The sequence below is a fragment of the Centropristis striata genome, chromosome 1 (assembly GCF_030273125.1).
Source record: "Centropristis striata isolate RG_2023a ecotype Rhode Island chromosome 1, C.striata_1.0, whole genome shotgun sequence".
NCBI classification, from domain to species: domain Eukaryota; kingdom Metazoa; phylum Chordata; class Actinopteri; order Perciformes; family Serranidae; genus Centropristis; species Centropristis striata.
Window position 1 is genome coordinate 36,886,864 of NC_081517.1, and position 60,737 is coordinate 36,947,600.

General features: G+C 38.2%; 3 protein-coding genes across 4 annotated transcripts; 2 read left to right on the forward strand and 1 right to left on the reverse strand.

Moving 5' to 3' along the window:
- Positions 1-2,253: 2,253 nt before the first annotated feature.
- On the forward strand, positions 2,254-9,671 carry LOC131988818 (arachidonate 12-lipoxygenase, 12R-type-like). Its single transcript, XM_059354116.1, has 15 exons — positions 2,254-2,523; positions 3,452-3,611; positions 3,898-4,123; positions 4,283-4,364; positions 4,609-4,731; positions 4,828-4,931; positions 5,844-6,010; positions 6,148-6,291; positions 6,445-6,648; positions 6,758-6,844; positions 6,960-7,129; positions 7,850-7,971; positions 8,339-8,439; positions 8,812-8,982; positions 9,213-9,671. Exons 2-15 carry the CDS (start codon positions 3,459-3,461, stop codon positions 9,390-9,392), a joined length of 2,034 nt encoding a protein of 677 aa, XP_059210099.1. The 5' UTR covers positions 2,254-2,523; positions 3,452-3,458; the 3' UTR covers positions 9,393-9,671.
- A 6,357-nt stretch (positions 9,672-16,028) lies between these two features.
- ccdc86 (coiled-coil domain containing 86) lies at positions 16,029-18,757 on the forward strand. Its single transcript, XM_059359630.1, has 4 exons — positions 16,029-16,777; positions 17,948-18,077; positions 18,173-18,247; positions 18,477-18,757. The coding sequence occupies exons 1-4, from the start codon at positions 16,239-16,241 to the stop codon at positions 18,627-18,629; spliced, it is 897 nt and encodes a 298-aa protein (XP_059215613.1). The 5' UTR covers positions 16,029-16,238; the 3' UTR covers positions 18,630-18,757.
- Positions 18,758-28,970: 10,213 nt separating this feature from the next.
- Positions 28,971-57,994, reverse strand: rnf24 (ring finger protein 24). Of its 2 annotated transcripts, none has more exons than XM_059341046.1 (6): positions 57,529-57,994; positions 45,705-45,854; positions 42,251-42,293; positions 41,415-41,456; positions 35,704-35,783; positions 28,971-33,429 (listed from the first exon to the last, which is right to left on the reverse strand). In XM_059341046.1, exons 2-6 carry the CDS (start codon positions 45,845-45,847, stop codon positions 33,282-33,284), a joined length of 456 nt encoding a protein of 151 aa, XP_059197029.1. In that variant the 5' UTR covers positions 45,848-45,854; positions 57,529-57,994; the 3' UTR covers positions 28,971-33,281. The 2 variants fall into 2 exon arrangements, with proteins under 2 accessions (XP_059197029.1, XP_059197037.1); XM_059341054.1 differs by lacking the exon at positions 57,529-57,994 and adding an exon at positions 57,160-57,378.
- Between the last annotated feature and the right edge of the window lie 2,743 nt (positions 57,995-60,737).

Genomic DNA, 60,737 nt, shown 5'->3' on the forward strand with positions numbered 1-60,737 from the left:
GTTACAAGTTGCATGGAGTAAGTATGTGGTTTGAACATTGAACTGCTAAGGCCTGCCAGCAAACTCACCTTCTTGTTTTGCAGAACAAGGCTTTTTTACTTTCCGATACTGATACAAGGCCATTTAAATGATACATGTTCTGCTTGGTCCTGTGGTTTTTTTTACAGCTATATTCATGAACAAAATGTATCATCTTAACTGGTTCCTGTCATTTGTTTTGAGGTCAGTTTGAAGCTTAGGAGCCTTTCGTTCTGACTGAGAGAAGACGATGGTTCAGATTATATATGTGATTGTTCCCTCTCAAGGGTTCACACACTCATGACTTCCTTGTTCCTTAAACATCAAATGAGCAGGGGAATTCCTGCACAGATTATCATAGACAAATAGTGCTTATCAAATCTAGAACAGAATGGATTTGGGTCATTTGAAAAACACATTAAAGAGCAGCTTTGAGTTTCCTTCCAATTATTGTGCTTAAATTCCCTGCAAGCATCCCTTACATTACAAATCCTCAGCATGTCTTCATACTTGTCTTTTTAATATGTTTATGCTTTCTTAATCATGCAGTTAATTCCAAATATAACATAGAAATACAGAGTATTAATTTGAGCAAAACTAGCTCAATGTATCAAACCTAGCTAGCATGAATTACTGAGTTTGATCCAAGATTTATGTCATTTCATTTTTTCAATCCTCAGCATGTCTTCATACATGTCTTTTTAATATGTTTATGCTTTCTTAATCATGCAGTTAATTCCAAATATCTCACTTTTTGCAGGTCTCTTCTTCTAAAAAATATATTTTTCAGAATTCAGATGTATTTTAGTCCTTTATTGGCCAATGGTTTGTTATAGGGGCAGATTCTGTCAGTTTCTGATTTAATAGTGAACACAGAAGTTGATATAGCCGGTGATAGCGTAGGTCAACAATTCAGGGTTATTACAGGAGTAAATCCCATTCAGTGGCATCAGAACAACCACTTAGCTCTTCAATTGAGTCAATTGTGCAAGCCTAAATTCAATTATTCAAATCTGGCACAAATTTGTACTTTTACTTCTGGTTGTCAAAGGTCAAGGTCACTTTGACCACACAAAGCCTGTTATTGGCCATAACTCAAGAATTCACATGTGAATGATGACAAAACTGCGTTCATTCATTCATTCATTATCCTTCACTCCTTATTCAAATTTGGCGGCAGACTATCACAGGGCTGACTCATAGAGACAGACAACCATTCACGCTCTCATTCACTCCTATGGGCAATTTAGATTCACCAATTGAACCTAAGCTGCATGCCCTTGGACTGTGGCTGCAAGCCAGATTCAAACCCATGACCCCTTTGCTGTGAGACGAGGGTGCTAGTCAGTACACTACCAAGTCTAATGAATGCTATATACAAATCAGTGGATATGCTGAACTAAATGATAAAAAGACATTTACGGCGTATTAAACAATGGTTATACATGTTGGCAGCAGAATGTGGACAGGTGATTCCTGAATGTGCGGAAAGTTTTCAAATTCAGTATTTAAAATCTAGTGACAAACCACTTTCATTAGGGCAACACAGAACTTGTTGCATGACACATAAAATGGGATATTACAAAGCCAGTGTTTTGACAAAACCCAAAGACATTATGGCCCAATTTATCCAATTTTATAATTTGTAATAATCTCAGATAACATTTTAGTGGGGAGTACACGTTTATCTCAGCGAGCACTTGGCTGGATCTCACAGTCGAGTGATGTTCTGCCAATTTAGAATCTCTTTTCTAGGTAACACTGTAATACACTTTGGCTTTTACTTTCTTCCCTCCCATGTTGCAAATTAGTTTCTTTACATTGCCTGATCATTTTGTTAGCTTACATTGGTGTTTGGAGGGCAGAATTTTATATTCATATTCACTATGCAAATTGCCATATTTGTTTTATAAAAAGGTACATGCGTACCATAAAAAACACTGTAGCAGCTTCACATCTTTACTTTATATTTGTGGTCCTTAAAATTCGTCTTTCTCTTTTTTAAGGGATAACACCCAATATTGACATTGACATGAAGCATGTGGGATACACACCTTAGAGATGAAAGTGCAGATTCTTTCTGGGGTTAAGAAAATGTCAGTTTTTTTGTCGACACAAAAAACAAGAGAGAAAGAACCAACACCCTATGAATCACAGGACCACTGAAGCAATATCTCTTTTCTGGTTCAGAGGAAATTCCTTCAGAGGCCTTCATCCAGTCTAGTCTATTTCCCTGATGACTCTTGGATTAGTGCCAAAGAGGAAGTGAAATCCCCTGAAGCAAACAAAACTGTAAGTGTTGTCAATTTATTGCAACAGATAAAACGTTCCCACCTACCGCTGAATCACTGATAGTGAGGTGTATTGCTTCAGAGGTTAAATCATTTTTTTCTGATGGTGCACAGGAGATATAAAAGGAAGACAAGTTCTGCAAGCTTTCCATCCAGAAGCTGCTTTCTGTCTGCCATCTGCTTGAATCTAAGTGACTACAGCCCCCTCTCTGAGGTAAGAAAACAACATTTTAAAATAAAGTTCAAGGTGCTGTTCACTGCAGTGCATATCTATGCTCATCTGAGCTGGGAATGGCTCCACATGGCTCTCATTCTCATTAACAACTAATCAAATACAGAGAAGCTCGCTTCACTGGATCATTTCATAGCAAATATTTGTGTACCAGCAAACACGAAAAGTTTTCCTTGCAGGTTTAACTTTTAACCTATGTTATCATTGACAAATATATATGTTTTGCTGAATATTTCCAGCACGCACTCACACACACACACACACACACACACACACACACACACACGGTTAAATTTTACTTAATGTCCTTGAGTACATTGCCAAGTGTTTGTCTGTCTCTCAGTCTGTAGACAACCTTGTAAGATAAGATAAGACATCAAGATGCATCGAAGATTGGTGTGGACCAAGCAAGGGTGAAGTAGTAGCCAGAAGTAGTGCCTGTCATTAACTCAGGGAGTCTGCTTGTATGAATGACAGTTACACACACACACACACACACACACACACACACACACACACACACACACATTTATTACAAGGAATCACTGCCTTTCTAATGTAAATAGACAAGCAGACAAGTTGTGCTGTGTTGTGAATTGTGCCGTTGTGTTGTGACTTTTGTATTCGGCCACTGTACATGTGACCAGATAGTTAAAACAAACTACAATATCAGTTTGTCCCAACCTGCCAAATCCCACTCTAATCCCTGTGTGTAGGTGAACTTTTTGTGTTCTGTGTTATTTTGTGTTCAGAATTCATTTTTTTAATTGATGGTCTTAAATTTAATGGTGGAAAACCTGGTGCATCTTGTATGACAAGCTAATATATTTATTTATACATTTTTCCGATGGCAATTGTTATTGTGATGCCTGTATTTTACACTATAGAGGTACATTTTTCTGCTTTTCAGTTTGAAAATGGTGACTTACCAAGCAACGGTACACACTGCTGACCTCGACAACGCCGGCACTTTAACCAATGTCTTCGTTAAGCTGGTCGGCACAGATGGGGAGAGTGAACGCCAATTGCTCAGAGGATGTAATGGGGCTTCATCATTCAAAAGAGGAGCGGTACGTATGATATAGCCCTATCTATATTTAAATACATAACACGCCTCCTCAACTTTGCCTGTATGAGGCTACAGGCACATTAAATACTTAGAGATGCTGTCGTAAAACCCTCACCATCACAGAATATTCGCTGCTTTGCAACTTTTCAACAGCTGGCCACAAGGCGAACAAAGCAACATAAATCCTCAGAAAATTGGAATTGTATACAGTGCTCATATTGTAAGAGTGTCAACTATTCTACAAATTAATAATTGTATGCTTATTATTGTTTCTGTCATCACTCCAGGTATCTAGTTTCACCGTGTCCTGCCCTGCCTCCATTGGAAAGCTGGTCCTGATAGAGCTGGAGAAAAAACATTTCCTGTTATCCAAAAATGGTCAGCCGGATTCCACAGGGCACTCCTGGTTCCCTGCCAAGGTGGAAGTGACATCTCCTGAGGGAGAGACCTACGACTTTCCCATCTACCGCTGGATCTCTGACAGCGAGGTGCACCGCTTCAGAGAGGGAACAGGTTTGTGGAAATTAGCTCCTGTACATCCTGTACACTGTTCACTGACCACAGAAGACATAAAAGGAAGAAGAGTTCTGACTATAATGAGGTTAGAGTACATTCATGCCAACATACTGTATACATCAACGTTTTCAAACTTGGTGTGGTTCTTTCTTTTAGCTTTGAGAGTCTTTGAAGACAGCCATCGTTATGGCCTGTACAGTCGGGAGCAGGAGCTGTGCCAGCGAAAGAGAGACTATCAGTGAGAGCTCACAGCTTCTACACATTTTAACTTTATACACCACAAAACTAACATGCATCCAAACCTCCTCTGCTTTTGTTTAAACATTTAATTATATTAACAGCTAATGACATTGTTACAGCTGTCATGGTTCATTTAAATGGCTTATACTTTAATATACGTTGCAAACTCTAAATTACAACTGCACATACACTAGTAGACTGTATGTAAAATGTTCTTCAACTGCTCTTTTCTATTTTCCCAGCTGGCATGTGTATGCTGAGGGGATACCCCAATGCCTGAAGGCATTGGACATTTGGCATCTGCCTCATGAGGTCATCTTCTCATTGCGCAAGGACTTGGAGGTTGTTTACACTCTACAGTCAGGGTAAAGTCCTTAAATTATGTGAAAAAACATACCTCACATACGTATACATCAAACATATTTCAGACATCATAATGAAGTTACCCTTTTATTTTCAAGGATACTTCAACTGCAACTGGAGGGACTGGCTAATTCCAAGGAGAACTGGTCTGATATTGATGATATCAATAAGGTGTTCTGCTCCAGGAAGACTGAAATATATGGTAGCCTACTATCAATGTAGTTTAATGGAATACTTGATAATGTATGAATACTATCAATAATAACATTAATAATTATATGTTGTTATTGTTGTAAAAGTACAAAGTTTTATTTATTTTGAACCTATTTAAAACATGTTAAAAAGCTGATTAGGATAAAAACAAATGGTTAAAGTAAATATAATCCAAACAAAGGATATGAACAGGATATACTATAGCTGCCAGTGGCAATGATCCCGGTCCAAGCATTTTGAACTCAATGACAACTTTACAACGTACCACATGTATGAATTGCTATTATTGTTGACTTGGTCACCTGGAGATTTGAACCCTGGACCTTTGCATACCAGAGAATAATACTGTTATGTGGTTATGTGTTTAGATAAAGTACTTAATTAGAGTATACTTAGTATGCCTCTGTGTAAGTACAACTTTTTTAATTCGCAAGGACCACTCATCCAAACTACTTCCAACTTGACACTGCGCTTCCCTGGGTCCTGAGCTATACACCTGCCATTATAGACTTGCATCACACAGCCAGTCGCAGCAATTTACAGTCAGAAACACTGTCTGAATATACTCCGGTTAACAGGGGAAAAACACCAGATAGAAACTTGACCGTAAATAGTCGATTGCCTGGGGCCCCGACTTAAAGGTCTCCAATTAGCTATATATTCATTAACATCAAGCAAACCAGATGTTTGATGCATTTGTACAATTCATTAAAGTACATTTCCATTGGCTTTTGCTTGCAAACTGCTCAAAGAATGTGGATTGGCAATCAGATCTCAGTGCATCTTAGCTGCATTCAACACTTGTACTGAAAGCTGTCCACTAGTCATCATGTCACACAAGATGCATGTTAATGCCAGAAAAGTACAGGGCCGGAGATTTTATACTCTGTTCTATTTTCAGACTATGTCCGGCGACATTGGAAAGAGGACAGTTTTTTTGGCTACCAGTACTTGAATGGTATCAACCCCATATTGATCCGACGCTGTTCAGCTCTGCCAGATAACTTCCCTGTCACTGACAACATGGTCTTCCCCGGTGGACAGTGTAGCTTGGCAGATGAAATGAAGGTAATTGCCTTGACCTTAATTGATCTTAGTATTAATCATGTTTTCCTCCATGTTAAATTAACATGTTCCACGTAGAAGTTCACTGAGTATATACATGGGATTGAAATAACTTTCTTAGTTCTAATTCACTAAAACAGAAAGGCAACATGTTCCTGTGTGACTACAAGCGTTTGGATGGACTAGAAGTAAACAACGTCGATGGGAAGAGGCAGTACTTGATGGCTCCTCTTGTCCTGCTCCACAAAACACCTGATGATAAGCTGATGCCAATTGCTATTCAGGTACGATCAAGCAGAGCAAATAGACGTGTCACATGTTTACTTAACCCTGAAGCTACCTTGCTAACCTTAAATCCTGCCTTGTAGTACAGGGCCCAGTACTGGTAATGGATCTAATGAATCAAATGAACCACATCCCTCTTCCTTCTCCTGCAGCTGAAGCAGACTCCAGCAGATGACAATCCCATCTTCTTCCCCACTGATTCTGAGTACGACTGGCTGCTGGCCAAGATTTTTGTGAGAAGTGCAGATTTCAACGAGCATGAGCTCAACACTCACCTGCTGCGCACTCATCTGCTGGCTGAGGTGTTTGCAGTGTCGCTGCTGCGCAACCTGCCCATGGTGCACCCACTGTACAAGGTAACTGAAGGGAGAACACTAAACTTACTGGAGTTTTAGTTTCTTCAAGTTGCTGATTTGTATCTGACTCTATTAACATGTTATTAATAGAGTTCCCTTGTTTCCTCAGCTCCTCATACCTCACACTAGCGGCACTCTAGTGATCAACAACCTGGCTCGAGCTCTGCTAATATCTGAGAATGGATTTTTCAAAAAGGTATGAAAAGACCAACGTGATCAGTAGTCCATTCCCTAAACAATGTTTTTTTTCTCAATATCATGTACAATATTTTTATTCACTTTAATTGCCTGTATATTTGATGGTTTCCTAGTATACAGCTACTGGTGGAGAGGGGGTGACCACACTCCTGCAGAGATCTCTGTCCTCAATGACCTACAGCTCTCTCTGCATACCAGAAGACATTGCTGAGCGTGGGCTGGAGGATGTGCCGAACTTCTACTACAGAGATGATGGACTCAAGCTTTGGGACGTCATCCACAGGTAGTTAAGGTGTCATGACATTGACAGGGGAAAAAAGCCAAATTTTGTTTCGTATCATTTAAACAAAAGAGATACAATTTACAAATGGGCATGTTTTAGAGGTGCTGGTATATTACCACAAAGTGACGGTAAATGGTAAATGGACCTGCACTTATATAGCGCTTTTCTAATCACTTTGCGACCACTCAAAGCGCTTTACACTACAGACTGCGCTCATTCACCCTTTCACACACACATTCATACTGGTGGCAGAGGCTACCCTAAACGGTGTCACCTGCCACCATTGGGAATTCATTCACACACTGACGAACGCAGCATCAGGAGCAATGGGGGGTTCAGTATCTTGCTCAAGGATACTTCGACATTTAGGCTGCCATGGTCAGGGATCCAACCACCAACCTTCCAATCAATGGACGACCCGCTCTACCAACCGAGTCACCTGCCCCCAAAGCAAAAGTGTGCCAATCTTCCCATCAGACACACAACAGAAGCCGACCAGTTTCTAAAAATACCCAACTATTTCTTTAAAGTAGTATGATCCACTTTGTTCAATATTGCATCAAAGTCTACAATATAAACTGATATATACTAATATAATATAATAATACTCCTACTAAAGAGATGACTATTTAATCTTGTGAAAAAGTGTCTCACTGCCGCCCAAAATGTGTAGTTCAACTCATGATGTGTTTCACATTAACTCATTTATATTTCTCAAAGGTTTGTGCAGAGAGTGCTCGGCTTCTATTACAAGAGTGACGACGAGGTCCTGAAAGACTCTGAACTGCAGAAGTGGATTGCTGATATCTATGAACATGGTTTCCTTTCCCAAGCAAGCACAGGTGGGCCAACAGTGTTTGAAAGAAGATTCTGACTCCAGGGTTACATAGCTCATTATAACTACCATAACTTTAGCCAGTTTAGCCAAAGACACAAGGAGAATATATCCGATGGATCATAACAAATTATAAATTCTAACTTTCTAAAAAAAGGAATGATTCAGCAATTAATGGTGGTATCAGAGGCTGCAAGCTTTTATTTGTGAATCTGATTGTAAAAGTCCTTATAATAACAAGTACTTTATTAGGCTACCATGTTTCCTTTTTTTTGTATTTAGGATAGGATTTTATCGTGAATGGCATAAACACAATTGAAAAACATTGACCTGGACATCTTAAATGAATGCAGTTTATTCCCTCTGATTCTCAGGAATTCCTCAGAGTTTTACCACTGTGGCTGAGATGGTCAAGTTTGTCACCATGGTGATCTTCACTGGCTCAGCACAGCACTCAGCTGTGAACGGTGGACAGGTGAGGCCTTTAATTTTGCTGTTTTTCTGAAATATGCAATTAGGCACAGTGATGATTTTAAGCTCAATGCAACAAATGCTAACACACTCACAATGATGACACTAACATACATATTTTGCAGTGCATGAGAGAACCACATTCAGTCTTTTGTCTCTTAACAAGTTTTCCTTGTGTCTTGTTTGATTCAGCTCGAAGCCACAATACCTGCCCACCAGAACTCCTGCACATATAAACCAATTAACTTTTAACAAAACAACATTTAATAACCGTTAAAATATTTCAGTGTGGATCTTAGTGGACAGACTGACCCACAGACTGACATGGCTTTAATAAGTATCAATCACTCATCTGTCAATCATTCCTTCATTGCAGTACGACTACAGTGGCTGGATGCCCAACAGTCCCGTCTCCCTGCAGCATCCTCCACCAACCACAAAGGGGACAACAAGTAAGGCCACAATGCTGCAGACATTGCCTAACAAGGGCGCAACAGCTAACGGAATGGCCGTCTTGTGGCTACTCAGCCAGCAGTACTCTGACTTCGTAAGTATCCAAAACCTCATGAAAACATATTTAAATAAATCACATTCATATTCAAGTGATGTTAAGTAGGTACATTTGTCATTAGAACAAAAATGTCCTCTTCAAGCCACTGAAATCCTGCTTACTTACTTCAGCTGTCCAATATTTTGCCAAAAATTCATGTTTCTAAAAGATTTGTTCACAAAGTTAGTGGAAAAACTGACTTTAAAATATGCCATTGTTCTCCTCAGGTCCCTCTTGGCCATTACCCAATGAGACATTTCAGTGAGGAGGTTCCCTGCAAGCTGATCAAGGTTTTTCAAGCAGAGCTTGAAGTGTTAAGTGCACACATCAAAGCCAGAAACAAAAGTCTGGAGATCCCATACACATACCTGACTCAAGCAGAGGTTGATAACAGTGTGGCCATTTGAACATGAGAAGGCGTGACCTCCTCAGCTTTCGGCCAAAATCCAGCTTCATGTCAACCATCAAAAAGAAATTACTGCAAGATTAGATGAAAACTGTTACTAATGACTTATTGTTTAAAATGATGTAAAAAATAATTGTAGGGAGCTATGCTTTGCTAAATTAACCGTTAGCTATGTTGTGTAATGTGCATGTTAAAACAAATTACTAGAAGGAAGATTAAATCTGACTGAACTGTATCTGTTCCTTCTGTGCCATATTTAATAAAGAACTCATTCAAAGCATCTAGATTGTGTGTTTTTCCTCACAATTACAAATATATAATACAAAATGTGAAGTTTCTTACAAAATATGACAAAGTGCACTTGTCTGTCATGAAGGTTTACACATTTTATACTCTCTTTATGTGGTCATTTTTTATCAGTATCAGTTTATGTTTACTAAGGTCTACTGTTAAGTGCGATGCGATTTCCTCACCGAAGTCAAGTATTAGTTGAGTCCACATATGCAGATATGCACCACAATCCATCCAAACACTGCAATCCTGTAGTCTAACATGACTTTTAGGCTATAGATCTTTAGTGTATCATCTGTTGGAAACACGTCTTATACAGGATTAACACTGTCAGGCTACAGTCTATTATCAACCCAATATCAATCTTAAGGACAATATCAACGCCAGTAGAAATCTTCTATTTCACATCATACAGATTTGCACTGTAAGGCTACAGTCTATGATCATAAATCAAAGGATAATATACATTTTATCATACAGGATTTACACCACATGATTGTAACAATAATTTTCTGGGCCAGCAGAAACTCAGTGTGCAGCTCAATGGCATAAGCAAGCACATACTACCCTGCCTCCCCCATTACAGTTCTATATTTCAGACTAATTTTATTGTATGCTCATACTAATACTGAGACTCAGAAGTGCACTCCACAGAGAAAACAACTAAGAGATGAGCCAAGGTCCCAAGATGTCTGGTAAGGACAAGGGAAAAGACAATGGACACTTATCACGGGCACAAGTGTGCGAACTACTTGACCAACAAAAAGCGTTTTACAAAGACCTATTAGAGCTACAGGAAAGCAACTTCAAATCCTGTGTGCGCACCTTGATGGAAACTACTAACTCAAGAATGGATTGCATGGTAAGTGTGAGGGACCGAGTCAGTCAGCAATGAGGACAACAGGTAGTATTTTCAAAAAGAAGGGGTTTTTATTTACTCAAAGTATAAAACAACAATTTTCAAACAAAAGTAATGAAGAACTGGGCCCATTAAAGAGGTCAAACTAATAAAATTGTGTAACGGTCAACTGAACAAACTAACAGAAGACAAACAGACCTCATGACTAATCACGAAGAGGGAACTTATATAGTGGGTGATCAGCCCATACCAAACACGAGAGGGGGTTGACAAACATTGAACACAAAAGACAACAGCTAATTTACCACCAAAGCAAATCAGGAAAATTAACTCAATAAAATAAACAATCTATACTAACCAAACAAAATTAATTGAAATTACTAATTGTCTAAAGAAAGTAAACAGTGAAGTACTTAATCCCCCCTCCCCCCATGGTGTGCTGGCCTTTGGGTTGGCACCAGCACTCTCTTCCATAAAATGACTGAGCTTGTGGGGTGGATCCTTTTGCCTGGCATTCCCAGCTCCCAGCAGCAGCAGCAACAACAGCACTGGTAACTCAAAAAGAAACAGAATTATGAAACTATACCAAACAAAGACTGTACAAAAGCTAACTAAATGTGCGCACTTCAAATAGAAAACTAATGTACTGTCAAAATAATAAAGTGTGTTGTATGAAACAGAGAATCTGTGTGATTTATTTGGATAGTAAATGTTAAACCAATGTAGACTAATTACTGAACTGAATGTATAATGTTAATGAACAATATACAACAACACTTAACAATAAAACAAATGTATGAGTGCAGAGGGTTACCGACATTTATGGTTGTGTGGCCACGGCTGTGGGCCATCACAGTGAGAGCTCCAAGAACTCAAGGTTAGTCTCCAATTTACACAAAAAGAGGTTGATGACCTGAAAACCATCAATGCTAGTCTGTTGAAAGATCACAAAACTAATGAAACTGGCATTATAGAGCTCACAAAATCACTGGCTGTGATAAGACACCAAAACAGACTCTCTTCACAGTCAACACAAGCGTTACAATGTGATCATTGATGGCATTCCTGAAACCGAGCAAGAGAAAGCTTCAGAATTAGTGCGGGAGGTGCTCACACTTTTCAAAGACCAACTGGAGCTAGATCACCACACCATTGGGATAGAACAAATCCACCAGATGGGAAAAACACCCAAGGCAGGGGAGGGCTCTCCTGTGCCTCGTCCCTGTTCCCTTCTGGTGAAGCTGCAGAGGATCGAAGATAGAGACATAGTCCTGAGCAATGCAAAAAAGCTAAATGGATAATGTGTATAGAAGGGATGGGAACAGATTTGGAGAGGTGTTGCTTCTTACGTTCAAAGCCATCTTCCTGTGAAAGTTAGGGAGGATATTTTGTGCAGTGAAATAGAGGCACTATGGCTTCAAATTAACCTGCCCCATATCAAACCTATTGTAGTGGGCTGCTGATATAGGCCGCCAAATTCAGATCGGCATTATGTAGATGTCATGGGCGAGATGCTGGATAGGGTGTGTGAACTGAATATGGAAACTATCTTTGTTGGAGATATCAATGTTGATTGGCTGTCATCCAACTGTCCTTTAAGAAATCAACTGGTTACCATTACTGATGAATGTTGTCTGAAACAAGTGGTGACGAAACCAACAAGAATAAGCTCCAACAACAAAGGTATTAACACAGCATCCTGTATTGACCACATCTATTTGAATGCAGCTGACTTGTATACTAAGGCTGTATCAGTCCCAATAGGATGCAGCGACCACAATATTGTGGCGGTTGCAAGGAGAATGAAGGCTCCCAAAGAAAGAGCTAGAGTAATACATAAAAGGTCCTACAGAGGTTTTTCTGAAGAAGCTTATTTGGCAGATGTTAGCAATATCTGTTGGTCCATGATATACAAGGAAACCGATCCAAATGAAGCACTTGATCACTTTCATGCTAAGTTTGTACCAGTCATTGATAAACATGCACTGGTCAGAAAAATGACTGTGAGGTCTTGTAGGGCGCCATGGGATGATGTGGAACTTAAGCACTGTATGTCTCATCGTAATCAGGCTAAGGAAAGGGCACAGCTAAGTGGCTGTTTTAAGGACAGAGAAAACTATTATAAACTGAGAAACCAAGTTACAAAGCTAAATCAAAGGAAAAAGAAACAATATTATTCCTTACAACTAGCGAGGACAAAGAATGACCCAAAAAAGCTTTGGGATACATTAAATGGTTTGATGGGAAGAATGATATCGCCACAACCCACATTCATCGAAAGTGGGGTACCTTTATTACAAAACCTAAAGAAATTGCAAATCATCTTTTCCATTCTTCAGAAGTAAGGTAGACAAATTTAGGAAAGAATCATCACAGAGTACTGACAAATGTCCATCCATCGCCTACATTCAAGATTATATGGAGGACAAACCTTGCCAGTTTGACTGTGCAAACAATGGCTCAGCTGATAAAACTATGTGGTGACAAACAACCAGGTTTGGATGGAATAATAGTAAACTGATTAGAATGGCTGTAGATTATGTTGCAGAGCCAGTTTGTCATATACTGAACACCAGCCTGAAACAAGCCATATTTCCCCAGGCCTGGAAAGAAGCAAAAATTATTCCTCTGCCTAAAGATAAGAAAAAAACATTCTGTGGCTCGAACAGCTGGCTACCAGCAATGAGTAAAATTCCAGAGAAAGCAGTATTCGACCAAATTCAAGAATATTTCTCAGTGAATAATTTGTTAACCAAGTATCAGCATGCTTACAGAAAAGGACATTCCACGTGCACAGCTCCGACTCAAATGTCAAATGACTGGTATAGAGATTTAGACAACAAAATGATATGTGGAGCAGTTCTGTTGGATTTTACAGCAACCTTTGATGTTATTGAACATAGCCTTGTTCTAAAAAACTGGGGTGTTATGGCTTTAAACAATAAACTTTCTGCAGCTACCTGGATGGAAAGCTATCTTGTGAACAGATCCCAGAGAGTGTTCTTCAATGGAAGTCATTCGGACAGTGTGCTTGTGGACAGTGGACTCCCACAGGGAAGCTGCTTAGGCCCTTTAATGTACTCTATTTATACAAATGACTTGCCCCATGTATTAAGACATGCATCTTCGTGTATGTACACGGACGACACTACTGTTTATGCATCAGCTAAAACAGCAGCTGAGGTTACATTGGTCCTTAGCAAGGAGCTAAGCTCCATTAGTAAATGGGTCCATGACAACATGATGGTACTTAACACAGACAAAACCAAAAGCATTATCTTTGGGTCAAACCACTCTCTTAAGGCAGAGCCAGAGCTCAGACTATGCATTGAGGGAACTTTAATCCAGCAGGTTGAAGAAACCAAGTTATTGGGTATCACCCCTGACAACAAACTCTCCTGGTCAAGGCACATTGACAAAGTTGTCAGCAAAGCCGGCAGAGCACTAGACGCTGTAGTAATTATCTCACACCTGACTTAAGGAAATTGGTGGCTTCTTCTCTTGTTCTGTCACAGCTAGATTATTGCCAGATAGTATGGGCAAATGCCAGAAAGAAGGACCTGGGCAAATTACAACGAGCACAAAACAAGGCTTCACGCCTTGCTCTACAATGTCCATATAGAACAAGTACACAGAGTATGCATGCTAGTTTTCACTGGCTTAAAGTCGAAGACAGGCTAGCTGCTGCATTTTATCTGTCTACATGGAGCCTTTTACAATCCAAAACTCCATTTGAGCAGTATAGCCAACTAAATATGAATTTGTCCTCACACCGATATGCCACTCGACAAGTAAATAAGGGCCTGTTCTCACTACCTCGAACTCACACAAATTTCCTTAAATGCTATGTGAAATACAGAGCCATGAAGTCATGGAACTATCTTAATACAGAAATTAAAAACATTACAAGGAAAGATGTGTTCAAAAAGGAAATAAGGAAGTACTTAGGTGAAGCTTACTTGAAACATTAGAGGGACGCATGTGTTATTGGAAATGTGACACTTTTATAGGGATGTTTGCAATTAAATAATTACTGTATGATGTATGACACTGTACGACATTGTATGATGTAAATACTCCTGACATAACGTTTTTTACTTTTGCTAATTTATGTTGGTAATTAGTCCAACTATGATGCAGTATGCCATGATGAATATACTTGTCATTTTACACGGTGGTGTAGTGGTTATCGCTCTCGCCTCACAGCAAGAGGGTTGCCGCTTCGCCTTAGCTTTTAAGGTTAATGAATGAATTAATGTTTTAAATGTGGACCCCACTAAAAGTAGCTCCACTTTAGGGTTGAGCTAATGGGGATCCTTCTAAATAAACAAATAAACAATAAACTCCCAACTTAATATCTCCAAGATCAAAAGACACACGTCTGCTCCAAGTCAAGCTTCTAGCTAGCAAACATGAGCTAACTAACGATTGTCTAGCTATGTTAGATGAGATAACCCAAACCAAATTTAGCAGTTATGGTTCCTGTCAATATTCTTACCACTACTAGTGCAGAACTAGTCCAACAAAATTATGTTAATGACAAAGTCTGTAAAATTAGCACTCTAAGCTAACTAGCAATGTTGCTAGGAACTTGACATAATACAGGGCTGCACAGTGCTAATAGCTAGCTTCACTGAATCCCACATTGGCCAGCTTTTGGTTAATATTCTATCGAAATTTCACATTTACTACTAATATAAAGGGCCATGTTATGTTTCCAATTAATTAAGTGGTGTGAAACTACTTTCAAACCATATATTGTTTTAACCCTGTACATTAGCCTAGGGTTTACCAGAGTTGCAAAAGGACGCTAACGCCGGTGAATTAGTCTAGCGCTATTGTGTTCATGGATCGGTCACTTTAATCTCTTCGCTGTAAAACAATGGGGGTTGCTGATTTTTTTCGAGGGAAATTGTATGTTTCTGGGTAAGCGAAACAAATATCACTGTTATCAACCATCATTATCAACACACCCGGTCCGGTTTCAAAACTTTTCAGTCCTTCATAATCAACATAGTCACAGTACAGTAAAAATACAGATGTAGCCTAAAGCACATACTACACCAGTCTGTGCTATGGATGATTTATCATCTTGGCACCTGTGACATCTTATTTCCCATGTTTTCTAGAGTGTAGGCTACAGATAAGGTGTTTGTATCTATTGTTACATGTCAATGATAGAGATTCTGTGGATTGTGATAACATTACAAAACTATCAACTACTCCAAAAACACTATCAAAAACAGCGCCTGTCCGCTCCATGGCTGCCATTTATATACAGTCTATGATGGCTGCTGATGGTCCTGAAAGCTTGTAGAACATAGCAACAGTAACTAAGGGGGCGGAGCTTTTGCGAACGGCCAATCACAACATTCGAATTCGGGTCATGTATAAGCCAATTTGGGATCAAACAGGACTCATATAAAAATAATGTGTTTTTGTTTCTGTTTTCTTTTTATTATAGTGTAGTACAGTCAGAAGTTCATTCTGATCCACACCCTCGGTAGGTGGCGGTAATACATCCAAAAGGTGTTCGAAGAGTTTGCAGTTTACACTCCACACCAGTAGGTGGCAGTAATGCGCTCCCGTCATAGAAGCGGAAGTAAAACAAGGTACACAACGCTTGCGGGAACCACACGTGGGTACACGGGGTTATCAGAGTAATGTGGCGTTATCAACTTAATTAGAAAAAAAACCATGTCGAAGAGGCAGACACCCATGTCAACAGAAAATCCTGGTTCTGAAGCGGGCCTCGATGTGGAGGAGATGCAGGATCCGCCGCCGGAGACCAGACGGACCCGTAGTGGCCGCAAAGTGCGCACTCCTGCCGCACTGCTGGACTCAGAAGCCCCGGTGAGGACTCCCAGCCGGAGGACCAGGAGATCTGTCCTCCAGGAGCTACCGGCTGTTGAGAAGAAAAACACGCAGGAGACGGTGCAGAAACTCGAGAGTCTGACCGAGGAGAAGCTCAGTATGCCTGCCGAACCGGAGCCCGGTACCGTGTCAGAGCCAGCGGAGCCGCACACGGAGGCTGCGGCTGATACACACGCAGCCACCGGCGTTAGCGGCTGCGGAAACGGCCCTCTGTCCGGGCCTGCACCGGCAGAAAAGCCACCCATGAGTTCCGAAAGCGCCGCAAAGAAGCCTCGTCTGGCTTCAAGTGGAAAACAAGCTCCCGTTATTCCGCTGGGAAAACCCAAATCTGGGAGAGTTTGGAAGGACCGCAACAAGCAGAGGTGAGGAGAGCGTGAAGTGAAGTAGCGAAGTACATTTGCTTGAGTAGTTGTTGTTTTTGTTTGTGCTACTTTAAACTTTAGCTCCGCTGCTCCACTTTTACTTGTAATTGAGTACTTTTACTGTTGGTAAGCTACTTCTACTCGACCGAGTGTAACTATATTATCTATTACCAGTGGTGTACATTTACTCAGGTACTGTACTATAGTACAATTTTAAGGCACATGTACTTTACTTGATTATTTCCATTTTATGTGACTTTATACTTATACTTCACTACATTTGGAGCCAAATATTGTACTTTTACTCAACTATATTTAGCTGCCAGCGTCAGTTACTTTTCTGGTCGAGATTTAACATGAAAACATGACAAATTTAAATCAATATAAATGATCTCATAATGTATTTAGAATATATAAAACAAATTGAGTGGGGCCATTCTGCACAGTGAGTACTTTTCAAGTATATTTTAATGCTGACTCTTTTGTGCTTTTGAATGCAGGACTTATTATTCATTGAGCATTTTTTTATTCTCAGTATTTGGATTAGACAGTTGGATTAGTGCATTAATATTTTACACAGAATACTTTATCAACGGGGGACACTGTGACAGAGAAACAAGCCAAAAAGAAGCGACTTGACAAAAAAAGGTGACTATACCTACCACAATGGGAAAGAGAAGTCATTTGATCTAAACATAGTATATGTATGAATTTATTTAGCATTTGCATGAAAGTAAAGCTATTTATAATTTTCCTCTTTTCTTTTAAGTCTAAAAAAGTTTAACAAAACCAACTGGCGAACAAAAAAGAGGCATGAATGAAAGTAAATGAGTTGCATGTGATGAACTGGATATTGATTGTGTTTGTCATGTCGTTAAAATATTCCACATACTGGGCCTTTGAATGGCTATCTCAATGAAAAAAAAATTGTCGGCACATACAACTAAATCTACATGATGTGCACATTTCACTCATGTTTTGAATCATGAGACAGACAAGAGACTTGTTGGAGGAAGCCCAAGCAACTAAACTTTAGAAACAAACCCAAAAGTATCGCAACCACCATTATTTATAATCAAATTTACAGAAAAACAAGACGTGGTAACACTAATTGTTGCAATTTATCTTGTTGCGTCTTTTAACATGCTATATGTGATTTTTGTCTTTTAGGTTCTCTGCACTGGTAAGAGACAAACCGCTGTGCTCATCTTGGGAAAAGAAGATGGTGGCAAAGCGGGAGAAAGAGCTGGTGAAACAGTATTCTTTACAGCTTAGAGAGGACAAAGCCAGACAGAAAGAGGTAAGTCAAAGTTGTTTGACGATTCAACCACTGAAATGCATTGTAATGTATCTGCACCTTTTTTTAAATTCATTATATATTTCCTGGCTCTATAGGAAAAGAGGAAAAGGCGAGAGGACAACTTGAAACGTCGTGCAGAGAATGAACGCAAAGCAGAGATTGTACAAGTGGTATGTCGACACATGAAAACATCTGGGAGTTAAATGTTTTCTGACACATTTGAGTCAACTTGATGTTCTGTAGAAAGATCTGATCTGCATCAGACTTTGAATTGTACAATGAAAACAGAGGCAATCAAGTAAAAAGCTGGTAATCATAGCAACACAAGCACACTCAATATTTCTACCTGAGTTATGACCTTTTGTTTTTATTCCCCCGCCCGTCTCTTTTGTACCACAGATCAAGAACACAGCAAAGATCAAGAGGATGAAGAAGAAACAACTGAGGAGAATTGAGAAGAGAGACACACTGGCCCTGCTGCAGAAGTCTCAGAAGCAGAGTGGAAAAGCCAAAGGGCAAAAAAATCAAAAGGTTGAGCAAGATTTGAACTAAAGACTGTGAGAAAATAAAAACGCTTCTGTTCAGTACTTTTATATTTGGATGTCTGCAATACAACAAACACTTTTCTATGGGAGGAGATATTTACACATTAAACCAATAAAAGCTTTTTAAATACAGAAGTATTAAGTGAAAATTGGTCAATTGTTGCACAGTAGGTGTGTTTGCTGCTGTTAACGTCTGCCCTTAAAATCAACATCGATCAATAGTTAAAATATACCTTTTTTCCCCATTATATTCATCCTATCATTGATTTTCCTGATTCTGTTGGAGTCAAAGGGAGCCTGTAAAACATCACATATGACCAATTGTTTCTCTTAAAGGTTTTACTTACTGGTCATTTTCATTATGTTGTCACACAAACGGATGCACATCAGTTGGTTAAAAAAACCAAGTAGAATATGTATAGTGTAATTTAGGTCTTCACACCATGGAGTGTAACAAGTAAAGCATACAAGTACTTCAGTGCCATTGAGCCTCATGCATAAATAATTTGTATGCACAGACATGTCTTAAATTGTATGTACAAGCAGTTTAAAGAACTGGTGGCCTTCGTCAGTGCTTTAATACTTCCTATGTATTCTTAAGATAAAAATTTCTGAGTGCCATGGATTACATGTACAAAAGCCAACTTGTGTTTTTGTTCTATGAAATATTTATGATGAAAGAGCAGTTTTATGAAAATAGAAGAAACATTTTCTAATTATTCAGGCCTATTAATATATTTGCAAATTGCCTGGCGCGGCTGGAATTTAACATCAGATGCAACCAGAAAGTTTGAAAAATCCCTTTTAAGATTTTCTTAATGCACTATTGCTTTGTCTAAGAATAAAAATAAAACACTCATGCATGAGATTTATAAGCTACACAATACACACAAATAAAATAAATTTAATAGCGTTTTATTATTACTTAAAATATATAATATATATATTCCATTTGCGGGGAATGGAACATATGCATCATATATGTGTGTATATATACATACGTATATATATATATGTATATATGATGTACATGTTCCATATACATCATATATATACACATGTGTATATATATATATATATATACACATATATGTGTGTATATATATATACATATATGTATATACATATATGTGTGTATATATATGATGTATATGTCCCATATACATCATAAATATACATATATATACTGTATATTGGTTGATAGTTTATTGCAGTACATATACATCATATATATACATATATGTGTATATATATACATATATGTGTATATATATATATATATATATATATATATATACATATATCCGTTTACATATATGTATATATATATATGTGTATATATATATATATATATGTGTATATATATACTGTATATTGGTTGATAGTTTATTGCAGTACATCTGTATATTGAAATGGATATATGTTGGTAAAATGGTGATTGTTTACTGTTACTATTACTGGGAAAACTTCCTCTTCTGTGGAAAAAACAGTGTGATTTGATCCAAAGACCCAGGAGAGCAACTAAAGGGACCATGTAGTGTGTAAACTTCTGTCAAGGATGAACTGTATTTTGCTCTATTTTTTCTTTTTATATTGACGATATGGGTAATGAGAAATTAGAATAGTTTGGTCAATTGAAAGAAAACTAATCAACTTATTTAATCATTAATTTGTCCAAATATGAAAATTACTCACAGCTTCCAAACTGTAAAACTGCTTTTATGAGATAGTAAACTTTATCTTGATAGAAGGTCTGACAAAACAAAGTCATCTGTAGGCTTTTTCTTTGGCTTTCAGTGTTATAATAGGCTCTTAACACAATTGTTCGACACTTTACAGAACATATTAAAAACAACAGTTAAAAGTATTTACTGTGATGTAATTTTTGGATTATCCAAACTGAAGCCTCATATTAGAGGACAGTGCAGATGGGGAGGAAGTATTGAAGTTAAAGTAGGAACTCTATGCTGTAAAAACACTCAATGAAAGTCCTGCATTAGGTAAAAAGTATGGAAGTATAATCAGGGAATGTACTTAAAGTACTAAAAGTAAAAGTACTTTAGTAGCAAAATGTTCTCTGTGACTGATATTAACATGATGATACTCATCTAAAAGCAGGGCTTTGTGTTATAGTATAGTTAGTGGAGTTTTGAACTGGACTGGGAGTAATCATTACTTTTTTGATTATGCATTGATAATTCACTTATTTTACCCAGTAACTGACCGATTTAATCTAAAAATAGAAATGTCACAATACATTGCTTTGTCAAATGAATAGTCCAAACATCAAAATGATAAAAAATAAAATAAAATCAAAACCATTAAAAAGGAAAAGCTGCTAATCTTGTAAAAATGTTACAGTTTTTAAATTGCCAAATAATTTTCTGTCTATTGATTAAATCGATTAATAATGGTTTCAGCTGTTATTATATAGTATACTGTTGGGTCATTTAATTTCTAACTAAACATATTTTATAAACTCTTCATCTGTTTTGTGTTTAAAAAAAAAATCTAGTAGCTAAAGCTGTCAGATAATTGTGAAATAAAAAGTACAAGTCTCTGAGTAGAAGTAGAATTAGAAGTACAAGGTGGCATGAAAATAAAATAATTAAAGTTAATAAAATGACCTCAAATTTGTACTTCATACAGTATTGTAAATATATAAGGCTGACTGAGATTATCAAAAAAGATGAATGTAGAAGGATTATTAAAGCAGATAATGATATTTGTAATGTTGGGCAATGATAGTCTTATTCTAACCTCCAATAACCTTGCATTGAGTGACGCATAACTTTATAATGCAGCACCTATGTAAATTAACGCATCACGAGACGACTGGTTTCAGTCGAAAACCTAAAATAGCAAAGTCAATTTGGAGAGCAGGTAGCACACAAAAACACCCTGCTTGTTCCCCTCACATTTATTCTCATTCCAAGGACTTTACACGACATCCATTAATAAAGCACACACTACTGTCTTTGTGTCACACAGTGGGACAACTCCGTCAGTTTGTCACCAACCTGTTTGCTTTGTAAGTCCTTTATGTAGCAGTAGAATAATGTGACATCCTTCAAAATGCATGGATAAACAAAGATGTTACACTGAGGTGATAGATGTGGAAGGAATGATCATCCTTCAAACAGGTTTAAAGCTTGGTGTCTTTCACATCATTTTTCATGTCCGTCATTCAGCATATAAAAGGCAGGGACGAACCCAGAGGTTGAGTTGAAGGTGCACATCTGCTGGTGAACTTATTAAAGCAGAGACGAGAAAAGCAGCGTTCACATCACAGCTCGAGGCAGCTTTATACATCCAGAGAAGTATGGTAAGTAAACTCTTTTTATGTATTTAAGTGTGTAGAAAACTGATTTTTGTGCTTTATTCAGATTGGAATTTTAGGTATTTTCATCATTTAGTTGTTTAATTTTCCTTTTTCCTTTTAGATGCAACAGAGATTTAAAATGCTTCTGGCAATTCTGATATCACTACTACTCATCGGTAAGTGAACATGTTTTTCTTGTTTCCTTGTTTTGCAGTTTTTTTGGAAAGGGACACAGTCCCCTCTCTATATTTATGTCTTATTTTTTGATTAATATCATCAGCAAATGCCTCAGCAACCACCAGAGCAGCTACCACCAGAGCAGCTACCACCAGAGCAGCTACCACCAGAGCAGCAACCACTAGAGCAGCAACCACTAAGGCAGCTACTGTCGCAGCAACCACTAAGGCAGCTACGGTCGCAGCAACCACTAAGGCAGCTACGGTCGCAGCAACCACTAAGGCAGCTGGCACCCACGCAGCCACAACTAAAGCAGCTGTGACTGCAGCAGCTACCACGAAGGCCGTCACAGCAACACCGATGGCTACAAACTCAACAAACACCAACACCACTGCCACCAACTCTGCTGCTCCTGCTGCTGCACATGCTGGGATCACATACATGAACATTTTGGTCTGGTCCCACTTTAGTGTCATTCTCTACAAGTTCCTCTGCACACTTTAACTTGGTTGTGATACATTTATCTACTTTTACTGAATACAGAAACACATAATGTTAAAACATATAGTGTAATACTATACTTATATGTTATGAAGCACTCGTGTTGATAGGTTTAGACAACCTAGATGATCCGGTGTCTGAAAATGTTAATAATAATTATAGTAATAATAAAAGTTTGGTAGAACTCAAAGCATGAAATATTTGACTACTGTTTTTCAAAGCTGCTCCAACCCAGTTTAAAGGCACATTTTCCCCTTACAAATTATGTTAAAAGGACTTTCTTCACAACCTTTTATTTAGCCAAACTTATTACGCATTTTCAATATTTTGAGAATATTTAGGTGAACTTTTGAAATGTTTTTTTAAATCTTGTTAAAAGTGAACAATCTTCTTTGAAACTGTATTATATATCAAATCAAAATGAAGAAAATAAATAATAAAATCTAGTGATCTAGTGATGACAGTGATCAAAATTTGTACATTTTTTCTAGATACAAGAAACAAAATATTAGGTTGACTCTTGAAACAAATATACAACCTACCCTGTTTTATATACCAATGTATGTGTCTGCAAAATGATATTTTCTCCTCACTTATTAATAAAAAGTATCCTCCAACTTATGTTCTGTCCTTCTATCGTTTTGTTAATCAGGCATTGATGATGCATTGATGATGTTATCCTGGGAGTGACATCATTCATCACAATGACTTGTTAGGACTGGGACTATTTGCCAAAGTGACACTGTCTTTAAAAAAAACATGCCCCACCCATGTTAAAAGAATGGTGACTCTTTCCTCAAACATAAACAGCTGCACCTTTTCTACATTACAAATGGGGGGAAGTTTGTAATGATGGAGGGCAGGTCCTGGTTACATTAACCCACTATGGACTTAAGTGTTAGAGATATCGGCTGTAGATGTCTGCCTTCTCTCTAATTATAATGGAACTAGATGACAAGCAGTTGCTCAAAGCGCCAAAAAAAAAAAACATTTAAAAGCTCAGCAGCAATGTGTCTCTGGATTATTAAAGATAATCCACAGACCTTGTTGTGAGCAGATTCATGCAGGATTTTATTTGGACCTAAATACACCCACCAACTGTATCGCCATGCAGAAGGAAGCATGCATCTACTGTTGGGTGACAAGCTTGTGACTTCTGGAAAGAGACATTGCTGTTGAGTTTTTCAAATGTATTATATAATGCATTATTCAGTGGTGTCAAAAATGACTCTCGAAAGAGCCATGTGGCTACAGGTTTTTGTTCCAAGCAAACAAGCGTACATCTAATACAATAAATCAACTGAGTTAAGACAGTTCAGGTAATTGAAGTCACACCCGGACCCAGTCATGGTTCAGTTTGACACCCTGTGTTATATTCTACAGAGGGCAGACATCTAACTTAGCTTAGCTTAGCTTAGTTTATATCTGCAACTCACACCAAAACAATCTGGATAAATAAATAGAACTACAGGTTGATTTGGGGGTCAACTGACAGTTTTAACTGAGGTCACATGTTAGTCACTTGAAAATCTTTAGTCACAGGGTGTGAATGGGTGTGAAGCTACCTGCACAGGTACAGTATAGCCTATATAAGTACAGTGTCAATAAACCTAATGTGACTTTGTGGAAACACCCATGGAAATGGAAAGGCCATCTATTTACAGGTCTTGGGGAGCACTAGGCCTACTGCATATCAGGAAAAAAAGTTGTATAAAGCCTTTAGTGCAGGGGTGGGCAATTAATTTCCCCAAGGGGCCACATGAGATACTGTGAAGGTTGCAGAGGGCCAGACCAAAACTCTGAACTAAATTCTGCTCAATATTAATTTAATCGCTTTATAAAATGCAGTAAATTATCTGGTTTTGAGCTGCTACTGGTAAGAATACATGTTATGTTAAGACTATGTTAATGTGTCAAATATAGCAATAAAAAAATAGAAAATTTCCTCTGTAGAAATTCTGAAAGGGCCACGGGGGCTACAGCTGATGAGATTCTTCAGAGATTTCGAACAATTAATACTAGTAATGTTATGATACTATATTATATACAAGGAGCACACCTACAACAAGCATTCCTTTTCAAGTATTTATTTATACAGCAACCTCTGCCCTTCAACCTCAAAATCTTGTGTGTGTGTGTGTGTGTGTGTGTGTGTGTGTGTGTGTGAAACATGTGTATCTGGAGGAGTGTGCGCGCTTGTGCGCGCATTTGTGTTTGTGTGTGTGTAACGAAAATCACATAAAGTTACACGTGTGTGTGTGTGTGTGTGTGTGTGTGTGTGTGTGTGAAGCAAGTGTATCTGGTATGGAGGGTATTTTATGCCAGCACACTATACTTAAAAGCCCTAAACGCGTCGCCTGTGCCAGCATAAAGACTGATAAATAGGCGTGCTTACAGACACGCATATTGCGAGTACACCAGATAAAGAAGGGGTGACGGGTGAATATGAGGGGTATTTTATGCCAGCGCACTATACTAAAACGCATGTACAGCGCCTATGCGATGACATCAAACCTCTAACGTGCGCATGTAAATTCCATTAACTTTCAATGGACAGACGAGCGTCACGTGACAGGTGAACTACGCCTCAAATACGTGACATGAAGACCCGCGTGTTAAGTACAATTCTACATGAGCGTACAGACACACGCTGTGTAGTGTGTGTGGAAATCAAATAGGGACGGGTCATTTGTGCCGTGCCACGTGCGAACGTAGCGGATGTCTGTGCACACACTCGTCTCAATGTACAAATAATTATTTACTTTTACGATGACAATTTTTGAGTTTAACAGCTGCTTCGCTTCACAATTAAAGCAGTTAATATATTACCAAGAGAGACGATGAGACAGTTTAGGCTGTTTCAAGTCTACACGTGCACACGTTAAGGCGTCTGAAGCGTTGGCTTTTGGACAATAACACACACACGTTAACGCCTATAATGCCTGTATGCCTATAACAGTATATCAGGACTGGACCATTGCTCAGGAACAAACTAAGGAAGAGGCTGTGTGCATTTACGCACAAGGTCCACTGGATCATCAGGACCTGACAGTTATTCATTATCTATGTTCTGCAGCATATCTACACGGATCAGCTGTTACACAGAGTCTCAGCTTCATACGGGATTGTTTATAATAAAGCAGAACTTGAACCCCAAGCCCCAACAGAGCTGTCAGGATATTTCTATTATTTTCAGGCCCGTTTTTATTTTCTTGATAACAAAATAACTCTCCCTCTCTCTCTCTTTCTCTCTCTCTCTCTAGGTTTGAATGATATCGAATTGATATTTGATGATAGCAATGGTGAAAGGGATAATTAAAATAATTTCAGCTACTTAAAAATAGTAATAGTAAAGTGCGATGCTCACAGCCAGTTCCCAGCTTCGCATGCGGACATACAGTTCATTACGCATCAGCTGAGGTGCACAAACAATGCCCAGGTGTGTACTTAAATTTACCTGCCCGCAGACACCATAATCAATGTCACCCCTGAATATTAAGTAGCGATGCAGACCTATCTAATGAATATTCAGTAGCTATTAACAATTGAGTGTGCGCGCTTACGCACGTATGTGTGTGTAACTAAAATCACATAAAGTTACGTGTGTGTGTGTGTGTGTGTGTGTGTGTGTGTGTGTGAAGCATGTGTATCTGGAGGAGTGTGTGCACTTACGCGTGCATGTATGTGTGTGCGTGTATCTGTAACTGTAATCACATCAAAGGATCAAAGGCAATCAGAGCAGAGCAATCAACAGAGTTAACTGACGCTGTAGAATGTTCAGTGACAGTGACAGCAGCCAGAGGTGGACAGACTGGAATTTCTGGCCTCGGACAGAAAGCATTTTTGGCAAAACCATAATACCTATCATTGATCCGACTTCACTTTGAGTTCTTCCTGAACAGCTACATATGTTTTTTGTGAAGAAAAATGAAGAAATAGCTTTGTAAGAGCGGTCTAAAAAACTGTTAAATATGTTTTTCTACAGAAATCTTCCTGCGTTTTTAATATGGGAGCCAATGGGGCTGTTGGTGGGTGTTGGTGGCCATCAGTGCGTCCTACGCCCAAACTATAACTCTGACAGCTTTACCAGAGGATTGTGAGTGACAAGACAAATTTTCCTATGTTTCTATGTATAAATTATTTCTGTAGAGTGGAATTTGCGGCCTGGAGCGCAGTTTTCAAATTTATTTTTTGACAATTTTTTCTCTCCCTCTACACTCTGGCAATGATGTCACCCACTGTGACACGAACATTCCATGCAATACACACCCATTATAATCTCAGAATTTCTCCAAAAATGATCACGGTCATTGAACAGGGATTGATAAAAAAAACTATATGACCTATCGAAATGTGGATTGATACACCAATACACAAGACTTGTGTCTACTGTTTAAAGTTTAAATGGAGTCTCTAGGTGAAATTATGCCAGAGAAGTAGACGTTTGAAAATCTCCAATTATTGTTCTTTTTCGCTCATTTTTTTTCAGCTGTACCATTCATTTCAATGCAAAATTTTGGGCAGTTTTTCACGACTCACGTTGCAAAAAATTCGCATTCCGTAGACAAAAGTAATAGCACACCGATCCCTATCAAACCACACTTTTTGATATGTAATTTGTCCTGCAACAGCGGGACGAAATTGTGTCCGGAAGAGGAAGAAGAAAAAATCCACAGTATAACAATAGTGCTCGGTGCGATTGCCACGTGGCCCTAATATAAAAACCCAATTTTTTTTAACACAACATACATTCAAACGACAAAAAACAATAAAGACCATGTATGCACACACATACATAAATCATCTTCAAAATAAAAGCACTGCGGTTGTATTGATTTCTACTTTCCAGGTAACCTCATTAGGGCCAGACAGGGGCAGGCCAATGGGCCGGCCAAGGAGAAACCTAAGCGTAGCATAAAAAGATGACTCCCCTTCTTCCCCACTCTTTAGAATGACCAGCGCCACAGCAGATCCAGTCAAACATTCACTAATTAATTCAGTCATTATCCTTAACCACTTTTCTGAATTCGGGTTTCTTGGGCCTGGAGCCGGGCTGTCACATAGAGACATACAAACATTCACACTCTCATTCACTCCTACGGGCAATTTAGAGTCACATTTAGAGTGTGAGGAAGCGAGAGGACCCGTAAAAAATACCCTGCCGACACGGTGAGAATATGCAAACTCCACAAAGAAGAGCCACAAGCTGGACTCACAAGATTCAAACCTCTCTTGTTGTGAGGCGAAAGTGCTGAAGTCCAAACAGAGTTTATTTATTTGTCAGGGAGAGCATGGCTGACACAACAAACAAAACAACCTTAATTTTAGTTGACTAACTTCCCTTTATGACCTCAAAGAAACAAAAGAAAAGGAAGGCATCTTACCATGGTAATCAGTGTCCTAACTCCCACCGAACTGTCAGTGGCCAAGATGCATTGTGGATAATGTAGGCAGCAGGTTTTGACAGGGAAAAGAATGCATGGATTTAAATATACAAGCTCTTGTTCTGCTGCTTAGAACTTGATTTTTAAAAAAAAGAATGGACATATTAAACTCGACAATGAAATGGGTTTACATGCAATATGTAGGCCTACTTCATATTTCAAAGACTTATTAAGTTTCTGATGCTTCAGATGTGAATAATAAGTAGGCTAGGTAAACTTACTTTCTCCACTTGATGTCTCTGTTGTTTCAATGTTGTCTCTTTAAGAGTTACATCTCTTTTTAGATTTCAGCCTTTTTAAGAACATACAAAAAGGTATGTATCATTATATCATCAAAAGTAGAATATGGTCATGTAGTAGGCTAGTAATGCATAGCATTGGGACTAATGCTGTTTGACCACAGGGGGGTGGTATTACATCATATTTATACACTAACACAACTAATAGCATTGTCCAAAGTTCCTGGCATCTATCTACCAACACAGACCATCACTTCAATATTGTTTTTGTTTAACAATCAAAATTTAGCATTTAAAAATGAAAACGTGGCTTTTTTGTGCTGTACATAGAATAAATAGCCAATGTTAAAATATAAAACATAAATCCTTGCTAATAGCATCACAAGCAGAATATGTAAATTATAATCAACAAGCTATTAATTGAAAAAAAATCATATATATATATATATATATATATGAAACTTCTGAACACATTTGTGATCTGTCTGTCAATACAACAAATCATTTGAGTAACATGTATGATAACAATTTTGCTTCAAATGCTGCATACCTGAAGCAATACATACCTTTCATATCACTTTTAAGGTATTTCAGGGTTTTTTGTCTTAATATGTATAAAAATAAGAGACATTTTGAATGTGTATGCAAGGAAAAACACTCAACTCTTTCCAAAACTTGGAAATTTTATTTACAGTTCAAGTCAGTCACATGCAACATTTTCTTAAAATGAATAAACATGAAATTAGCAAAAACAAGAAAAGAAAAAAAATGCATATTATTTTCTTCAAAATAGCAATATACAAAAATAGAGCTTACAAATACTGTACAGCAATTGTCTCCAAAAATATTCTGCTGCAGAATTCTTAGTTTTACAAACAATGTCTGTGAGAGTCCACAAACATAATCAGTGTTAACAAAAAGGGGTGTGTGGGTAGGGGAGCTGGGTGCTCGGGTACGCTGGTCAAGGTGGGAGGATTTGTTGGACAAAGACGGGGAGGGGAGGTTATTTGTGAGTTGGATGGGCACTACGAGCTCCAGAGGAATAAATAACACACCATAAAAACAAGAGGAAAGTTCACCTCAGGAAGGCAGTGATAGAGATTTACAATGGTCTGGCCACTGAACCCAAACCCTCATCTATAGAGGACTTGAGTACCACATTTTTAATGAAACAGTAGAGTTTTTTTTGTGTTATTTATCCAGAACAGTCTGCCATCAAATATCGTGCCCCAGAGGGACAATCATAAATGGCTTTCTGATGCCATCCGTCGCTTTGTACTCTGAGTAACAGTAAATTTTTGATGTGATGCGGTGCTCCTGACGTTTGTATTTCATCTGATTGTGTCCAATCTATTTATAATGGAGTCAGCGCAGAAGCAGCACTGACGTCAATGGTGATTTCAGTGGCGGAAAGCCATTTATTACTATATTCATGGCTGGCTCAGTTTCCATTCTTTTTTTATGGCCATTATGTGACCAAGACTCTCGCCTTTCTTTTTTCCTTTCAAAATGCACTACATTCTTTCTTCAGGCTGGGACTTTATTAACAACAGTTCAATTTTGTGTTGGCACTTTGTTTTCAGTGGGATCAGGACGGCACACAGGAAGGAAATGGGGAAGTTCAGGTGAAAGGCTAAAAGTGTTTACAATCAAACACGACACTTAAGATGGCCAAATGGCAGGAAGTGTTCAGCTGCCATTTAGTTTATATGAAGGAGCATTTTTTGTGCACCTCATGTATAAATACACAACTACGGATACTACTGTCTACATACATTTAACAATTGTGATATCAGTGGCAACTTGACTATGCAAAATAGCATGCTTTCACATTAAATCTCCTCCTATTCTTGTCTTTCTCTCGGGAACCTTACATTCCAAGACAAAAAGCTTTAAGACTTGTGTTATTAGCACTGAGCTACAAAATATGTCATCTTTTAGGGACAGTGGCAGAAACAATCTCCAATGCTTATATGAATACGTTTTGGGGATGGTAGTATGAAAGAAAATGTTGGTTCTCATACTGTAAAATATGCAGAGAGAAAGAAGTTTAATGAAACGGTCGCAGCATCTTCATAACCAAAGAAGAAAAAAAAGGTGCCAAATACTGTACATCACACACCATACTGAAGCTTAACTTGCTTATTTTCTTCAACAAAAAGCCACAACCTCGGTTCTAACAGGCAATAAAAATGATTTTCTCATCTTAAAGTTTATTATTGTTAAACTGTAGAGTGAAGAGACTGAGATATTGGTCTTTTATTTTGTAAATGTGGCAGTTTTTGTTTAAATAAGGCTAATGTGGACAATATGATTTTTTGAATTTTGAGTTGCTTTTAAATGTTAATAGTTTCTCATCAGTGGCGGCATTGTGCTTCATTAACGTCAGAGCATTGGACCTTGATAAGGGCATGAAACAAGTGGTTAATACGCTGCATACAGTATAAAGAAATCCTGCTTTCACTCTCATCTAACAGTTGACATTTACACGTTGCTGAATGCTGTGACCCAACCACAAAGGTCATCACTGTGGGGTGTGGGCAGACATTCAGCAGAGATGAAACATTCAAACCACAGAGGTCAGAGTAACAATGCTTTCCTGCCATTGAAGGCGAAACGCATTGTCACTTTTTAAAAACGTCCATGTGTCGGGGGAGCCTGTGCTGCTCTGTGGGGGATTTTGTTGAAGCCAAAAGCAATATATGTCATTATATTTTAATTTTAAATATTCTCACAAATATATTTGAGTTGAGTGTGTTTTAAACCAATTAGAATTCAAAATATAAGCGTGTTTAGTTGTTTTTTATTTTTCTACCAGTAATGTAAACAAACCTTTTAAAAGAATGCATTTTAAGATTAGATCCAAATGTATTTAATTAAATGATTATGGTGGGGTTGCTAACTTGTTGACATTGTGCCTATAATGAGAATGTTTGATTGTCATTGGGCAATACGCGTCACAGGAAAAAGACAAACTGTAGCTTTTCTTAGGTCCATTGCTCTGAAGCACAGATTTTTTTTAGCCACCCTTTTCAATCAGCACATTTATGCACAACCCATTTACCAGATGCAGCTAACAAGAGATGAGGACAAAAACATAACGACAAAAGCTGGCAGTTACTGTATGTGTGGCACAAAACAAAAAGCACTCTGTACCGTACAGAAAGAGGGAGAGAGGCGAAAGCACCAGAATACTGCAGCCAAAAGCAGGGCTACCCTTTATGTAAGTGTGTGTTTGGGGGGGTGGGGGGGTGCGTGCATGAATGAAAATGCTGCTTCACTACAACCTGCTGACCACTGGCTCTCTATGGCTCAAGCCCCTCCCCGTGTGCATGATGTGTGTGTGTTTTACAAAGTAGTGTGTATCTTGACCAAGAGATATGCTGATGATCTGCTGAGGGCAGTAATTTTGTTTGCAGGAGTCAATCTGCTAACTTGTGCACTCAATGCAGCTGTACCAAGAAACTGCAATAAATAAAAAAATAAATACAAATAATCTATTGAGATAGAAGCAAAAATAATATTAATAACTGTAGTTGTGTATGCAGCACATGTGAAGTAGGAGCTGAAGAGTGAAGAAGGCAAAAGCCTGCTTCTTGCTGCTATCTTCATATATTGAGTTATCGATTGTTTTCTAACCAGATATGTAATGCTAGTTAAACATAAATCAACAAGACTATTTTGTTTTGTGAAGGCTTCTCCTTCATCTGAAGCAAGACAATGTCACATTCAAACAGCTCTGATGATTCAGCAGCAGAGCAAAATTAAAACTGGAACATATATGTTACATGTTGCAAACCTTTGTTTTAAATTGCCTCATTACTTGTGTTTGTTCTGTAAAACAGTTTTATAGATGAAGCACCAGGTTTTACACCATAATACTGGTTTAGATAATCACAGTTGTTGCAAAAGTTACTTTGAAACTGTTGGAAAGTTTGTTTGTTTTTCTGAGAAATGCCTGGGTTTGACAGCCTGCGTTTGCCTTACAGCACTCGTATATCACTATATATATATCGTAAATCACTGTACGGAAAATATAATTTGTTCACTGGATCACCTTCCTGTATTGACAGAAAATAAAAAAAGAAAGTAGCAACAGTCACAATGTAATGAGAGACAAACAGGCAACGAGGGGAAAAATTCTATGGGTTTAGTGTGAATAATTCTGGGTTTAACATTCAAACCTTTCACATTTAGTCAGACATAAAGTCCCAAGGTTGCTTTGAGCTTAACTTGTTTGTGTGTGTGTGTGTGTGTGTGTGTGCAATCACAACTAAAAGCATTGTCCCAATTTCCTGATCTATCTACCGACATAGGTAATGTAATGTTGTCCCTTTGTGAGATATATATATATATATATATATATACATATACATATATGTATATAATTATTTGTTTGTTTGTCTAAAAATCAATGTTTACTAATCAAAAATGAAAACATGTGGCTTTGTACTGTACATAGAAATAATAGTTAATGTTAAAAAATAAAACATAACCTTTGCTACTAGAATCACAAGCAATTAAGGTTTGCCTTCTTATAAAGTGCTTGTTAAAAAAAATTAAACAATTTATATTTTAGTGTATTGTAGTTCTTGGCTTTTGTGTTTTTTTCCTCCTCGTCTTTAGCTGGTGTCCCCAGAAAAGTGCTTTGGTTGAGAAAAAGTTATCGACCAATTGTTGGCCAATGAGGAAACTTCTTCTAGATCAACTCTTCTTCATTGTCCGTGAAAAGAAAAACATGAACAGTTATAATATCAGTCAGAACTGATATCAGGAAATCCTTTTTGTGAACCAATGCAAGGATACGAGAGGTGACGATGGCTGCAGAGTCACAGTTTTCTGTGACTGTCTGCGCATGAACTCCAGTTTCTCTGCTCTGTCCACAGACTCATACCAAAAGTGTACAGGTGAGAGTATGAGTGGTGGGATGTGTGTTTGTGTGTCTGTAGTGTACTACAAGAGAGGGTCTGAGTCTGCTACACCAGGTTCAGGTTCTCGATGCCGGGTAGAGGCTGCTGTATTGGCACAGTGGGATCCGTGCTGCCAGCCTGCTGGGCAAGCTGCAAGACAGGCATGTTGCACAGCGGGCACACTTTCCTCACCTCCAACCACTTAATGAGGCACCTGGAAGAAAGCAAAAACAGTGAGCACATGGTGAAGGAAAAAAGGAGATAGAGATAAAGTAAACTAATAGCTTGATTGGCAAAGGTAAATCAAAGTCACAGTTCTAGCCTCTCTATTAGGACACAAATAACAGCAATTAAGGCTTCAACACTCTGCTTACAAGCTGACAGGCTTGTGCTTAACCCATTTAAGGCGGGAAAGCATTACCGCTGTTCTACCATTAAAGCTGGGAAAGCGGATGCGTCGTTTTGTAGTATTTGTAGTTTTTTCCACCTATTTTCGGTCTCTTGGCCAATGAAATGCATCAGAATACATGTGGGAGTGTCGCAATGCAACATGGGACTTTTCCAGAACTTTGAAATCATGGTGGAAGACGACTACAGCGGAGGGAGCTCAGATATAACAGCTATAACCTCTCAAATACTTTTTGAATTTCATTTCTATCTGCTACAGAGGCTGAAAATCGATTATTTAGTAGGAAGCGTTGACACTTCTGTTGAATTTCCAGAAAAACTTCAGGTTTTAGGGGGTTATTTTAAAATCGCCCAGAGGTTTTTCAGGCGTTTTAGGCCTAAATTGGTTAAATTGATAGTTCAGTTTAGTCCATTTTTTGTATGAGTTTGTATGAGGTACGTAGCCATAGCCAGTGTATTAGTTACAGTAGATGGGAGTCAGCATACCCTCAAGGAAAAGCAGGCAGGAGTTCTGTCAAGGAAGCTAAGCAATGTACTGCTGTGAATGGGGGCAGCAGCAAAACATATTTTAGACAATATACTATTCATCTCCAATTTTGATGTTAACTGCCATTTGTCTGGCTCAAATACAGATGAACAGCAGAGAATGGGTTTACATCGCAAGGGTGGTTTGATTTTCTTTGCATTATTGATTTTTTTTTTTTACTACAACAACTTGTTATTATAGGAATCCAGTGTATATGCCAAGAATCAAAGCTGACTACAGCCTCCATTCTCTGTGAAGAAGCAAACTATAACCTTTTACTGCCAGCTTTCAATTCTACAAGAGTGTCATAATCAAAGATTAGATTTTGTATGGATGGTCAGTGGAATATAAGCTCCTGTGAGCTGGCTGTTGGTGCCATTACCTGTATTTCTCAGTATCTCAGGACACTTCAGCAGCCCTGCTTTCACTCTCCCTCCCCTTGAGAGCATTGAATCATGTGGCTAGGTCACTCATGGTCAGTATTTAGTGGTCAAGCACATACTGCAGCTGAATATGTTCAACTCACATGTTTTCTTCTGAACAAGTCTGATAACCAAACTCTACAGCCACTTTAATTAAGTGCATGAGGTCAATTATTAGGTCACACACACACACACACACCACCATGATTGCGAGATTGTTCTGCTCCCCAGCTGTGTGCTAACACTGAGACCGAGGCAGGAGCTGTGCAGTTTTATTAAACTCTCTAGTGTGGTACAGTTGTACCTCACAGTTCTCTTATCTCGAAGTAACTAAAATGTGGAGCTGAAACAAGCTCACATTTAACCGATTAAATTAATTTCCCAGGGAAATGCAAAACATTGTTTGATTACTGCGTTACCAATGTGACGATTCTCTGTCTGTTTTATATTAATGTGTATTTGGGTGTCTATAATATATGTATGGGAATATATTTGGGTTTTGGACTGTTCAAATTACTCCAAGACATATCTGTTTTGATTTGTATTTTTCACTATATCTTGATATTCATGGAGTAAATATTCAATAAGGAGAAGACAGCAGGCTGAATGTTTTGTTAATGGTCTGCTCGGAATGTTTTCACTGCAAAACAGCTTGGCTTTACTTGCACACTAAAAGGAGTGTTTATACAGTGGATTCAGTCAGTGGTGACCACTCTTGCTGCAACGGGGGGAGAAAAACTAGGCCAAGGGAGGTGTCGTGCTGATATAAACAACTCAGTTGAAATGGTCAGGGCATGGGGGGAGGTGTGTGGGATAAAGTTGGCTCAAGCAGTCCATCATGTTATGTGCAGTTCTGCACGTCACACACACTTGGCTTTAGTTTTATGTACAAAAATATACAATCATTAACTTTTTGTTAATGTCATCATCAACATGCAAGCCATCCTTGCAATGACTTGACAACAACTTTACTCTTGCTCTTGCTTTTTTTTTTTTAAAAAGAGCGGATAAAAATGCATGAATACTGACTACTTTGTTAAGGAAATTTGTACTGATCCATGTGTCCTTGATTCTGTGTGTGCACTTGTGTGTGTATGTGTGTCCCTGAATGTTGACAAAACCTTATACTTACTTCCTATGAAAGGCATGTTTGCACGGACAAATCCCCAGCTCGTCTTTCTGTTTGAACTCCTCCAAGCACACCGCACAAATCTGAAAGGGAGAGGGGGAGTTAGAGATCGTTTCTAAGGAGGGCAATGCCACAACTTTGACTTTGTTGGTTCTTCTCTGGTGTTTGGTTGTTTCTGGCTTAATCTGAACTTTTTGTTGGTGGATACAGCACAAACTATCCAAATAACCGAGGTCAATCACTCATGGAAAAACACAACTGTGGCCAACATCTGCAAAAAATTGACACTAACAACAAAGTGGTAACTGACCGATTTTTTTCTGTTATATAACTCTGATTTAATGCACACTGGGGACTTGTTTGGTTAGAAAGACTGAAAAAGCCATGTAAGTGGACACAGGACTGGACAATTGGTGCATAATAAACCTAATCTTTCAACAAAAACACATGTTTTTATGTCATTCTACCTGAGTCTTTGAACCTAGTCCTGTATAAACAGATAAAACAGATTATCAGTAGTTATAACCAAAGTCCTTTATCACTGGCTGGTGTCCTGTTATGGGTGACTGAGGCAATCCTGACGGACAAGTTAGAGTTGTTTGTGTTCCTGTATGTGTGTTTTACACACAGATACACACACTCAACAGGCAGACGCCAACAGGTCATGATCTGCCAGCTAGCATTAGCCAACTGTTTTGGCTGTGTGTGACAGGGTTATTCATGGTAAATCCAGAGTAAAATATAAAAAGGGCAATGTTTTTCAGTTGCCTAATTGTCAAATTCTGAAAATTCTTGTCTGACTTTCATGGAACTTGGTGTGATGCTGTAGCATGGGCCATGAAATAACCCAATACATTTTGGAGCGGATTTTAATCCCGGGTGGTGACGCATATTATTTTTCACTTTTGTTAACATTGCAAGATAGGGCATGGCCTTGGTGGAGCTCTACGTGCCCAGAGCGCCCTTCTAGTTTGCTTTGTTTTTAGGTCCAGGTTACTGACAGCAGGCTAAACAAAAGTTCTAGTCATCCACATCTTCCACCTTTTCCTGGAGAATTGGATCCCAAGGTGAAATATATAATCCCATGAGTGTGTTTTGAGTCTGCCTGGTGTCTCCTCAGCTATTTAGAGGCCAGCTGTGATATATAATGGGGTAGTCAGGAGGCATCATAATCAGAAGGGAGAATAATCTTGAAAGCAAAGGAACGTTCTCCTCCAGGTAGTAAAGGGATTAAACATGATTTTATCGCCTATTGTGATAAAATAAAAACTCACAATCAGTTGATCGTGATGACTTTGCATTATCGAGATGATCTTGAATATCATGTGTGACTCAAAAATCTATTGAACTTGCTAGCATATAGTCCTAAATTGCCATTTTTTGGGAGCAAGAATCGTCCAAGTTATTTTTAAAAAACCATGTTGGGGCATGAGTGACTTTGGTGAACACAGATTAACAAAGTTGCAGCCGCAACCAATAGCAAAGAAGTATGCATGGCTGACCCCACTTGACTGTCACTGACTGCTGTTTACTTAGTGAACCAAGAAGGAGGAGACTTTTATTGTTGCTGTATCTAACCAGTCCGTCCCCTTCCCCTCCTCACTAACAATGCCAGTTTGTTTTCCAACTGAAACATTTACTGAAGACCAAATAAATAGACTACAAACCAGCAAACTGATTTCTGTGTGTGTCACATCCTGTACTGTCTCCATTCAGCATGAATATCTCCATGGTCAATCCTGCATCCTGCATTAGCAGGTGTGCAACCATAGCCTGTCACCATGGCTGAAGGCTTGGCTTGCCCATTGTATCAACAACAAAACAAAGTAAATCGGGATGTGTGGAAGTATAATGCATTCTAAACTAAAGAACAACAGTCACAATCCAGACCTGACATAAGGGCTGACATAAATCCAACCTGGCAGTAAACTTACTTTTGGCCAATGAAACTAAGTGACTGACAGCATTACACATTACACAATGTACCGAGGACATGGCTGACCACACCTTCATAACCAACAGTAGAGTTGCAATGACAACAGTGGGAACTGGACATTTTTAAATTGTGAGAAAATGGAATCTGCAAAAAGTCCACAGCATTCAAGTCACAGAACTTCATCCAACCAGTGGGTAACATTTTCATAAAAGAGAGCCTTGAATTGGCACAGTGTTTTGTTGGCTGTCTAACCTTGTAACTATTACTCCTTTAGCTACACAGATTCTCTTTTCCTCAGCTCATTATGGGGGTGGTTGGATAAAGAAGGATAAAAAGAACAGCATGGGGGCTCTTAGCTTTCTCTCCTGATGATTTCTGGACACAGCACAATCCTCCGTTAAGATGTCTACTTTGCTCTCTTTATTTGTGAATAGATCAACGTTTTTTGTTCCTTTCAGAGCCTTGTCTATGGTGTCACGCTCACAGCTGGGATCTGGCATCCTTCACCAACTTTTGACAGAATCTCTTTCTCCCCATTAACTGAATAAACCCTGTAAGCTTTAGCTTCAGAATCCATGCAAAACACATGGGACTTATTTTTGTGGAAAAACATTACCAGATCATGGATTTGATCAGAGACAAAATATGTGGTCCACACTTAACAAGTGCTGAATAAGTTACAAAATCAAATACCATGTTAAAAAAAGCAAGAACCAACCAAGGCTCAGAATAATCATTTAAAAGTTATTTGTGGCCAGAATAGGCACTAGTTAACTTAAGCAGCATTCGGATCAGCAGGCCTTATCTCTCTGGATCTCTAGTGGGAAGGACACATTGCTCTTGTTTTCTTATTTTGGCACCTCCTCTGCAGATCTGCATTTATTTTTTCTCATTTTGTCTTTCCACACACTTTGTAAACATTTGTGCCAGGGATAGATGTATGAAAATCTGACCTGTCAGTTGGGTAAAGCTCATTAAAAAACAGAAACGGCATACATATTAATCTGCAATAACTTTACATTCTGGCCACTTATTTGCAATCAGCATAAAAAAGCGTGCAATTCCTAGTGGCAACACACACAGAATCACATTAGTTAGCACTAAAGTCAATATACAGCATAGAGATATGGGTGACAGTCCTTTAATCTAATCTGATACCAAAAGCACTGTAAACATTGAACCAGTCACATTATCAAAATTAAAAACAGCAATGGTTACACTGAACTTCATAATGCCTGATATGATTTGGTTCAGATAGCGGTATAAAATATTAAATCATTACCTCTCACCCAGAAGGATAGAAAAAGAAAACAACCGGATACAATCCTCTTACCTAACATAACATTTAAGATGGGTGTGAAAATGTCATAGTTATTCTAAAATTACAAAGCAAATTCAGCAGGATAGAAGGTCTGAGGCTAATCAGAGAATAATAGGTCAAAGCCACTGTAGGAGACTTAACTCCCACAGCATATACCATCATTTTTTCACAATATACACTGTGTACACAACACCACGGTAAATTGTTGAACTTTGTCTGGAAAGTGCAAAGACCTTCAAACATGTAAAGCCTCTTTAAGTAGGCTGTAAAGTGCTCTATGAATAAAATGCATTATCGTAATTAACTACTTGTCAGTTAAGTGGAATTCTGTACTTTGTGTTTATGCATTATAATGAGGATTGCGCAATGAATGGGGGGGGGGGGGGGGGGTATAAACTAAATGGCATTAACTACAGACTCTAGGTGTATTTTTATCATTAGGAGCAATATTTTAGGTGTCATTTTTAATCTGTCTATGTCTTTCTTTTCTTGTTCAAGGATTTCTGCTGCACTAGCTTCACATACCTCTCTACATATATATTTAGACGTGTAAGCATTAGATACTGACATTTTCAGCATGCAATTATTTAATGTGTGTTGTACAAACAACAAATTCCCCTTTTTCACTTGCATGTTCTTAAGCTCTCCTTCTTTCTCTCTCTATTATAGAGTGTTGGTCCCAGCAGACTATTACATAATGATTAGCTGCCTTAAACAGACACTAATTACACACAGATTGTGAGCACAAACTGAATAAAAGGCACACCATAATATCACCCACAGAACATCACAATCAGTCCAGTACTACTGTTACACTTGGTCATTAGAGGGCTGGTTGAAGTTGTTTAAGCACCCATTGCATGTACCAAGCATGTATAAGTTGATGCTGCATTATGATTTTTTCTTTTTAAATCAACAGTGGCAACCATTAGACTTTCATAACATATTGTATGACATGAATCCTTTACATTACACTTTTCTTTACACACAAACACATGAGAAAGTTCAATGGACAGTGGGGTCGATGTCAAACTACAAAAAGGATAACTGATCAGGTTACACATCAAACAAACTAGAACATGACTTGACCAGTAAACCGATCCTTTATTAACACTTCTATTCTCAATAATCCATCAAAATGCTGAGATTGAATCTGTGCAACTCAGTCTGTGTGTGTCTCCAGGGTGATCCTTCGGCGTGGGAGCATTTAAAACTAGGTCACCCACCCAGGCTAGTGATATTATTGTCCTTAAACAAATACAGCTTGGTTATTCTGTCACAGTCTTCACTCACATGACACCTCCTGATGCTTTCTCTCAGTTTCTAACAACATAAACAATACAAGCCAGAGGCCTGATGGAACAGTGGGAAATTCCAACACTGATGACAAGAAACTGTGTTTAACCACGTGTCAAAGCACACACGAAGATGCAATTGTTAACATTTCATTTGCACCACGGTGTTAAAGAGATAGTGTTCCTGGCTGCAAAGCCAGTGATGCTGCTTCATAAACTGATTCATGCTTGCAATTTTCCTACCAAGCTGGGCTGACATACAGCGTTACATAATAATGGTAGGGAGAACACTCATGACTTAACCACAAGATGATGGTTTTCACCTGACATTGTGTGAAAACAAAATGAGTAAATGTTAAATAACTAATAACGCATATGTCATCGCTGTTGCCAAAACCTGGCTTCTAAAAAACAGAAGCACAGACATATAAACCCAGGAGATGTATGGTACAGTTCTGTAGATATACCTACCATTACCTTGTGTCTTGATATGTTCAGACATGGCATATGTCTCCACATTACGTAACAGGACTTTGTACCATGCAGGAACCTTTTTTTCCCCAAAGCTGAGGATGTTTTTGTTTATAATATAGTTTATGTTAACAATATAAAAGCCTAATTTGCCCCTTCAGAGTCCCGAGCCTTAGCCCTTTATCTTAACTTAGGACTGGACAAAATGGCCAAAACCTTCTGTCCCAATTTAGGCCTTTTCATATTATAATGATATATCATGTTTTCTGTTAGTGTTTGCTTGTTATTATCAAGTTTGACAATATAATTGTGCATCACGATCTCTTGATACATGATTTCATCACAATATGATTCCATTGAAAGACAGATAGTCATTTATCATACTGAATTACTGCCCAGTCCTATTTTAAAACAACAGAGAGCACAATGAATTGTGGCTCAACCACCTTAACTTCACTTCCAAGAGGATTGAAGGATGACACAAGTAAATTAACTATATTGTGCCTGAAGCATTGTTAAAATGAAGGACTAGTTAGTCCAATTTGCTGATATAACAGAACAATGTGTACTTTTTATGTCACATTACAGAATGTTCTGTACACTAGATAGGCCACATTGATAAAGATAACCATTTTTTGACATTAAAGTGTCATCAACTGATAATAACTGAACAAAGAAGATGAGTGCTTACCTCATGCAAATTTAGCTCTTTGACTTTTTCCTTCTGAATGACCTGAGAGGCATAATGAGAGATAAGAAAAGATTAGAGAGCAGTTCCTCTGGAAAGCAGAAGACTTAACATCTAAGAATGAGTGTGTGATGAGAAAAAAAACAACCAGTCAGACTGAATTTTGAGATACAGATATAAGATGTACTATAATACAGTTGATGTTTTTCAGTAAATGCATGTGCACAAATGTGCATGTCTATTATATAAAAGCTTAGTCTCTCACATAACTCAGGAGAAGCTGGACACTAATGTTTTAGGTGACAGGTAGAAAAGAGACAAATGACAGCATTAATGGTCACCATATACTATGCCAGTGTGTGCATGTGTTTAACTCTGACATGTTTGTGTGCTTTTGCATGCTTGTATTACACAATCGAGGAGAGTCATATTTATACCCTCGGTCATTCCCTCTGACTAGCTTTGCAGGCTATGCTCTGCTGACATGTTCAGTGTCAGCTAACTGTTAACCTGATTTTTCCAGCTGAGCCACTTGCTTCCCTTCAGTTTAAGTCCAGTTCGGAAATTTCGAGAGTAAAGACCTGTAAATATTTTTGATATTGGCTGGAGTTGCTAATAACCCTCTAAAATACCTCCAGCTGGCAGAAGAGCAGGCAAATTAATGTATGTGACAACTGAGTTGACATTGAAGTACTAGAGGGGATCTTGACAATTTTTTTTCACACACTCTGACACTTCATTTCTGCTCTGCATCAGATTTAAAATTAACTTGCAGCGTGTGTGTGTGTGTGTGTGTGTGTGTGTGTGTGTGTGTGTGTGTGTGACCCTGGAGTGCTTACTTGTTTGTATGCATATAGCTCTTTGTGTGCCTGGTGCCGTAACCTGGGGAGACGTAAAGACAAAACATCTTTTTGGTTAGTAAGTGGTCATCAACTTACTGCGTTAAACAGAGACAATGTATTGATACATCCTGGAAAAAGAGAGAAAAAAGACGAACAAAGATGCAGTTGCCTTATAAATACTTGCCTTCTGACACCAGTCTATTCTATGTATCACTGTGGTACCAAATGGGCATAAAAGGACATTTCAATCCACAGAGAATATAGTAATAATGATACGGTATATGTATCTTAAAAAAGAGAAAGCCAAAGGGCAGAGCAATTTTTCAGATGTAATTTTTTTTAATAACAATTTTTTTTGTGCACCATGTTCTGCATTAATGTTTAAGAGGAGATGATTTTGCCCAAGGCATATGTCAGGTAAAACAATCATTTTGACTAAATAAAAAAATTGGATTAATTAATTACAGAAAGGAGGGAAAACAGAACAATAAAAAGGCACCCTACTGAACACTGTTAAATATTTGCTCTGCTTAATAATGCAGCACTTTTTAAATATTAGCAGATAACAAAAAGAAAAACTGACATTGAGTAAAAATATCAACTCACAATATCACCCAGAATGCATTGGATCAGACATTTAAAACAACTGTAGGTTGTTGAGACACGGTTGCAAAACTCCTTGTTAAAAGGAGAGTACCCACAGATAAAAAACAATGTTTAAAGTTTCTAAAAAAACTCTTGGTGTAACTCTTTCTAAACATTGCTCTTGTAAATGAGCAAAAATAATTAAAAACAAAGAGAGAAGAGAAAGATCACTGGATAACAACTGAATCTAGGTACTGAGAATGACAATATAATATAAAGAGAAAAAAAGGAAGAAAACAAGAGCAAGAGAGATAGGAGAAATTCATAGGTTTGTAAGATTTACCTCCATTACAAGTAACCTTAACCTCTCGCAGCAGAGTGAGAGGGATCTGTAAAACAAGCAGCACAGTCTAGGAGAGAAACTGACATTTTGAAAGAGGTCAGCAGGAAAAGGTGCAGAGACTCCCAAGGGTAGGGGACAACTGATGACGGGCAAGGGGGTCAAGGGTGACTGATGGGGGTTCCTCAATGGGCCTTAAGTGCAATGTCAAAGTGAGCAAGGACATTAACCAGCTAGACAATGAAAGGGCATGTCAAAATGTAAAATATGTGTGACAGCAAACATTATAGTCAAGAATGTCCAATTGGTTTGGTCTGCCTTGTGGTATGCCCATTCACTGAGCATTCGTGAGCACTAAATAAATGTAACAAACTTACTGTCACAATGGTTTTGGTTAAGTTACACTGCACATTCATAAACGTCCAGGCCATGCTCATTAATTCAGCATTCAAGGCCTGCTGTCTCTTACTTTCAGGAACACCATCCCCAAGAAATACTTGTCAGTCCTTGTAATGTATAGCACATATGCACTACATATTTCACACATGTGTGTGCGGACTGAAGACTCACTGATAGCTGGTTGAGTATTTCTGTGAGAGTCTGCCTTGTGTCAAACTATGTGTGAGTGTTTGCCTTTGTTGGAATAATGACCTGTTACACATCAACTTTAACATTAGTTTTCTTGGTGCCAGCATTCACCTGTCAAGGTAAACAGGAGTAATGGCTCTTTCTGCAGAGAAACCATAGGATACCCCTTGTTGGTGGCCTTTGAGGTTTTAACTAAACTGTGGCCAATCTGTTAAATACAAATTTGATTAAAATGTAGCCATAAGCAGAATTTGAATTGTAAATTCTTTAAAAATGATGGTGAATCTTATAATTGAAGTCATTCTGGGCCTGTCCTTTGGGAGACTGCATCTTTAGACGCCTTTCAGAGTGTAAAATCGCTCTTTTTGCCTTTAGTGACTAAACCTGGTGATCTTGACTTTCAGTATTGAATCATGGTACTGCATCAAAGTCTCAATGTGTCTTTTTTCCGTTAGATCAGGAACCTACTCACCATTTGCCCTGCAAGATAGGACATGGCAGGGCGGCGAAGGGGGAATTTTGTTGGGAACTGCTGCTTCTCACCGTCTTAGATAAAAAATGCTGGACATTATTTCTGCTGAGTTTGTTGATGCCAGGAGAGAATCCTGGCAGCAATGGCAGCCAGGACAATTTGATTAGACCAGAGAGGTTAAAAAGAGGGGCGAGAGAATGACTAGTAGCCACCTCCACTTTTCCTTTGGAAATAATTGCTGGATTACACTCCACGCTAATCGTTAGAAATGGAGGTTTAACAAGATGAATGTTAATGGTTACAAACAAGAGATTTAACCATCCAAATGCAAATTTAATATATGGCCAAAAAGTAAATTTAGGACACTGAGGAGGTAAAGTGGCAAAAAACAGTTAGAGCAGGTTTCTTTGATGCCAAGTGCCATGATCATGATAATGTAGACAGCTGTTTTGAATCTCTCAACATTTCTGTTTTCCCTTTCAATTCAGATAATAAAATCACCAAATTGTAGTGTCATAGCTACCTTCTCTAAACTGTGCTGTTGAAACATTTATCCTTTTTGTGAAATAACTATTAGCACAACAGAGACACAACTCCTAAAAAGGGAAAAAAATGTTTTAATTTCATTCAACCACAATTTAAAGCCATTGTCAGAAGTGCCATACAGTTGTTGAATAAGTTATTTCATTAAGAAACATCAGTACTTGTTTATATACCTGGTTTCTACATAGATGTCTATACAGCTACAGTGAAGGGATACATGCAGGCACTTTTGAATGAAGAATTTGTGAGGTAAAGTGACCTGAAATGTACAAAGTTGCATGTTGTGAGAACAGTTGCATAAAAACAGTCTGGGAGAATCATCATTCGGTCTCATTATACTTTGCAAGTCTCAGATAAGTATAGAAACAGACAGTTTTGCTAATCAAGAGGTACATTATGTTCGAAGCCATTGTGGTGCTCTGAGTGAGGCTCCATGAAGCCGTCTCTCAACTTCTCTATGAATTGTAAATTGACATGTAAATTCAAAATCTGTTTACAAAAGTTTGCAGGAATGGGAAGGCGCAATACTTGGAATTTGCTTGTTAATTTGAATGTGTAATTGAATCTGTAGGACAAGTAATGTGTACTCCTGACATTTTGGTTTCACCAGTTGACTGGTTCCAAAATGAACCCTGCAAGCCTAAAATATGCTCCTTTAAATAGATAAACACATATTTGTGTTTTCCATCCTAGCTTTTAGGAAAGTGGCAATGCATGAGCAGGATAATGCAGCCCACAAGGTTAAATAAAATTAGACATTACCACCAGATTCATGACTTGTTGCACCCAGTGAGGAGGTGGTGTTGCCAAGCCAAAAAGAGCCCTAAAGACCCCCCTAAATTCACACAGCAAGGCTACATGAAAACACAATGACAATTTTAAGTTAGGCCAAATCCAAAGCTTAAAGGATGCATGGATCTTACCTTATTAAGTAGCAGCAGAAGAGGAGACTGAGGATGAAGACAAAGATGGCTGTCCCAAACACCACAATGTAGATATTAAGGGGAAGATTCTGGAACCCTATATTTGGCATCCTGAAACTGTAGTGAGCGAAATCGGAGCTCATGGATATTCTGGATGGAGAAAGACAAAAGACATACAGTCTGTAAGTATTTTCAAACTGACCCAGCAAACTTGGATTCAGGGTAATTTTGTTCCACTTTCAAATTACTTTCACTTTCAGTATTACCCAAACATAATTAGTGGTGTGGTTTACTGTTGGTTTCTGTTTACTGTAAATGGTTAAGTTTGTATAATCAGCCTATACACAGATGTTTACATCTTCAACTCAAGGTGCCAAAACATGTTTCGGAGGCAGACTGCCGTTTGCTTACTTCTGCTGCTTTTATAGGTTGACAGACTAAACTGCCTTTTTCCACATTTATGTGGACTATAAATATCAATTGGCATTAGAAACAGAAGGCACAGGCAAAAAGGCCAATTCCTAGAGTGGCATTTGAGGAAGAGCGATGCCATGCAAAGTGAGTTCACTCCAAGCCGTGTGTGTGTGTGTGCCCCCTAATTACGCAACAAGAGACTTTTTTTAGATGACAGCATATGTGAAAATGATATGGACAAGACGGAGACAGTATCAAGATCTGAAGACATAATCATTGCCAAAAAATGGCATCCATATTGAAGCATCATCATATATTTTTAACATGCAACCTGTCACAACATGAGGCAAGGGATACCCTTAAGCTAAAGATAAATACAGCCATGATTATCCTCTACTTGCCTCAACACTTGTAACCAATGGAATTATTCCATAAACTCTGTTTAATATATGGTATATTTGAGGAGAGTACCCTTCTGCTGCGACAGTAAGTGCACCTGTTCTGATTCAAATGGCTCAGAATAGGGATGGGCAATTAACTTCTATATTCATATACTTGTAGAAAAAGTCTATGTAAGAAAAGGGTCCAACTCAGAAACGAGTGTCTGATGACGTTGTGAAGTTAGGTGGGATCATGAGAGTTGTAATGTTCGCCGACAAGTTAATGTATTAGCCAAAGGTTATGGGTTGTGTAGTTACATGTGAAAGCAATAAAAAATAAAAACAGGGAGGCTTTGTACTCGTTTAAAACCCAGAGACATTTGGACTGCATCACTTCAATTCACTCAGAGCATAACTAGAGAAAACCTAACAAAAAAGTTTGAAGTATTAAAGCTTTATTCTTTAATGTTAGCTACGATTAACTTGCTAACCATTAGATAAGTCACTTTCCCATACAACTAATGTAGCTAATGCTATGGTGAATTATATCTGATTGATGAAAAGCCACAGTAGGTTATGGATAAATATGCACTTCCCCCCTTATCTCCCCCTTCTCCACTAAGTAATGAGCCAATGGCCATTCCTGCGCAGCTGATTTATGATTTTCCTCCTCTAGGGTTTGCTTAATTTGGCCAGATGCCAGAACCTCAAAATCTACACTGAAAGTCCACAGCTGAGCTAGAGGGCATAGTACCTACCATATTGTGACGTAATAGTCTACATTAACTTATCATCTTCTATATGGGGAAGAGACAGCTAAACTTTTCCTAAAATATTTTACAGCTCTCTTAATTATCATCCACCATCCAGAAAAAAGGGTCCAATACTGCATGTTATTGTAAAAAAACAGGCAAAAAAAATGTGTATCAAGACTTCTGATTACTGTTTATTTGACAACATTGTATGAGCATACCTAAAAAAATTCCTCCTGAAAAACTGATTCAAAAAAGCCAAGGCACACAAGCAAGGGCCTATTGGTCAAGTGCTCTTACTCAATACCAAAGGGACATGACTAGACATGTCTACGCCTACCAGGAGAAGAGGAGGAGAGGACAGGAATAACTTTGGCTCCTTTGGGAACCCTGTCTTGTGCTCCTCCTCTTCACTAAACGCCAAGAGCCTCATTCCTCTTCACTCCTCTGGACAGTGGAAATTTTTGTAAGTTTTGCTTATGATTAGACCACGTGTATCACAGTGAGACTTGCTTCCTGATACAACTGAGCTGTCACAGTATGGGAAACACTCTCGCAGCATTACTCTCAGGATAAACTATATAACATTATTCTACCCATTCACAGCGGTCATGATCAACACCTCGTGGCACAGCGTCATTTGCCATTCAAGATATGTCAACGTCCATCTAGTTTTACACAAGGACAGTGTTCTTGGTAAGACACCTGGCCCATGATATCAGAGACTGTGGTCGACAGGGTTATGAAATCAAAGTTCTCTTTCTAACTCTTCAATGTCCTAGTATATTACTATCACCTGCCAACCAAGCAGGTACATTTATGCATGACTATAAAAACCTCTTAATGAAAATAGGAATGGATGAGGATATATGTCCTAAAAATGGTTCTAGGGTAAAAAAACAAAAAAACCTGAGCTTTGTCTTAGCTAGTTGTCCCATGCTAATCTTTTGATTGGACAAAGGCTTAGATAACGGATGTATGCCTTCAGGGTGCTGTGGGGCCTAGAGATTCTCAACATTGCACTAAAATTGCAGTGGAGCCCGACTGTTATCAAATTAAAAAGACCACTATAAGCATGACACTTTTAATATGAAATTTCAAAAGTTTAGCTATTGACTTAACCATATATTTATCTATGTTCTGTTCTAAAACAAATTAACCAGCTGTAGATAAATCATGCAATGACATCATTTTGATGGTCCTTCTTTGTGCAATGTCAAGGCTCCATGCCAAACTCAAACCCTGCTTCTCTGTCTGTCCTGCTTGTATGAACACACATGCTACAGAGCGACATTCCTTCCATGCTCACTACAAGCCCCTCCACTACTATATTTATTTTAAAGCTGCCTTTTCTCCAGCAAGTGTAAACAAAAGGACTGGAGTCAATCTTGCAAGACAACTAAACATCCACATCATATCTTGTGTTTTTCTTGTAGACCAACACACAGCACACACATACCCAAGCGGCGCCTTCATGCTGAAGAGCAGAAAAGTCTGTATAGATCTGTAACAGAGGCCCTTGAAAAGTGACATAACTTGTCCTTGAGAGCCTTGTCAGTGAGTTGCCTCCGGTTGACTTATTTGGATCATAGCTTTCTTAGCCCCGCACCATGCAAAACTCAAGCCTCGCTCCACTCTCTGACTCTCTCTCTAAACTGCCACAACAACCTCCCTCTGCTTATCTGAACATGCAGCATGCTTGTCACACACACAGACACCTCCAACCAACACACCAGCAATCCAAAAATAGTAGATGATTAAGTAAGAACAGAGGCCTCTAAGGAGTAGGTGGAAATTACTTCATTTGGTCATTTCTATGATTTTGAATAATTGAATAATAATTGGTATAACAGTTTGGCAAACTTAGAACATAAGAGGGTAAACCAATAATTAGTATTTCGCTTATTTAGTTAGCAATTATTAACCCAGATTCCAAGCAAAAACACTTCAGGATCATTTCCTCAATGAGTCATCACCTATTAAGGTCACAAAGTGGTTTCATTCTGACCTAAGTCAAAGCAACTTTTATGCAGACTTTCTTAAAACAAATAAAATATAGCCGACAGAATTGTGACTATTTTCCTGATCAGTTAATCTACCAATAACTTTCTCTTAATTGATTGTCCATCAAATGTCAGAAAATAGTGAGAACGCGAGAAGTCGTAAGGCAGACAACCACTTAGACTGAATGAAGGTCCTTCTTCAAGTAAGTGGTGTGCTCTTAAGACTGTCCCGTTCACTATGTGCCACCCATAGTGCCAAGATTCACTGAGCTAGGAGATCTTGGATAGATCAAGCTATCTCGAAATCCAACCCCTTTGGAGTAAACAACCCACATCCCACAATAGCACTTTTGGGTTTCACATCGCCAAACATAGCCATTCATCAATACAGTATAACTCATTCATGCTGTTTTTACTGCTGCGAAACAATTCGAAATCACCATAGAAGCATTTAGGACAATTTTAAAAAACCTAAACGAGTAAGTGGAGAAACTGTGGAAATGCTGTTATACAGACAGTAAGGCATGACTGAATAGATAAATGACTATGAATGGACCAAGGAGTTGGACAGTGCTTATCACCACCATCATCCAAATGAGAGAATATTTTTCGGATGAATGGTGTTAGTCCTTAGAGTTGAGTTCAACACACTATGCCAATGCTCAATAAAGCTCATCTGGCAGCCAGTAGGTGCCCTGCAGCTCAGTGAAAAAAAAAATATTTCAATTTAATTTGACGCCCATTTGTACTTGCCATTAATATGAAAATATCCAGTCAAATTCAAACACCTGCCATGACATTTAAAGCTAACACACAGTCTAGCTTAGCACTTCCAGTGCTTCCTGTTACTTAATAGTTTTCTGTGCATCTAAAAATATCTAGTGCCCCTCTCCCCCTCTGAAACTGAAGGGCCCACTCAGGACCACAGCCAAATGTGCACGCTTCACTGGGTATAAATCTAGTTGTGCAAAAAAAAGTGAATGTACAGTGGGGCAGCGCTGACAGGGCTATCTCTACTGCACAACAACTGAAGTAGACATGAATACCAGTTCCAAATGCAATGTTATTGTGAACACATCTCACATAGAGGATGATTCAACAAGACACTAAACAGCACTCAGAGTAAAATGTGATGACTTGGTAACAAACAGCATCTTCTGGTTGGAAAGGGCAGATGTGATTTGCATCTGCTCATCTCCTCCCACTATTTCTGCCTCTCTCACTTGGACATTCTCACATGGCCTCACCCTGTTACATAACCAGCAACAAGACCACGCACAGCACATCACATTCATAGGATATGAGTGTGAGTGGGCAAATCACTCCAAGTATTCATTGTGGACTGTTTCCTGCCGTATGACATGATATAAAAGACTAAGAAAGAGCAGAGAAGGAAAGAGCAACCCGTGACAAAGCTAAGAAGTTATAAGTTTAGCCTTAAAGTGCCTGTTTACTCAAATTATGACAATAGTAGAAAATAAAAATGTGTTTTTTTCTCCTAACTGTATTCGTATCCGGCCATAAAAAAAGTGTTTACATGCCAAGGGTGGTGTGCCCACTAATCACCACTACAGGCCCATTAATCTTTATGTCAGAGATAAGATAAAAGCATTTTGAGATCCTGAGTTTCTCTATCTGAGAATTCTATGATGCCACTGAATTGTTATTTCAAACCCTACATGGTCTAAAGTATATGACTATGTAAACATGTGGATAAGAAAGGTAGCCAAACAATCATTATTGCATAATTAGGCACTTTATTGGCATAACCAAGAAGCCTCCAGGGGGGAAGTGCGACAGGGCACACAATACACATGAAAATCCCTCATCCCTCAAATATGTATATACACTCTACTCCTCTTTGAAAGCGTATTACTTTATATGCCATTCCCCTACGAGAGATTGTTGAACAGTCTCACATACAAGCTAGATTTCTGAGGAATTTCAACTGACATAATATTTCCATTTCCAGTGAAACCTGCATAGATTTAATCTGCTGTTCCTCTAGGAGCTCTTAGCTTCAAGGGAGAATAACAACACTCCCTCACAAAGTCAAGTAAAGGCAACACCTCTGTATTATAGTTTTCCCCTCTGTTGACTGGTAAATGGTTTCACTATTAGACAAATTCTTCTGAGTATTTATTAACCCAGATTCCAAGCAAAAACAGGATCGTTTCCTCAATGAGTCATCACCTATTAAGGTCACAAAGTGGTTTCATTCTGACCTAAGTCAAAGTGACTTTTATGCTTCTTTTTCTTTTTCTCATCTTTTTGTTGTTGGACTAATCATTGCATTTCTAATTATAGTAAATACAGACATACATCACAGTTCAGTCTGATATAGTCTGTTTAAATATCAAAAATATTTAAGTCAAAATATAATCCAGAATAATGATGAGTAGTTAGGGATAGTTTGTATAAGTATTGGTAGATCATTTAATGGCCTTAAAAGCACCATATATAGACAGCTTTAGGTTTGTCTTTACAAAACAAAACCTCTGACCTTTGATGTTTTCAGACAACCCAAGATCATTCTTTAACATGTGACAGAGGAAACCTTCCTTTGTCCTTGCTCAGCCATTACGTAACTGATTCATAATACAATGTGATGACAGTAGAGCCTAATCAAACATAATGAAGACACAAGTCCTGCACCCACCAACCGCCCCAGCCCTCCTATATACCCTACTCATAATCAATAGTGGCTGAACCATTTGTAGACACATCACATGTGCAAATGATGACCTTTGGACCCATGATATTTCACATATTAGTCATGCGATAAAAAAAATATTTCAGGAAGCTGCTGAGTAACAGTTTCAGTTTTTTTTTTATTATGGAAAATTTATCCAAGTGTTTAACCAAAAGAGGCTAATTAAATGAACCCTTATCTTTTGTGGTCATCCAGAATGCCCTCATACATTTCTTTGTTTTGTTATGTTATCAAATATCAAATCCCCACCCTCCAAACCTTGGCTCTGTTCAGCAGTTTTTGTGATCAGCCCACAACATTACATTCACAAGATGCTATCCGAATGAGAAGTGGAAATTTCCACTAGCAGCCACAGCCGGCCATGAGATTTGCACATCTGAAACTTAATATGCCAAAGGGCAGCAACAAACACCGGGGCCTCAGAGGCAGAGCAAAGGGGCTCTTCAATATGTGCTGGCTGTTGTAAGTGAAATGCCCACATTCATATGATACTGAACTTGCTCACCACATTTTCAGCAGTTTGAGTGGGGGACGTTATGGGGCACTGGCCGTTCACATTATCTGACCTTCCATCAAAATATAATTGCTTCTAGCTGAAATGTTTTATGACAACAGTGGTTAGTAAAAATCATCCTTTCTGCCAGAGAGGAGGAAAAACAAATCAGTTAAAATGCATATAAAGTGCAGGCCAAGGATACAGCTGTCAGTTAGGGCTGTAGAAAGCTTAAATGACTTCTTTCGCTGGCTAAACTGTACGACAGTGTTGCGTCCTGAAAGGAATGAAGATGACGATATTGACGATCACACACCGCATTACTTATGAAAGTAGCCAACAGTGTTTCCACCTAGAGCCCTAAAATATGCATTACAAAAGGCTTGTTTTTCCAAAGTTGGACCAAGTTCTACAGTAAGTAGGTCGCTGTAACTATAACTCCAGTTATGGAGATGTGGGAGGCACAGGACTGAGTGGAGTTGACAAGGTCAACCTTATGCCAGCTGCTGATAGAATTCCCGTTACTGGATTTAAATCTAATGCTATTACATGTACCTTCAAACACTTGTATACATCTTTTCACAAGCATGCATTTAACTGTGGAAGTTAACAGTAAATAGCACATGATTTAGTCTGATTATGTGCTTACCCAACTTTTATAGTTCCTTTCTAACTGACCAACTGCCATTGTGTTTTGTGGGGATGATAGCAGAAAAAGCTCTGTATGAACAAGCACCTGTATTTTTGTGACACACAATTATTTCCTATAATGGTGTCTGGGATTGTAAATTAGCTATCTATAAATAAGACAAACCTCTGAACCAACTTCTTATGATTTATCAAGGAAATCAAAAAGGTTCAAACATGAACTGAAATCATCTAAAGTGTGTTATGACCTTTACTATATTTGCTATGTTGCTCTCTCTCCCTCCCCTTAAGGCCCATCTTTCCTTAGTGGACTCTGATAGTAACACAAGCTGACACAAACAAGAGGAACTGACACACACAGCTGTCTCACAGCACTCCTGTCGTCCCATATCCAGTGCCACATTTTTCTGGAGTTTTTTTTCTACTTTCACTGCTCCATGTCAACGTATTAACTGTTACCTACTGACTATTAAAGTTTTACTTTTACCTCATTTTAATCTATTTTTGTGGCATGTTTGTTAACTTTTGCCTAAGGTTTTCTAGTAGGCACACAGACATCGCTTTAAATTAAGAGTGGCAAGTTATTTCATCTCAAAATAATCTTTGCAAAACAGTGTCACTGAATAGGATGATATACAAATTGTACGAAGTATAATCCTATGCTATGGCTTTTCACAGCTACCTACTTAGAGAAACAGGACCCTTGGTCTGCAAAGTGCAGGGTCACAAGCACTATAAATAAAACCTGTAGTCATGTGAGAGTGAGTAAGCCATGCTGAAACCTGAAAACAACCTCAAGTCATATCAGTTCTTGGGGTTATCCACTACTGACCTACAGGGAATAAACAAATAGTCTGACTGAGACAAAAGGAAGCATGCAAAGGTGTCACGTTCACAAACTATGACTAAATCTAAAATATTTATTTATCTATTTTTTCTAATAAGGACAGACTTTGAACTGTATAACCTATTTTTTCATTTCAGTGATGCGTTATCCATTTCCTGAGGCCAAGAGATAATGACTAACTAAAGAGTAACAGTAAATAAAGATATAAAAAGATCACCCAGAAATGCTTTGCATCAAGATAAGAAAGGTGGCATCTTTGATTAGATTAAGTATGCCACCTGCATTCAAACACCTGCTAAGCAATAAATTACTTCACCAATAAAAGGGGGGGAATTGTTTTGTTATCTTTAATATTTAAATTCAATTAAATGTGAAGATAAATTAAACTATTAAAACCACTTTTATTGTAAAAACATGTTGCAGTTTAGGTTACTTACAAAATGAAATGGGCCCTTGCCAAAATACTTTACTAGTGGTTCTTGTGTAAGCATTCCATCAGGGAGATAAACCTAGACCACAGAATTTATTTCTTAAGTTCAGTGCATATATGTTCCTTAATGGGTAACCACTGAAAGACAAAGTTTGGCTTACTAGTTAACTACTCTAGTTTATTGTGGTTTGACGACAAATTCAACAAGCTACATTTATCCAGCAATAACAGGAGCTAAAGGCAAAATATGTTAGATAGAATAAATTCCCCTTAGGTTCTTCCTCGCTCTTACAAATTCTGCATATTTTATCTTCTCTATATGTGATTAATGCAGCTACTGCAGGAGACTGAAGGAGGACTTATGGTTAACCACATATTAAATGATGCAGCAATGTAAATGTGGATAGTCTTGGATTGGCTCTACATGTTTAAGGAGATCCCAGTTGGATGAAAATCAGTTATGCAGTGTTAGATTTGACTATTAAACATTTGCATGTAAGTAAGTAAGTAAGTAAGTTCCCCTAAACTTCTTAAACAGTCAGTAATGCTGATTTCCTCTTAACTGGATAATGATGTAACCGGTATTAACACATACACAGTGTGAAATGACATTTCCTATACTGCCCATGATCAATAAGCTTTGTATTGGGGTATTCACAAAGTGTCCATTGTCATTGTCTTCTTAGTAAAAGGAATTCATCTCTAAATGACAGGAATGTATTTTTTTATATTTGGAAATATTGTGTGTCAACATCACACACGTAGCTGACCACATCCATTTACAACAGTGTAGTCAGAGGAAGCCCAGCACCTTGGAGTTACCAAACCGAGTGTTGCAACAACGATCCCTTGGACAAAAACTAACTCTGTATAACTAAATGAACTGGGGTCCGCTCATTCTCGTACAGTAAGTCTCTTCACTATTGGGTTGCAGGAGCTATTCATAGGTGAGCTATTTAAATAATTATGTCATTTGAGTTGACCTTATAATGTGTCGTTAAAAGTTAAAATGTTATCTGGCTTAGCATCTTGGGCAGTAATATTATAGTTATGCAAATACTAAAGGATTTACTAATATTGCTACATAGAATGTCCTTGTAATAATAGGCAAATCGACTGATCCCTGATGCTTGTTTGGCAGCTTAAAGGAAACATAAAATGTAGCTGATGAAGTGTTCTGGATTATTATGTAAACATGTGTTCATAATTATTTCTCCTCCTCAGCCGATATACTTACTTAAAATTACTCACCAAATATGATCTGAGAACTGCAGTATGATCTGCAGCACTCAGATCACCACAATATATACTATATATTTCCTGCCTTTATCTACATGATATAACTTGAGGGTCCCTGAAAAGGAGTTTATGTATCCAAGAGCAGACACTACTACAGGGCATTAGTGCACTGAGCTTGCAGTGCAATGTTTAACCACCTAGATTAGGCAAGTGCAAATACTCACATTGCCAAGCATCTCTGATCTCTAATGATACGGTCTTAAATGAAGCCATTGAGACTTTGTTGTTACATCTTAAGAATGGCATTCAGCCAGTGTCGGTGTGCTTTTAAGGCAAGTCTTTTGAAACAATAAAGTTTGCATGCTTGCTTTGCCTAAATTTCAGTGTGCACAGAAAGTTCCATCAAATTGGATTATTTGTGCAGTTTATTGTCCCTCCACTGCATTGGTAAAGGGCTGTTAGTAGCCAGTCAAATAACCCAAATTCAACACAATGGGGAGGATGGCTAAAAAGTGGATTGTTCATTACAGTGATCTCTCATATTCTATCCAGAGATGCTCGTAAGATTTTTGACACAACCGCCATTTGACGGCTGCTGCCACAGTAAGGGGTCACTATACAAAAAATGAATTAACACATTTTCTAGTACCATCATGGCTGCATGGTTCAGTGACAATATACTGGTGTTTGAAGGAGCATTTTCAGGGAGTTCACTTACACTGTCAATCAATTTTGCCCTCATTCTGGACAAGATGTACAGTCATGTGTACAGAGCAATCGATGCTATCACTCCTAGAGGTCAGGTTATAGAAAGTTTAACAAATGTGAACTTTTGGTGCAGTGCACTATCCGCCACATACTAAAGCGCAAAACACTAGCTGGTCAATATACCTATGTTCAACACCCTCAATCTTTTGACCCTTGAATAGCAGCCTCAACGTATTTGTTCAATATTGTGTTAGGTCAATAGATGCTATTAACATTACTAACTTGAAATCAGCTTCCAAGGTAAGCAGTCACTGTAAATAACATGATTTCAGCCACTGTCAGGAACAACTTGCATCTCATTCGACATTTAATCAGATTGAAGACCATAAGCACGTATGTTCTACTCCATATTTCATTTTCTCTACAAAAAACATGACGGCACATACATATAGTGTAAACCATTATTCTAGTGTATCAGTCTCATACTTGCACCGCTGCCAACTGCACCCACTAAGAAGAAGCGTGTTATGGCTCATGCGTGTTACAGCCCACACAATGCTGTCAGTGTTGACGGAAACACAGAGAAAGCCCCACTGTTTCACTACCATGCGTTTTCACAAGGGTCAACACTGTTTGGCTTAAAGTGAATGCAGGTTTAAACCATTGTGGCTGATCTATCTGTGCACGTCACTGTAAAGCATTGACATGATTATAATGAGCGAAAAATGGGCGTTTGTCGCGGTGATAGGTCATCACTGAGCTGACATGATAGGCTATTTTTTTCATCTGACATTATCTACATTAATGCATCTTTGCGTTGCAGCTTACCAATTCCTGACGTGGTGACTGTTTATTGCAGGACAGGAGACAGGCAGCTGGGCGTAGGCTCGCTAGCTAGCTGGCTAACCTTAACTAGCTACAGATGACATAGCTAGCGTTCTTTAACGTTATCACAGAGAGCAGCCAGTGGTCCCAATTAACTAAAAAATAATGATTAAAACGCGTTGTGTCGCTTCAAATACACTCGCACGTGCCTCACATTATATAATGTCTCACATGCGATACCAGTTAAACGTTTGACTGGGTTTCAACTGGAGATATGACAGCATCAATGGTAGTTGCCGAGTTCAACATATTCAATATATCAGTAAGCAGTTAGCAGCTAACGACAAGGGGTTAAAGAGAGAGAGGACTCACCAGCGCGTCCCTCAGCCCCGGTAGCAGCTAGGTTCTTCTCTTGTGTCTTTCTTCACTCACTCGGGGTGTTAAATGGCTTAAAACGGCGACAAGTTGACCCAAACTGGACGCGAAGAGTGTCCTATCAACACACGCCGCTGTGTCTCAGTGTTACCGAGCTCCTAACTCATCACACAGCCCGGGAGGATGGCTGTGGCTGTGGGTAACGGGAACCTCGCTGGATCTGAGTGGGAAGCGGAGGCAGAAAAAAAAATAACACACCCGACGATAAATAAAGAAGGTAGTGGATGAGTGGATGTTGTTGGCAGTGGATGGGAGGGATCCCCCCTTTTTTTTTTTAAATAAAAATCCGTCGTTGGCAATCAGCACGACTCGCACGTAAACGTTTGCTAAGCCCACTACCACCAGTAGCCAGATCCCACCTCCTCCCAGTCAGCTCAGCGCTCACAGACCGATGCGGGTAATGCCGCGGGAGGTTTTGAGGACAGCGTGTACGAGGGGAGTGATGCTAGCACTGGAGAGAGGGAGGGAGAGAGGGAGAGAGAGAGAGAGGGAGAGAGGGAGGGAGGAGGGGATGCCACACATAGTCACGTAGTTGATTGCAAGTGATTCTTGGAAATAACGGTTCAAATTAGAACCAATATTGGTTCTTTACTGGTGGTGCCATGGCACAAACAGGGCAGGGAATCTGTTATTTAACCTATTAAGAGAAGTCCAGGAGATTTTGGTTGAAATTTGTCAACTTTCAAAATAGCTTACAATACCTGAACTCATAATCTCTCATCTGTGTTTTGTTGTTTTCTTCTGTATTTTGTGTTTGTGTGTGTCTAATTTCCTGTCATGTAAAGCGACTTTGAGTACCTTTAAAAGCGCTATAAAAATTTAATGTATTATTATTATTATTATTATTATTATTATTAACTTCCTATGCATTCGTTTCTGTCTCTGTTTAGCATCTTTCAGTCTGTCCTGCATGCATGGCTCCTTTTTCCATTTATACACACAGAAACAGCAGAAATAATAATGAATAATTAAACTACAAAACAGTCTATTTGCATGTAAATTTTAAAAAAGTAATAGTTTTCATTGTAGAAAGAAAATTCACATTTTAAAAATGGTCTAGAAACATTAATGGTACTTTAACTGGCTTTCTCAGCTTGTCTGCATATCATATATAAATAAAGTTATTACTGTAAATAAAACGTGTATTTTCAATGAATAGATGGACTCCAGAGGGTTAACATGCTAAAATATATATTTCTCCATTACATTACATTACATTACATGTCATTTAGCAGACGCTTTTGTCCAAAGCGACTTACAATAAGTGCAGTGTATCTCCAATGTGCAATATCTGTAAAATACTCTCAGGAAAACCAACAACACATTAATATATATTAATAATAATGACAAATAGCAGAAATGTATTTATATAATGTGTATAGAACGTATGTATATGTCTTATTTTTTATATTCTTACATTCTTTTATATTCTTCTATTCTGTTCTTATATCTATGTGTCTGTATCTTGAGCTGCTGTGACAACTAAATTTCCCCACTGCAGGATGAATAAAGTCATATCTTATCTTATCTGTTATCTGAACAAAATACAGGAAATCCAGGAGAGCAATATTTATATTGTGTCAAAATAATAATAATAATAATAATAATAATAATTTTGCAGCTTATTCAGAGATATATATGTAATAATATAAAAGTAACCAATAGACCATACAGAACAACAATATGAAAGTACTAAATAAAAAAAATAAAAATGTAAAAGTACCTAAGAGAAAGTACTTAAGAGAGGAAAAAAGTACCAACTAGACCAAATAAAAATGTAAAAGTACCTAAGAGGCAATGTAGAATAGCAATCTAAAAGAACCAAATAGACAGTAGAGAATAACAATATAAAAGTACCAAATAGACCAAATAAAAATGTAAAATTACCCTAAGAGACAATGTAGAATAACAAAATAAAAGTACCTAATATATTGTATAAAATAACCATATACCAAATAAACAATATATAATAATATAAAAGTACCAAATAAACAATATGGAATAACAATGTAAAAGTACCTAATAGACAATAATCACCAACAGGTTCATTTCCTGTCCAGAAGCAACCATCACTGGTTCCAAATTGAACCTTTACTTTTAAGAGTAGTTGTTGCAATAGCAGCAAGCAGTGTTGATTCATGTCTGCCTGCTGTAGTGAACTGTCTGCTGTTGTCTTTTCAATCACAATGACGGTGATGGTGACTCTTGCATGTTTCAGTAAGGTGTGGTTAAGGCTGAGGATAAAGGTCACGCATAGTGGTAACATCTAAAGCTGCATCATTAAATTCTTTTGAATGTAAGAGCTATTTCTAGAGCTATTACCATGGATATACAGTATTTAGTGCTATTTATAGGGATATGCTGTCATGGGATTTTGTCAATTACGGTACAATTAAAGTACCGTTGATTTCCTATGAAACATGTCAAATGTGACTTTGAGTTTGCATAGAGTTTCACAGATTTTTTTGGTAGTGATATCAAAATTGTGATTTCTCTATTGAGGACATATAGAAACAAGTTTTTTTTTAAAAGATACAAAGATTTTGTCCAAATATCTGCAAGGTCTGGGGACAGTAATACCTATTATTATTATTATTATTATTATTATTATTATTATTATTATTATTATTATTATTATTATTATTATTTGGCCATCATGCAAAAGGAAACACTCTACTACAACAGGGTTTAAAGCAAAACTACTTAATTTGTTTATTTCATCTCTGTTGGAAATGACAGTTTGATGCAGCCTATTTCATTTGTATTTTTAAAAAAATGTTCTTCAATGAACTATATAGCTACTTAATTTTCAAAATGTTCATTATCTCTCAGTTAAAAGAGTGCCATATCAGGCAGCATGTTGCACATTTTATTGTATCAAGTATGAAAAATACCAGAATTGTTAGATTTGTGCACAGAGTCCCAATTATATTGAGCACCTGAATGTAAAAACCTATGTTAGCTTTAAAAATAGTTGCCTGTGTAGACACTTCCATGTACAGACTATCATTTATCATCTTATAGGTAACAAGATTTCCACTAAAATGCAGGAAGCTGAGAGCTTCTTTCTCAGCTTCCTACCACAGAGAGCAGCACTGATCTGGACCGAACACGTCAATCTCAAATTGTTCTAAATTATACTGCAA

What these genes read in the sequence shown, in the direction of transcription:
- LOC131988818 (XM_059354116.1), top strand. Translation starts at nt 3,459, where the DNA reads ATGGTGACTTACCAAGCAACGGTACACACTGCTGACCTCGACAACGCC. An exon ending in TGGTGCACCCACTGTACAAG is followed by an intron (nt 6,649 to 6,757) that starts GTAACTGAAGGG and finishes TTGTTTCCTCAG; the next exon opens with CTCCTCATACCTCACACTAG. An exon ending in AGAATGGATTTTTCAAAAAG is followed by an intron (nt 6,845 to 6,959) that starts GTATGAAAAGAC and finishes ATGGTTTCCTAG; the next exon opens with TATACAGCTACTGGTGGAGA.
- ccdc86 (XM_059359630.1), top strand. Translation starts at nt 16,239, where the DNA reads ATGTCGAAGAGGCAGACACCCATGTCAACAGAAAATCCTGGTTCTGAA. An exon ending in ACAAAGCCAGACAGAAAGAG is followed by an intron (nt 18,078 to 18,172) that starts GTAAGTCAAAGT and finishes CTGGCTCTATAG; the next exon opens with GAAAAGAGGAAAAGGCGAGA. An exon ending in AAGCAGAGATTGTACAAGTG is followed by an intron (nt 18,248 to 18,476) that starts GTATGTCGACAC and finishes TTTGTACCACAG; the next exon opens with ATCAAGAACACAGCAAAGAT.
- rnf24 (XM_059341046.1), bottom strand. Translation starts at nt 45,847, where the DNA reads ATGAGCTCCGATTTCGCTCACTACAGTTTCAGGATGCCAAATATAGGG. An exon ending in AGCTATATGCATACAAACAA is followed by an intron (nt 41,457 to 42,250) that starts GTAAGCACTCCA and finishes TATGCCTCTCAG; the next exon opens with GTCATTCAGAAGGAAAAAGT. An exon ending in AAACATGCCTTTCATAGGAA is followed by an intron (nt 33,430 to 35,703) that starts GTAAGTATAAGG and finishes GCTTTCTTCCAG; the next exon opens with GTGCCTCATTAAGTGGTTGG.